Here is a 72,089-nt window from a genome sequence, read left to right on the forward strand (position 1 = left end):
AAACTTACTATTTGTAAACTGCCTTGTTTCTCCATGGGGAGTAGAAGTTGTTTTGCTTTGTAGCAAAAGATCTCGGAAACAGTTTGGTTTATACTGTATTCCTCGACAAAGTAATTAAGATTAAGTAAGTATCAAGAGCCATATTATTCCACCCATTTTTTCACAGCAGAACACAGCAACAAACATAATGAATTGAATAGTTTCAAACATTAGTGTTATATAAAACCAATGAGTTTCCCCTGAAAGATAGTTTCTGTCATTACCAGAATATAAATCCACAGAGTTTCCAATTTCTGTCATTAACATAATATTAAACTACAGAGTCTCCCATGAAAGATATAATAGATAGTTTCTGTCATTACTATGATTTTAAACCACAGAGCTTACATTGAAAAATATAATAAATAGTTTCTGTAATAACCATAATATTTAAACTACAGAGTTTCCCTTGAAAGATATAATAAGAAGTTTCTATTATTACCATAATATTAAACCATAGAGTTTCCCTTGAAAGATATAAAAAAAGTTTCTGTCATCACTATAATATTAAACCATACAATTTCCCTTGAAAGATATAATGAATAGTTTCTATCTTTACTTTAATAGAAAAACACAGAATCCCCTTTGAAAGATATTATAAATAGTTTCTGTAATTACCATAATATAAAACCTAAGAGTTTCCCTTGAAAGATATAATAAATAGTATCTGTCATTACCATAATATAAAACCATAGGAGTCTCCCTTGAAAGATATAATAAATAGTTTCTGTCATTACCATAATATTAAACCACATCCTACTTAGTTTAAAATGTATATGGCGGAATATCATTACTTTATTCCATACTAGCGCCTGCGCTCCTAGCATCTAGGAACTCTGTATTCAAATGAGTAAGGAAGGCAGGAAAATGGCCTAAAACCAAACTTACATATATGAATTAAAAAGACTAAAAGCATCCAAGGACCTATAAGAAGCTTCTATAAAATTGAGAACTCTATCAGTTCAGATATCCTAATCTATAGACAAAAAAACCTACAGCATGGCCCTCGAAAAAGTATTTTTAAGCATCTGCAGCCCTTATTTCTCAATGAATTTTAAAAAAATGCATATGTCCTTGTTCTCCATAGTATTCCACATAAGTAGATATAAAAATATTTTTTTTACCTCCATTAACACCGGAGATTTTTAGAGCTAAAGTTTTGAAAAAGTGACTGAGAAAAAGAATTTTTTTTTGTTTCTCTTATTTTTTGGACGGTTATATTATGTTTTTCTGGCAACTGAATAATGAGAGACAAAGAGAAACAAATTAACTAATTATTTCTTTTTTATTCCACCAAAAAATATAAATTTTTAATGGCAAAAAATACTACCGAATGAATTGATAATTTGCAAATTTTGGGTTATTTATTAACCCTTATTTGAGAAAAGGATTAATTATGACAGTTGCTCCGCCTACTTTTCTGACATCTCAATAATTTAATAGGGGGTTAATTAAGCTTTTTAGACAAAAAAATCATTATGTTTTAATTTTATTTTCTTCATAACTTTTTTGTTATTAAAGTTAGGATTGTGAAACAAAAACAATTTTCCTGCTATATTCATAAAGATTTATTTGGTTTTTTAATCTTAAAAAATTTTGCCTAATAAGTAAGTTTTTCAAAATATCATTAAACAAAAAAGACTCAAAAAATATGTGTAAAAAAATGCTTCTTACTCAAAAACTAAATTTTTTATTTCATTTTTGTATAAAGTTTCTGCTAGTAACAAAAATAAAAGGATTTCTACCTTAATTTTGCTAAAAAAGTCGTTTCATGTTAAAAGTTACTTTTTTCTCAGTCACTTTTTCAAAACTTTAGCTCTAAAAATCTCCGGTGTTAATGGAGGTAAAAAAAATATTTTTATATCTACTTATGTGGAATACTATGGAGAACAAGGACATATGCATTTTTTTATAATTCATTGAGAAATAAGGGCTGCAGATGCTTAAAAATACTTTTTCGAGGGTCATGCTGTACTTCTTTATATAATAGGATAAAACCATGAAATTTTAAAAAACATTATATTTGAATTAAAACAAGACCATTGGAAATTATGACAAGCAATGGTTTACCTGCCTAGAGGCGAAGTCTATAATACAAAGTAGAACAATGTCTGTCTGTCCGTCTGTCCCTTACGATCTCGGTAACCACTGAACTGATCGGATTCTACTCTTCAGGAAATATACCTACTAGTCCTGTGGTGGTTTTAGGCTATTTTCTTGAGGCGTGGGACACACCCAACCCCCGAAAAAAAAATTACCCCTCAATTTTTTTTGATGAAGCAGATGATGAAGATGAAACACCAAAATGTACTACATTTTTTTAAAAATTACCTCGTAGGGCAAAGCCCCTAGATGCTAGAGTCAAAGCCGCTAGTAAAAATATAAAGTAAAATATCTACCATAATATCAAGTATTGTAACATGGACTTAAACAAAACATTTGCCTGCAAAAGAGAGTCATTATTTTCTTTTTATGTTTTCACATGTCACTTGTTCTCTCTCTCTCTTGCAAGTGGCGATGCTACTTTAAAATTGTTACATATTGTTCATTTTGTAATTTGACGATTGGTAAAGCATCTACTACTTAGGAAATACAATATAATCTGACATATACTCGTTACCAGTAGGTATATATGTAGAATGTTTTGTATAAAATATTTATTCTATTCATCTATTTAAAAAAATTATTTCTTGAATAATAAGTTATAAAATCATAAGCGATGCTTCTGTATATTCAAGTTCTAAAGCAGTTTTGCCAAAAAAAATTATTTACAATTTAGTTTAATTAAATAGTTACGCTCTAACACTCTTAAAACGTTAACGTTCGTTTGTCCCACCATCTGATTTTAGAGTATTGCTTTTATGGATGCTTTCATCCTTGTTTTTATATTCATGGAAATTATCAAAACAATTTTTATTTAGCAAAAGACAAAAAAAGCTTTATCTATTTGAACATTTTGGTTCTTGTTTTCCTTTTTTAGATACACACTTTACAGTTAGGCTTTACTTGTGTCCCTTTCAAACAACAAAAATTAGGTGAATTAAAAAAATAAGTTTACATTATGTTAATATATTTTTATAAAAATTACAGTTTATATAAAATATTCATTGCGTATTGCTTTTTACCTTTTCACATCTATCAGATAAGTGTCCTGTAAACAGATCTATAGTGTAGACAACTACCTCTCCTCCGTTTTCAATGACCTTATTCGTCTGCTATCAAATAGTTTTCTGCTACTTAGCTGCATTAATGCACACCACACAATTGGTTGATTTTCAATGACCCAATTGAAAGGTAGCACAAGGACAGTGCGATGGGGAGATACAGTTATTTAACCCTTTCTCGCTCTAGTGTTTTACTCTAATGTCCTGTGTTGTTTGAATCATCAGAATTTAATTCTGTTTTAGTATTTCAGCATATTATTAAATGTAATCGAAGGTTTTGAACTAAACCAAATATATACAGCCAAGCTTTACAACTGAAACTGACATACTTGCTTGTTATAGCTTCGCAATATGATGGTTATTTTGGTGCAACACCACCACCAATTTTGGTGTAGAAATATTTGAAGATTATTTATGTCATACTGGATTGTCCACTAGCTGACAGAGATAAAGGTAAAGAATAATGAAATAGATATATGCTGATAATAGGTACAAATTCTCTACCTTACTTAATATTTTATTCTTGAAATTTTCAATTTCAGAAAATTGAAAAACTGTTAACGAACTTGTTAACAAGAATAACAATCAACATTTTTTATTTTAAAAAATATCTTTTTCCTTCTTCTCTTTTCCTTCAATTTAATTTTCTTTTTCTTCCCCTTTAATAACCCTTTAACATACCAACATTCCTAAGAAATATAAAAGTTGCGTTTTCCTAAGAAAGGCTCGTGTATATCTTTACTATTTAGCTTGGTGAATCATCATTTGTGAACCGATATATGATGAGTAAAGCACGGCCATGGAAAATGAAATACTTGTCTCTCCTTATGATAGACGAAGCCCAATCTTTACCACTTTTGCACCACTTTTGATTCCTGTGACGTCAAAAAAATGAGGAAGATGAGAGGAGAAGTGGAAAAGAAAACCCCTAAAAAAGAGATGGATAATCCCTCATTTTATTACGTCACAAGTGGTACAGATTGGGCTTCATCTTATGATCTCTCCCCCATTCCGTCCTTTCCTCTCATTCTTGGTATAATAAAGATAGATATTTTAAGTGAAGATTCCTATGACGCATGCGTATCTAATCCAATCATTACTTTCTTTGTCAAACCTTATTTTAAAAGGTTTTGTGATTTCTTTGATTATTTCTATCCAAACATCTGCTCTATAACTCACTGTGTCCATGCCATAATTGTTTTGCTTTGCTACTTATGTATGTTGTCATTCTTGTTTTTCTTTCTTGTTATTTACTTTTCTTCCTTTTTCTATTTCTTTCTCCCTTAATTTCTTTATCTCTCTTTATACCTTTTTTTTGCTTTCCTTTTCTTTTAGTCCGTCTCTCTTTACTTAAGGTTTAACTTTAAGTTAGAGAGAAAATTGCCGAAATTTCTCTTGATTAAGGATAAGGAAGAATAATATTCTAAAATAAGAATTTTCTTATTTGGGGGAATTACCATCAGAAAGAATTTAATCATTTCTCATTTTCATTTTTGGAGCAAATCAACTCTGTTGTTTTTGTGTGCGTCCGTCCGTCTGTTCAGAAAGAAAACTTGTTTTAATTTAAAGTTTTGCTAGCATTTATTCAAAGGGATAGGAAGGGAGCAGAAAAAGCCTTAAACCGAACCCAAGGAATCAATAAAAATTTAAATAGTCTTATACCATTACTTGACCTGTGTGAAGTTTTCTTATAAAAAAGATCTCAATCCGTACAACAGTTATTGGAATTTTAAGCTTGAGACAAAAAAAGTACTTTAAATAAATCGATAGTTTTATTCTAATTTTCAATTTAGGTATATTTAATTTTAGAATAAAATCCTATAATATTTATTTATCATTGGTATAAAAAAGTTTATTAAAAATTTTGCTGTTCTCTAATGGACATAATTTTCCTTGTCTTTTTATGCCATTATCCTCCTCTCTCTTTTTTCTCTTTCTCCTTTTCTCCCTCCCTCTCACTCACTCATTTGCTCCCTTTGATTTTAATATTAAAATCCATCCCCCCTCCTCTGTGATTTAATTAAATTAAAAGTTCTCTTTATATTCTTGAAACTTAATTTAAAATTTGTAATACTTAATCCTACTTTAGAGAGAGATTAAAGAATATTGTGCTGTTATCGGACAAGGTCTTGCAGTGAAGCTTCTCTAAACTTATTACAGACTGCATCTATCTCATCACATTTCAGATAATAAGCAACTGAGCTGCGCCTTTAACATCTATGTAGGAATTTTTTATCGAAGAGGGTAGATCTACATCAAGTGTACAGAATTGTCTTTCTGTAAATCTCTTAATGTTTTTACTAGCTTTTAGACAATTTTGATAATAATCGATGTAAGTTTTAAATAAAATACCAAGGCAGTTTATTGTTTTATTTCTTTGAAATGTATTTTTTTTATGAAGCAGCAGTAGTTACTTATTTAGAATGTTATGGTTTAGATAGATTTATAACTGTTAAAAGTGCTTAATGTTTTATGTTTCATAAAAAGTAGTGCATCAATGCTCTTAATATTTTTAAAATACTTGTCCTTAATGTTACTAATAAATCTTAATTAAAGTTTTAATTTTTATAATTAATTTATTTGTTTGTTATTACCATAAAAACTTTATTGTCGGAATGCAGTAAAAATATTTATTTGAATTTACTAACAGTATCTAAAGTGCCGGGAATGCAGATGCTTCTATACAAAAATGTTAATTTCTGTGATTCTAGCATGTGTCCTACATCTACCTGGGTTATTAGGTAATTTTTCCATAAAAGTATCAGAATGTCACTTCTATCAAACAGCTAAAACGATATGGTTCTCATTTACAGTGAGGCTTTTTATAGGTTCATATATGTAAAATTGTTTATTTTTTTTACAATTTGATGGTATTTCTTTGGTGTAATTAGACCCATACAGGTTTTAATGTAAAATGTAGAAGTTATGCATGCATTACTACTAAGCATTACGCCCTAAAAGATCAAGAGTATTGCAAATATTTCTTTTTTAAATTAATTCACTTGTTGGTTCTATCAGATAATTATTAAGCTCTTTGAATAATCTAGCTTTTGATTTTTATTAAGGCAATGATTGTAATGTAACCCCAGTTTGTAAAGATGAAACAACTCCTCAGGGATATCGCGATCAAACATACAGACACTGGCCATGTAAGCACACCTAAGAACATTGGTGAAATTAAAATTGTTTAGTTGTTGTCTGTAAAGGGTTTCCCCAGGGGATGAATGAATCACACCTGAAAATTTTGACCCAAATTAAATCCAAAATTAAGGTTGGTTTAGGGGAATGTAATACAAACAAAGGGTTACATTTTATTATTGTCAGTGGGTTGTTAGCACAAGGGTTAATGAGGGTTAAAGACTTAGAATGGGTAGCAAATGGAAAGCAAATAGAAGTCAAGGGAAAGATAGGTAACATGAAAGGGAATAAACAGGTAGTAGACTATCAACAAATATGGTACACCGACAAACGTCCTACCGCGACAAACGTCCTACTACGACAAACGTCCTACGCGACAAACGTCCTAAGCGACAAACGTCCTACTGCGACATCTCTTAAGTAAAACGTCCTAAAAATTTAAAGGTCGAATTTTGTAATGCAAGGATGTATCGGGTTCGAAACGGTACACCGACAAACGTCCTACCGCGACAAACGTCCTACTACGACAAACGTCCTACGCGACAAACGTCCTAAGCGACAAACGTCCTACTGCGACATCTCTTAAGTAAAACGTCCTAAAAATTTAAAGGTCGAATTTTGTAATGCAAGGATGTATCGGGTTCGAAACCATACCATTTGATAGCCAACACAGACTTTGGGAAAACTGTCGGACAGATTTTTAAAATTTAGCCTATGGTTAAAGTTATTCAAAAAATAAATTTCAGTTAAAGATTATTTATTTCTGTGTTTTATCGCCATTTTGAATTTTATATTGATAAGTATTCTTACAATTAGAGGATTTTGTCCTTAAATTTGGAAGATTTTTTTTATTTCATAATTTTTGAAAATTTTTAGGACGTTTTACTAAAGAGATGTCGCAGTAGGACGTTTGTCGCGGTAGGACGTTTGTCGCTTAGGACGTTTGTCGCGTAGGACGTTTGTCGCATTAGGACGTTTGTCGTAGTAGGACGTTTGTCGGTGTACCTTCGAAACCATACCATTTGATAGCCAACACAGACTTTGGGAAAACTGTCGCACAGATTTTTAAAATTTAGCCTATGGTTAAAGTTATTCAAAAAATAAATTTCAGTTAAAGATTATTTTCCTGTGTTAATTATCGCCATTTTGAATTTTTATATTGATAAGTATTCTTACAATTAGAGGATTTTGTCCTTAAATTTGGAAGATTTTTTTTATTTCATAATTTTTGAAAATTTTTAGGACGTTTTACTAAAGAGATGTCGCAGTAGGACGTTTGTCGCGGTAGGACGTTTGTCGCTTAGGACGTTTGTCGCGTAGGACGTTTGTCGCATTAGGACGTTTGTCGTATTAGGACGTTTGTCGGTGTACCACAAATAATGGTATGATTTTTTATATTTAAATTAAATAAAAAAAGTAATCTTTTCTTTTTTATGTTTTAATAATTACTTTGCTAGGTAATTGTCACAAAGGATACTCATGTATTAACCAGGATTTGATAGTTGAGGATTGTGGAGAAGATGGTAAGTTTTAAGTTTAGCTTTTTTATATTATTTTTTGTGTTCAAGTAAAAAACTAAATTATTTAATGCATGGATATCATAATTAGTCAAAGAACAAATATAACATATTTTAATTTCCTAGTGATAACATTTAGAGGAGAATGTTTTTGGGTTAATAGTGGTCCTCCAGAATTTTGCCAGGTAGATTGTTTACAGCACTTTTTTTTATATTTCTTTCTAGTTACATTGAAGTATATAGTTTCAGAGTTGGGGGGGGGGGGGGTGGAAGTGTATTTAATCCCCCTTTCCCAGTTGGTGTTAAGTATTTAGTTATTGAAATCAATTGTATGCTTATATGAATTTTGCTATAATGATTAAAAAGAGACTAAGTTTTAGTTCTTTAGGATGTTGATCCTAACTGTCAAGAACCAACAGATATGGATTGTGTTCAGTATGTTAATGGCAGATCTGATGATTTCAGAAACCCATGTAAGACTGTTTAGCCATTTTCATTCTTATGTCACCTTAGGCTAAACTTTTAATATATACAGATTTAATCTTCAATTCCCTTACTATGCAAGTCTTTAGGTGAGCTACAAATGTATTTATTGCACCTGGAATCGACTTGGACACCTTTATTTCATATTATTTTGTGCTACCATAGGATTTTTTAGTATTTTGGCCACATAAAATGCTTCATATTAAAAGGTAAAAAAATATTTTGCTGTTTAACTGGATGACCCTGCCAAGTTTAATGTTATCCTGTGCCCGCCAGGATAGAGAAATACAACTCAATACATACATATGATTAAAACATCTTACTAACTTGAAAAATTAGCAAGAATTAAATAAATAATGATTATTCTCTAAATAATGTAAATAATATTGTTATTGTTGTTAGGCAATTGCACAGGTCACTATTACTGTGAAAATCAGAAAATTGTCCTGAGAGATTGCTCCAGATTTGGGTCAGGCTGTAAGTAAATTCTTAATTTAACTTATATATGTATTATGTATGCTGAACTTATCTGGTAAGCCGAGCGTTCTCGGCCCACGGGGTAACGAGTTCGGATTCAACGAGCCCTAGCCTTGAATTATTCTACCAAAACAAACTAGCAGGATTTAGTCATACAGAAATTATATATTTAACTGAATAATATTTACAAGCAATGTTTACTATATATATACAACAGATTATAACAATGGTTAGGTTTGAAGGGGGTGTGGGACGCTAGGGCTTAGCTCCCGGCGGTAGACAGGCTGTGGGGGCAGCGGTGGTAAAAGGGGGAGGCAGCGCCTCCCGGTTATATAAGCGCGTGAGGGACGCGTGATAGTTGCATGTTTGAGTCCCCTCCCCACATTTAGGCAGGCCAGTTTGACCGCTAGATAGCGGGGTCAACATCGGTCATGGGATAGATGGTGATATAATAAGATTAGTGCAGTGGGTTTGTTATCATAAGTCACAGCGTAGCAACTCTGTAAACTGCCTGTCCGTCTGGTTGTCGTATTACCACAACCTCCCCTTCAAGGGTTGCGTGGCTCTTGAGCCACCAGGCCTTGAACCTGGGGATACGACAACCTATGTCTGCGCAGGACAGGCTCTTCCTGGGGCACAGCTCGATGGAGGACAGCTCTGGCTACACAGGCTCCACGGGACACTCGTTGCTCAGTCTGGCTGTGGTTGGATATCAGCATTGTCAGCTCCTGGTTGGCTTCTAGACGGGGGTTGGCGACGGCCAGGCCCCGGCGCTGGAAATTTTGCCTCGTCTGCAGGACTAGCTCTGCCTCAGCGGGTAACTGGACACGGAGGCCTAGGCTAACTCTGGTGGTTCCCAAGGGGGGAATGACGATGGGTGAGGGCGCATAAAATTCCATGGGGGCGCCTGCTTGATTCAGGTTGCTTGGCCTCCTAGCCCCCACACGGATAGGGATGGCTGTCATCAACAGGGGGCACATGGCTTCAGCTTCGTCCTCTGGGGCGGCCTCTTCCATTGCAACGGCTGCTTCTCCTCCCACAGGCTCGCTGCTGGCTGGCTGGTGCTCCATGTCTGTGTCAGGATTCCAGATGGCATCTCTGGGTGGCTCTGGAACTGGCGGCGGCGGCGGTGGTTCGTTGGGTTGCTCCTGCAGGTTCTCTTCTACTGGGTCACGGTCTTGGCTGCTGGGCTGTGGGGCAGCTGCGGCCGGCTGGTGCACTGGGAACTGTCCTGGGTCGCTAGCTGCGGGCGCCGCCGCTCCAACCGGCAGCTCGGTGGCATCCTCGTCGCCGTCCACATCAACTTGAATGTCTGCTGGAATCTGGTGGGCAGTCACATCTCCCGTGTATTTGCGCAGTCGGCCTACATGCGCGGTAACTTCCGAGATCCTGGCTATTGGAGAGGCAGGTTTGATGACATAGTGGACTTCTGTAGCTTTCCTCACCACCTTCCAGGGGCCAGTCCATCTCTTGGTGATTTTGGCTGCCTTCCCTGGCACCAGGCGGGGGGCCAGGTACCAGACCAAGTCTCCAACCTCATACTTGGCCGTGCCTTCGTAGGCTGCCGCGCTCCTCCGGATGGCTCCCTCCTCCTTCTGCTGGATGGCGTCATACACTGCATAGTAACGTTGCAGGAGGGCTTGAACGTTGGCTGGGACCGAGGCATACTCTGTCTCTGGCAGCCGGAGCACCATGTCCACCGGAAGCTTGGCCTCTCTCCCAAAGAAGGCCAGGAACGGGGTCACGCCGGTAGATCTGCAGGCCTTGGTGTTGTAGGCGAAGGCAATGGCAGGCAAGTGGGGCTCCCAAAAAATATTGTTCTCACTCTGTGTCCCTACCCATGACTATAATAACTAAACTATAGTATCTATATTAAAAATATTATTCTCACTCTGTGTCTCTACCCATGACTATAATAACTAAACTATAGTATCTATATTAAAAATATTGTTCTCACTCTGTGTCCCTACCCATGACTATAATAATTAAACTATAGTATCTATATTAAAAATATTGTTCTCACTCTGTGTCTCTTCCCATGACTATAATAACTAAACTATAGTATCTATATTAAAAATATTATTCTCACTCTGTGTCTCTACCCATGACTATAATAACTAAACTATAGTATCTATATTAAAAATATTGTTCTCACTCTGTGTCCCTACCCATGACTATAATAACTAAACTATAGTATCTATATTAAAAATATTATTCTCACTCTGTGTCTCTACCCATGACTATAATAACTAAACTATAGTATCTATATTAAAAATATTGTTCTCACTCTGTGTCCCTACCCATGACTATAATAACTAAACTATAGTATCTATATTAAAAATATTATTCTCACTCTGTGTCTCTTCCCATGACTATAAGAACTAAACTATAGTATCTATATTAAAAATATTATTCTCACTCTGTGTCTCTACCCATGACTATAATAACTAAACTATAGTATCTATATTAAAAATATTGTTCTCACTCTGTGTCCCTACCCATGACTATAATAACTAAACTATAGTATCTATATTAAAAATATTGTTCTCACTCTGTGTCCCTACCCATGACTATAATAACTAAACTATAGTATCTATATTAAAAATATTGTTCTCACTCTGTGTCTCTTCCCATGACTATAAGAAATAAACTATAGTATCTATATTAAAAATATTATTCTCACTCTGTGTCTCTACCCATGACTATAATAACTAAACTAAAACTAAACTGGGGCTCCCAGTTGTTGTCGTCTCTGTCTAAGAACAGGCGCATGCCGGTATTGAGCGTCCGATGGAACCTTTCCACTCGGTTGGACTATGGGTTGTAGGGTGGTGGATGTGTCAGGCCAATCTCAAGTCTGGAGGCCAGTTCCTGGAATACCTGGCCGGTGAACTCCATCCCATTGTCGGAGTGGATCTTCAGGGGGCATCCAAACGTGGCCAGGTGGCGGTGCAGCAGGGCTTCAGCCACCGTGAGGGTGCTTTTGTTGGGGATGGCGTAGAGGCTGACAAACCGGCTGAACCCATCTTGGCAGGTGAGGATGTAGCGGTTCCCAGCTGGGGTCTCTGGCAGCGGCCCCACCAGGTCGATGAACAGGACTTGCTGTGGATACCCCTGGCAGGAGGGGACATGTATCCCTTGCTTCAACCTCTCCTTGGTAACCTTCTGGACACATTCAGGACAAGTCTGAACCATCAGGCGGACGTCACGGGCCAGGTTGGGCCACCAGAAGTGCATGGCCACATGGGCGATGGTCGCGTCCATCCCAAAGTGTCCGGCCATGGGGGTCCCATGGGCTAGAAAGAACGCGTCCTGCTGGAGGGCCGAAGGCAGCAGGTATCTTGTCCGCTCCCCTGTCAGGGTCTGGTCAGTTGTGGTGAGGCAACCATGCTCGTCAAGTCCCAGGGCTGAGAAACGGCTGGCGTACTGCTGCTCGTCTCGGTCCTTGCCGCGCAGCTCAGCCTTGGTTGGGGCTCTGCCATCAGCCACCCACTGGCGGACACGGAGCAGGAGGGGGTCTTGTGTCTGGGCTTCTAGTACTCTAGCTGGGTCCAGTCGGACGGCAAGGGGCCGGCTGGCTGCGGACTCCCCTAGCTGGCAAAAGTTATGGAGATACTCAGCCTGCTCTGCTAATTCTTCGGCGCTGGCCGTTGGCATGTTGGCGTCCTCCCGGCGGCTGAGGGCGTCGGCGTTGGTGTTCTGGGTGCCAGGACGGTGGCAGACAGTAAAGTCTAGGGCCGCTAGCTCCTCTTGCCAGCGGGCCACCATTCCTGTGGATGTGTTCAGTGACTTCATCTGCAGCAAGGCTGAGGAATCAGTGTTGATCTGGAAGCTGCGGTAGGACAAGATGCCGTGGAATTTCCGGATTCCATACATAATGGCGGCCATCTCTCCCTTCCAGGACGGGTAGCGAGTCTCGGGGTCGGTTGTCTTGCGCCCCACGGCGGCAATCAGCCTCTCCTTGCCGTCCTGGCATTGACTCAGAATGGCAGAGATGGCGCGGCTGCTGAAATCTGTGGTGAGCTGGAATACCGCTGGCAAGTCAAACCTGGGCGGCGCTCGGATGGGGGCTTGACGGAACTTGTCCTTGAGCTGCAGCAGCTGGGCTTCCATCTCAGGTGTCCAGGTTAGGGTCTTGGCCGTCTTCTGCCGATTCATCTCGTAGGTGAGGTCGGCATACTCTGGGATGAACAGGCGGTAGTATCCAAAGAACCCCAGAAGCGCCAGCAAGTCCTTGGGGGTGCTGGGGGCCGGCCAGTCCAAGATGCGGTCAATATAATCCTCCTGCATGGCTATCCCCTCACGGCTGAGGGTGTGGCCCAGATAATCCACTTTGGCTCGGAACAGCTTAGTCTTAGCTGGCTTGAGGCGGATTCCTCCCCTGCGGTGGGCTTCCAAGACCTCTCGGAGCCTAGCCAGGTGGGCCCAGGTGTCCTGGTGGAAGGTCAGGACGTCGTCAAGGTATGACTGGAGGTTGGCTGTGCCTAGTGGGTTTAGGACCCCTGCAATGAATCTAGAATAGACAGATGGTGCTGTAGCCAGGCCAAAGGGCATCCTTTTCCATTGATACAAGCCTCTGGGGGTGGTGAAGGCGGTGCAGGGCCGGCTGTCCTCGGACACACGGATGGTGTAGTATGCGGCTACCGCGTCTAGGGCACTGTAGACGCGGTGCCCTCCAGCTCGTTCTACCAGCTGCTGGATCCTGGGCAGAGGGTAGCTATCCAGCTCCAAGCACTTGTTGAGGGCTCTGTAGTCGACGGCCCAGCGGGTGCTCCCGTCCTTCTTCTTGATGGGCACCAGGGGGCTGCTCCAGGCGGAGTCTGACGGCTCTATGACTCCCTCCTGTAGCCAGGTGTCCAATTGTTTCTCCAGCTCAGCCTCCTGCCGCGGGTTCAGATCCCTAAATCTCTGGCGGATCGGCTGGGTCCCTGGCTTGAGGCGCAGCTGCAGCTCAACTATATCGGTGCAGCCGGGGGTAGAGTTGGAGAAGACGTCCCTGTACTCCGATAGCATGGTCCAAACCTCCTTCTTGAGCAAGGGGTCCTTGCGCAGGAACTCGTTGTCTTCCATCTCAAGGGCCTCCCACAACTCTTGCATGTCTGGGGGCTCAGCAGGCTCTTGGAACGAGTGGAGACTCGGGGGAGGCTTATCAGAAACCTCTAAAATGTCAGGCTTGACCAGCTCCCCTGCCACTGGGAGGCCAGCGTCCAGCAGAAGGGGCGTCTCCCCTTCATTCACCACCAGCACTCGAAACACAGTGGCGGATCCAGGCCTGTGGGCATACAGGCCTTCTGGGATGACAAGATCCTCCCCAAACCTCTGTTCTGGGGCAGCTAGTTGGATGGCATCCTTGGTGCGGTGGCCGACTAGCTCGACAGGGACCGCCATGACACCGCGGCCAGGCAAGACCACCCTCTTGGCCGTGCGCAGTTGGGGTGGTTGGCCGTCAGTTGGAGTGACAGCGCTTAGCCTGTATGTGGCTGGTGTGGGGCCAGCTTCGGCTCCGGGACCCACCGGCCGCGACTTGACGGGCTCGGCCTCGGGAGGGGCTGACGTGTCGGAGCCAGGTGTGGCTCCGAGGGCGTCCGGCCACGATTTGACGGGCTCGGCGCTGGGAGAGGCCAAAGTGCTGGGTCCAGCCTTGGCTCCGTGGGCGTCCGGCCGCGACTTGACGGGCTCGGCGCTCGGAGAGGCTGAGGTAGCGGAGCCATGCATGGTTCCGGAGGCAGCCGGCCACGACTTGACGGGCACGGCGCCGGGAGAGGCTGAGGCCTGGGAGTTGAGTGTGGCTCCGGGTACATCAGACCGCGACTTGACGGGTCTGGACTCGGGCTTGGCTGGTGGACTGGCTGGAGGTCCCAGGTATAGGGGGCCAGGTGGACACGGCTGGCCGTTGATAAAGGTGTCGGCGGAGAAGATTGGTTCTGGAGGGCTGGCAATCTCAGGGAACGTTGTTGGCAGGTTCTCCCGCGGCACCTTGGGCACTGGGGGCAACCCCATGGCTAGTAGGTTGGTCCCCCTATGGGCGTTGAGCGCAGCATCCACCCAGTGCGTGCCTTTCTCGACCACACGCGGCTGCTCTGGCAGCGGGCCTGGCAGAGGCCCCTCATAGCTCAACTCTCTCTCGGCTGTCTCCCGGTCAATGGGGACGCCATGGAGTGGGATAAACTCCCCACGCACCCACAAGCAAGGTGGTTGCATGTCGAAACAGAGCCTAGTTCCGAACTCCTTGAGAAAATACCCTCCTAGGTTCAGAGGGTGTGAGAGGTTCCGGACCACAGTCACGTGGTAAAGATGGAGGATAAGAGTGTGTGAGACTGCCATATATAATTCTTTCAATTTTCCTATTACCTGGAGGGGCTGGCCTTCCTCGTTAGCAGTCAGGATTTGGGTGTTGTCCGGAATCAACATGCGTTGCACGCCCATTGCGTGCATAAGGTGTTCAGAAATTACAGCAGACCCTGGTACACGGTTGCCAGAATCGATCATGGCATCAACCTGTACATGCTGGGCAGGGTCAGGAGTAGGAAACCTCACCCTGATATGGCAGGGGAAGTGGAGGTCCTGCCCTTGAGACAAGGGGGCCTCCCGTTCGGCTGGGGTTGGCAGAAACTTCGGTGGTGGCCGAACCGCAGCTATGGTGGTATCGCTTACCATGGTGGCTTAGACTGTAGCTTCGAATCACTAGAGCTTATTAATTATCACTGAGTCAACAATTTTATATTTATTTTTATCACTTGGTTGACATGTATACACACTGATGTGTTATTATCACTAGGAGCTCTAGGTGTGATTCTGGAAGCACTGGCAGCAGGGAATGTCCGTCCTGCAAGGTTCAGAGGGGTGACGGCGGTAGGGAATGACCCGTCCTACAGCGCCGCTGGTTCGAATCCCGAAAATGGCGGCAGGGAATGGCCCGTCCTACAGCGCCTCGGGTTCGAATCCTGGAAGACAGCGGCAGGGAATGTCCCGTCCTGCCGTGCCTGTGGCTCAAAATCTGCTATCCGTCGCAGTGGTAGGGCTTATATGTGTGCTAAAGCTTCGCAGCTACACATTGCCTTCTCAAGGAGACCAGCACCCAGCTGTCTGTCTCGTAAGTTTGGCCTGGGTTTCCTGGGGCTTGTCCCAGCTACACTTGCCAATTTAGACTCAGTTCTGTAGCCGTCTGAGCTAAATTATCCGATTACCGTGGCTGCGCACCTAGCGCTACTCCTACACGGCACGGAAAAAGCGTCTTAACTGGCGCTTTTAGCAGGCTAAATCTGCTTGCCGTAGGCCAGAGGCCCACATATTGCGTTCAAAATGATGGAAATTCGACCTAAAAAGGCCGTCTCGCGGGTCAGTTGGCTTCTCAGTTGGCGGCTGATTGTCCCCTTACTTGCCAAAGGGTCCAATCAGAGGTAGAATAGGCTAGTTCTGTAAGGCTCGATTGAAACACGCTGACACCAAGTTCTGGTAAGCCGAGCGTTCTCGGCCCACGGGGTAACGAGTTCGGATTCAACGAGCCCTAGCCTTGAATTATTCTACCAAAACAAACTAGCAGGATTTAGTCATACAGAAATTATATATTTAACTGAATAATATTTACAAGCAATGTTTACTATATATATACAACAGATTATAACAATGGTTAGGTTTGAAGGGGGTGTGGGACGCTAGGGCTTAGCTCCCGGCGGTAGACAGGCTGTGGGGGCAGCGGTGGTAAAAGGGGGAGGCAGCGCCTCCCGGTTATATAAGCGCGTGAGGGACGCGTGATAGTTGCATGTTTGAGTCCCCTCCCCACATTTAGGCAGGCCAGTTTGACCGCTAGATAGCGGGGTCAACATCGGTCATGGGATAGATGGTGATATAATAAGATTAGTGCAGTGGGTTTGTTATCATAAGTCACAGCGTAGCAACTCTGTAAACTGCCTGTCCGTCTGGTTGTCGTATTACCACACTTACACAGAATCTTTGCAATTTACCAGATTGATAAAAAATACAAGAGTTTTAAAAGTTATATCATCACAGAAATTCTTATAGTTTGTATTATTTACAGATTATTATTTTATGGGCCTATCTAAAAGTTGTGTGCCTTATGAGTCAGTGGACAGTTTTTGGTGTGAGGTAGATTTTATTTAATAAATTTTCCTGAAGTTCTTTTTGTTCAAATCACACACTTTAAGTAATAATATCCTAATTGTAGAATGCTACTATTTCTACTACAACTGTTGAAACAACAGAATATACTACCATTGATACAACTGTTGACACAACCTATGAAACAACAGAGTACACTACCATAGATACAACTGGTAATTCTTTCATAAAAGTAACAGAATGTCACCTGTTAAAAAGGATCTCTTTAACTGCTGAAATTATGAAGTTTAAAGGAAACCTGCAGGAAATTCATCACTTATCGGGGCTAAAGACTACCACAAGTAGTTAATAAATCGAATATATAGATCTTTCATTGTTAAGTTGGCTATGATTTTAACAATTACAAAAATTGTGCACCTTGAAATTTTACTCTTAACTAATACATATTTAATTCTAAAGTAAATAAGGGGTAAGTAAAATTTAAAATAATTGCCACATATAGAACGTATTGTAATTCAATCTCATTTTTATATTGCTTAATGTAACCTGTTGTTTAAGGTGTTTAAGTATATAGAAGTATATAGAAATGTTAACTATTTGTAACTTTCAGTTATAGAAATGTTAACTATTTGTAACTTTCAGTTAAAGAAATGTTAACTATTTGTAACTTTCAGTTATAGAAATGTTAACTATTTGTAACTTTCAGTTAAAGAAATGTTAACTATTTGTAACTTTCAGTTATAGAAATGTTAACTATTTGTAACTTTCAGTTAAAGAAATGTTAACTATTTGTAACTTTCAGTTATAGAAATGTTAACTATTTGTAACTTTCAGTTAAAGAAATGTTAACTATTTGTAACTTTCAGTTATTGACACTGATTGTATACCACCCACTGATAAAACCTGTGAAGAGTTTGTAGATCCTTATGAGGGATACAATATTACACTTTACCACCATTGGCCATGTAAGTAGTCCATCATCCCAAGTTTTGAAAATATACATTTTAAAATTAAAAGTATCTTATAAAATTTCATCATATCATAATTCTATAATACATATTCTATGATTAATCTGTATATCCGTCTGTAACAATATGGGGGAAATGGGATTTACTTAGCTGCTGTTAAAGTACTGATGGAGTATGTAAATATAACATCAATGGTGGTCTGACTGCTTTTCTATTTCTATCTTTTCTCTATTTACTTGTTTCTTGGGTTTTATGGTCCAAAAAATAAAATATTTAATGCTGGCATTAAAGATAGATTGTTGAATTAAGGTGTGTGTGAAAATACAGCTTTGTAAAGAGCATTCATTATACAAGTTATCTTTGTCTTGGTCTGTCAGTCATACATGAATATATATTTTATTTTATGAAGTTTTTGTGTTTTTTTTATCATTCTTCTAGTGTTATATTCTTCTTTCTCTTTCTTATTATTACTCATTTTTATTACCACTGATCAATTGCTTTATTTCCCCTCATAGGTTTGTCAGTTAACACTTTTTAGTAGCGAAGCTACTCTATAATTCACTTTGTCCGTCAGTCCGTCCGTCCGTAACGCTATGGGGGAAATGGGATTTACTCAGCTCCTATAAAAGATAGAATGCTGAAATTTTTTGACAACATTCCCATCATTAAGGAGCACAATTAACTATAAAACATCAATGGCAGTCGGACGGCTTTTTATCAGGTTTTAGGCTATTTTTTAATTTTCCACATTTTTCCTCATATCTTTGGTGTTTATGGTCCGATTTTCAAAATTTTTTCAGTTCGATATATCAAAATTAAATTTTTCGTCGTTTGGAGAACCAACAATGACGGTCAGATTGCTTTTTTTGCAGGTTTTTGGCAATTTCTATATTTCGTACATTTTCCCCCATATCTTTGGTGTTTATGGTCCGATGTTTAAAATTTTTTCAGTTAAAGATATCAAAATTAAATTTCCCGTCGTTTGAAAAACAACAATGACGGTCAATTTGCAGGTTTTGGCTATTTTTATATTTTTTACGTTTTCCCCCATATCTTTGGTGTTTATGGACCGATTTTCAAAATTGTTTCAGTTAAAGATATCAAAATTAAATTTCCCGTCATTTGAAGAAATCAATATTAACGGTCAGACTGCCTTTTTGCAGGTTTTTGGCTATTTTTATATTTTTACATTTTCTGCATATCTTTGGTGTTTATGGATCGATTTTCAAAACTTTTTCAGTTAAAGATATAAAAATTATATTTCCCGTCGTTTGAAGAAAATAACAATGACCGTCTGTCCCATTCACGAATTTTTGTTCTTCACTACTTATGGATGTTGTCATCCTTGTTTAATTCTTAGTTATTTATGGGTGTTAAAATCCTTGTTTAAATACAATTAATACATTATTTATGTTTTATTTAGTTGTAAAAATATACCTCTTGTTCCTATTACAATTTAATATTGATAATAAAAATAAGTGTGCTTATAACTTTTTTTTAGGTAATTGTCACAAAGGATATTATTGTGAAAATAAAAAGCTTCAAACAATTGACTGTGAAAAAAAAGGTATTTTTAATTATACTTAGAGTTGTGCTTTAGAAGAAAACATTTTCTAACACAAACTTTTATTTCGAAAGGAGTTTAGGGGGATTGACCTTAGTTAAAAGGGTGTAGAGGGATGGACACTTAGGAAGGTGTATCCACCCTCCTTTGTTTGTCCAGAGAAGTGTATACATTACTTCTATTTGAAAAAAAATTTTTATGTAGGAATTTATATGTTCATTTATTGCATTATGAAATACTAAAGATAAATAATATTCTTGCAATACTGCTATTCTTTGTTTTGAAAAAGTACCTCATATCTTTATAACTAACCAACATATATTATATATTACAAAAAAAGTAACATGGAAATGATCACAACTCTAATTACCTTAAAAAATTAAATTAATTTTGTTTATCTCTAAAATTAGTAGTAATAATGATAAATTCACAGTGAAAAAAGCCTCTGCTACTTCTTAGTTATTGATTGAAATATATTTCGGTGAACATGGCACCCTCTTCAGTCTTGTTTAGCTAGATGTTAAATGTAAACTAGTCATTTATATCACAATATTTTAAACTTAATTTTTACTATATCTTTAAAATTTTAGTTCTCCAGATGGGCACGAATTGTGTGGATGCGTCTTTATTTCCAGCTGACTTTTGTCTGGTTATATTTCATCAAAATAATGATTTATTAATTGCAACAAATTTTACATTATCAATACCTCAATTTTCATAAAAACAAATCAGTTAGTGTGTTGTTTCATTATTTTTGTTTTATAGTCTACAATTTGTAAACCCCATGAAATGAAAGACTGCTCTATCTATGATGATGGGAGTTCTGATTATTTTCCCTTTGGAGGAGGTTCTTTTTATATTTTTTATTATGATTCTACTATATATATATTTTTAAATTTCTTTTACATTGTAAGCAAGATTCCTTTTATTTACATTTATCTATTATTCAACGTTTTTTCAAAACATATCTATATCCAAATTATTATAAAAAAATTTGAATTATCTTGCAATTAATTAGTGTTTAGTTATGAAAAATTATTGCCTTATAGGATGTGGTGATAGTTTATTTAGTTGTCATGGCTTTTACTATTGTTATGAAAAGAGAATGTGGGACAATAAATGTTTTGATATTGGAGATTTATTTGGTAAGACTTTAGCACATCAGTTTATTGTTGGGTATTCAATTGGGGTTTGATTTTCAGCACAACAACATGTTATAACTATATATGTTAAAAACTACTATTATCTGACAAGTATCTTAAATATTAGTATTCTGAAAATTCCAAAACAGAAAATCTTTAAAAATGATAAATATTCAAAAAAAATAAGACAGAAATAAACTAACAATGTGAAGTTTTTTTGCCCCCCCCCCCTTATTTCGATCTTTTGACACATATAGAAATAATGCAATTAACAATCAAGTGCTCATAACATAAGAAATAATCTGTTCATTTGTGCCCAGTCAAATTTTTTTATTATTTCCTTAAAATAACTTTCGTTTATTAATACAAACTTCAAAATAATTTATTTTATACAATGGGTACTTTACTTTTAAGTTCCAAAAAAATCTCAATAAAATTTTCCATTTAATATTATAATTAATTAAATTTGTTAGAATGTTATTTTAGCCCTTTTTTGGTTTGTTTAGGTTTTTTTTTACCTTCAACTTCATATACCTGTAGTGATAGAATGGCTAGTATCAATTGTCAGGTATTAAACTTTAGTAATGATTTAAAAAGTAAAAGACTTGCAACAAAACCACAGTTCATTTTTTAATGTCAAATTTCTTTACAATTTAATATATGGCAGTTATAAATGGTCCTACAGCACCAGGGGCAAAATATATGAACATTTCTCCTTATTTCAAAAGAATCTTGAAAATTATATTTTAGTTCCAGGATTATTTGTCAGCAGATTTTTAAGGTCAATAAGTGGCTTTTTATGCTTATTGATCATAGTTAACTTGTGATTGGATAATTTACGTAAGGGTTAAAATGTGTTTGATCAAATTGTTGAAGGTTTAAAATGTGTTTAATAAAATAGGCGCTTTCACAAATGAAACTAGATTTACTAGATGAAACAGAATAATTGCATAACTTTCCTTTCTCAATAATATATCTAAAAAAGAGATTGTTTCATAATTTTTTATGTTTTAAATTTTAAAGAGTACAACACTGTCAACTATTCCAAGTCAAACAGACACAACCTATGAAACAGAGGAAACAACTTATCAAACAACAGATTATACAACCCATGAAACAACAGTAGTTACGACTACTGAAGCTACATCTGAAACCACTTTACCAATTACAACCTCAACAATTGATTCTACTAAAACTACAACTAAGTTGTCATCAACAACTGTTAAATCTGAATGCATCAAAGAAGGTAATGTTTTCAATTTAGAAGTTATATGCACATATGATAATAACTTTTTTTGTTTTTCATATTCAATAAAATATTAGATTCTCGTGGAGTTATATGGCAAGCATCTTTTGGTGAATTGGCTGAGAGAAATTGTTCAGAAACAGTAAATACAACTGGTAGTTTTTCATTAAATAAACATTAACATATCACATAAACAATTCATATGTAAGAACTGATCAGGTTTTTTTTGAAGTTGGAATATCCTTCTGGTATTGTGATGGTTTTCTTGGAACTTTTAGAACCCCGGAACCTGATAGGTTAGTATGATAAAATAATTAATATAGATTTGTATTTTTTTTGTTACTAAGTTACAAAAGTATTGCTACTATGAACCTTGTTTTCTTTATTTATATATATATCATCAGAGGAGTTGATGTAATTTTTAATTATGTTAGAAGCGAATGTATAGATTCCTGGATAAATGATATTCAAGACATGATTGATAATGGTAATTGTCAATTAGAAATATTCTAAATTATTTGAAATAGTTTACCATTGATCTGAAATAAATAGGAGAAGCCACAGATATTGAAATCATGGATTATATAAATGAAAATGTGGAGCAGGCTAAAAAGGTAAGTTTTTCTTTTAGTTAGAGAAGCCAACACTTTTTCAAAATTGAATGATGATCATTTATCATGTATCTTATTATTTCAGAACTCAAGTGGAGGATCAATAATAAATATTAGTTTAGTCCTAGGTAAGATGTTAAAAATAATGATTTCTAATTTGAAATTTGAATACCTTTTTTTATGATACTATTTTTTCAGAAAGTTTGGTTTCTGGAGACAACCAAGCAAGGTAGGGCAAAATGTATAATTTTAAAATATTTTTAAAGTAAAAATAATGATATTTTTATTTTGTAGTACAGATAGTCAAGAATTTGCTAATTTATATGTCAAGACTTCAAATGAGATATTTAGGAAAGTTTTGAATATTTTTAAATGAAATCTAAATCATAAATTTGCAATCATAAAACAATTTAAATCTTTATTGTACACATTTCAAAATAAACTTTACAAAAAGTTCATATTTGGGATGGATGGAGATAACAGATGAAAATCTAAAATTGAACACCCTGACAAAAAATCTTGGTAATTAATTTAAATTACAAATGTTAAGATAAAGAATTAACAATAATATTTTATTTAAAAAAACTACTATCTTTTAGAAACTCTAGATCAAGTAGGATATCATTTGGGTAGAAGTTCAGTGAGGAACCAACAGTAAGAAAGAATTGATTACATCATAATACATTGCCTAAGTATTTTAAATTTTATTGAAGTTAAAATTTTCCTCTTGTTCAGGTGTGGAAAAACAACAAGAATAGAATATCAAATTGTAGAACTGAAGACTCATTCATTAGAAGAAGGACCTGATACAAATGAAAAGTGTTTTGAATTTAATGATAAGGTAATAACTATAATAAGACATTTTTTTTTTAAATTGACACAAAATTATAAATATATATCTTAAATTTAGGGTACAATATGTATAAGTAGTGGTACAAATGTTCAAAAAAGTAAAGAGTGTAACATCTATGTTCAAACATCAATTCAGACCAAATCTCATCCTTTTGACAAAATATCTCCAATTTTTCCAGAGTAAGTAAACAAAACGAAATTAAACAAAACTTTTAATAAATAAAAATATTATTATTCAGTAAACCATTTGAAACTTTAAACAATGGTGGAATGTTGGGGGACAGGCTTATAGGTAAGTTTGATTTTTTACACATAATAATACTTGAATTCAGTATCAGTAATAAACTATTTTTTTTAGGATTAACAGTCAACAATGGAACTAAAATGGACAAAGATTTTCTGTCAACTATTATTTTCAACATGGGTGAAGTTTATGAGGTAGGTAGTTTTTTTATTTATTCCACAAGCATCTTTTTATTAGCATTTCACCCATTTTAGAATATTCCTGGATGTCAATTTATACCTGGATACCCGGAGTGTATTTACTATGACACAGATTCCAATGAATGGTCTACAAATGGTTGTAAGGTATAATACGAAACTTGAATATTTTGGTGAAGAAATAATTAAGTTATATTCTAGAGGCTTAGTGTGAAAGGCAAGGAAGTAACTTGTCAATGTAATCATCTCACCAATTTTGGAATAATGTTAGATTGGACCAATCAAGTAAAAGCTGATGACCCAGGTAATGTTTTTTTTCCAACAATACTGTATTAAAATAAATATTAATCGGAAAGAAGGTGTATCAACTTTTTTTTTTATAGCTAGCCGGTTCTTTTAGTAAGTAGTAGATGTTAAATTTTTCATAGAATTCAGATATGCAATCGGTTTTTTTGTAGACCTCTTATTTTTTAAGTAATTTAAGTTTTTTAATAAAATAATTAAGTCGGCTTTAAGGTACTAAAACGCAACAAAATAAAAGAAGAAAATGGCCAGTAAGAACAAAAATAGTAAGATCTTTAATTTGACACCTTACTTTTAAAATTCTGTTGAGTAATTATTGAAAAAATCTATTTTTTTAACCTCGGTTTAATAAAAACTTTAGACCTAAATATTTTCTCAAACAGACATAAAAAACATGGGTTCATATATACCTTTAGAATCAGAAAAATATTACGAATCCATTGTAAGCAAAATTGAAAAAAAGTAAAAAAATAAAAAATTAAACAAATGGCCAATTGTATTTTTTGTTCAGGCAACATTATCGTCTTCCCTTTTTTACCCCCTCTTTACCCCCTTCCCATTTTTATACTCAATTCAAGAATTAAGACGTTGCCTGTACAATATAATATGATATTTTCATATAATTCCTTTTATTGTAGTTTATATACTATATTGTAAACTTTTTTTTCAATTTTGCTTACAATGAATTCGTAATATTTTTCTGATTCTAAAGGTATATATGAACCCATATTTTTTTTATCTGTGAAATAATAAAATTAAGTTCAAAGTTTTTATTCTCGTGGGTTTAAAAAAATCGATTTTTTCAATAATTACTTGACAGAATTGAAAAAGTAAGGTGTCAAATTAAAGATCTTACTATTTTTGTTCATAATGGCCATTTTCTTTCTTTTTTTTGTTGCATTTTAGTACCTTAAAATCGACTTAATTTTTTTTTTTTTTAAACTTAAATTACTTAAAAAATAAGAGGTCTACAAAAAAACCGATTGCATATCTGAATTCTATAAAAAATTTTACATCTACTACTTACTAAAAGAACCGGCTAGCTATAAAAAAAAAGTTGATACACCTTCTTTTGATAATTACATATGGAGGAAATAGTTTTTGTTTTGCACTTCATTTATTTACTTTTCAGAATTAGACATTCTAACATTAATACTACTTACTTGTTCTGTTGGTGCCATAATTATCACTGAATTGCTTCACCAATTTAGTAGGTATGTATCTTTTCCAAAAATATGTTACAAAAATGATTAATTAATTAGCATAAAGTATATTTCTATTTTTCTTATAGGAAAGAAGAATCAAATACAATCCGACCTGTAGAAAGAAATAGAAATGTGTGTCTTGCCATTGCTCAACTTTCATTTGTCATATTTGTTGGTAAAATTAAAAACCATAACCATTTTATCACATTTACTAAATGTACCATCGATGCTCCTGATTAATTTTTAGGCAGAAATGATATCTTGCCATGTGTTGTCTGTGAGGTGATGGGGGCTTTCACACATTTCGCTTGGCTTGCTACATTTGCATGGATAGGTAGGTACACTTGAATTTAATAATTATTTTTGTCTATATATCATTGTATTTTAATTTTAGTTATAGAAGCCAACACTATATTTCACACACTAGCTGAGGGACATGCCCAAGTAAACTTGAAGTTTAATGTTGTAGCTGCTTATGGGTTGCCCTTTGCACTGGGTATGTAATGAGTCAGTCTACAGATAAAGTATTAACATGCAATAAGAGATAATACAGAAGAACTTTTTGGTTGGAATGCAAAAATAGATTTTATATCTTTTCTTTTAAAGAAAGAATTTATTTAAATTCTACAACAAGTTAGGCCTTTTTTATTGTCTATAAAAATAGATGAATGTATAATGTAAATAAATTTAGATTATTTATTAGAATGCTAAAATTATGATATCTTTAGCTGCAGGAATGTTGGCATCTAGCATAGTATCAGACATGTATTTATACTTGAGGAGGTAAAATTAAAACTTTCAACCTTATTTTTAAACTATTTTTGTTTTCTTTGTTCATAAAGATAAACACTTATCTTTCTCAAAATTGCAACAGCAGGAAACTATAAATTAAAGATGGATAAAAATAAGATAATTTTTTAGAACTGAAGATCAGCATGTCAATAGTTGTTGGCTAAATGGTTATGCCACAATGGGCTTGATTATCCCAATAGGTAATATGTTCTTAGAGCTACTAAATGAATACAAAAATAAAAAATAACACTTTTTAGGTATTGCACTTGTCTTTAACACTGCAAGAATTGTTGTTACATTCAGATATGCCAACATTGAAAAAATTCAAAGGTAATACCAATTTTATCTATAGGAGTAAAACTTTATAATTGTAAGGTTCAACAAATAAAATGTATTTGTTCTCTGCAAATTTAGATAATCCAGTTTTAACTGTTGTAGTTTTATTTGTATTTAATACAAAACACTTATTTTAGGACTAAGAGTATCTGGAAGAAATTTTTGATAATAATGTCAGCATATGCCAACACCCTGGTTCTATCTGCAATTCTTTGTACTAACTTTGTCTTTGGTAAGTTTAGTATCAGACACTCCTTAACACAAATTGAATCATAAAACATACACAGACTAGCTCACTATAAAATTTTTAATAAATTTTAAAAATGTTCAACTCATAAATATAGCAAAAAAAACTCTTTTTTGCAAAAACTTTCTTGACATAACCCAATATTTAGCATTTAATAAAACCTATTTTGAGTTATTTGAAATGATTTTATTATGAAAGCGACTTTCTAATTTACCTGTCTGTCTGTCCGCCCGTCTGTCACTCCGCCATTCTGTAACGCTGTGAGGGAAATTAAAATGCTCTGAATTAAATTTTTTGTGGGTAGTTGTATCAAAATTAGATTCTCTGTCGTTCTTGAAAGGAAAATTGGCTTTTTTTTTACATATTTTTAATTTTCTAGCTGCTGGTATTAAAAGTAGATTGCTGATTTTTTGTGTGAAGAAACTCCTTTCCAAAAACCAAAAAGCATCCAATGTACACCTTGATTTGTCTATTGGTCCGTCAGTGATGCAACAAAAATCATATGAATATTTTTATGAAAGTTTAATGATTCTTAACATTCTCATGAAGATAGGCGAGTGTTATTTTTCAAAGAAGGTGTCTTAACTTTTTTGATTTTTATTTAAAATAGCTAGTCGGTGTTTTTAGTGAGTAGAAGATGTAAAATGGCCCATAGAATTTAGATATACAATCGTTTTTTTTGCAGACCTCTTTTTTAAAGTAATTTAAGTTTTTCAAAATTAAGTCGGTTTTAAGATACTAAAACACCAACTATCTATTATAAATAAAAATCAAAAAGTTAAGACACCTTCTTTGAAATAAATGTTTGTCAATAAATACATATATTATTTTATTCTAGCCTGGTTTGGTGGTTCTAGAATAATTGGATATATGACCGTTTTTCTGAATGTGATTCCTGGATTTTACATCCTTTTGTCCAGTATAATCTATGATAATGAGGTAAAGGATAAAAATTTACAAAACACATATGTATTATTTTTAGGAAAGCTACTCAAAAAAAATTCACAATGTCTGTCTCTCTATTTACCAGTCCGTACCTTTATGGGAGAAAAGTGAAAAAAAATGGCCTCTAAATATGAACAAGATAATGAACAATATTTTCCTAAAGCAGTTTTTAATTCAAATATTTGTTTAGGTACTGCATGGTATACAAACTGCTTTCAGTAGTAAATTTGGAAAGAAACATAAGATTTAATCCATCTATGTGCATATATAATACATGCATAATAAGTAATAACATATTCCTTGAAAAAAATTTAAATACTTAGGTATTAAAATTATTTATACTCATATATGATAAGTAGTTAATTCTTGTAAATTTTATTTTTGTTTTAAAGCAATAAATTATCACTAATAAAGTTTTTATTGTGGTCAATTAATCAATTTTACAAAGATTAAACAAGTAATCAAATCATAAAATTTATAATAGCTTTATAATTTTGTCACGTTTTTGTATAAAGGTAAAGGATCAGAGTCTAAAAATAATGTTATTTGTGATTTGTTTCTTATTGTTAATTTTAGTTTTTTTTTAAATCAACTTTAATATAATCTATAAAATTCAGCTTTACTTTCTAAGAGTTTTCTATGTACATATGTATAGATAAACTTATAATTGACTAAACCCTCTCCCCCAAAGACATATATTAAGCTTACCTGAAAAGTACAACCTATTTGACCAGTAATTTCTGAGATCTTTAGCTTCAGAAAAAAAACCTTACTTCATTATAGATATATACGTATATACACGTGAATGTGTGTGTAAAAAAGATAAAGATAAAAATATATAAAAGATTGTAATACAATGAAAATGTCAAAGCTAAACACATTTCCCTCTGCTGTGTTCTCTTCCTTGAGGGGTATCAACTTAAAACAACATACTTTAGTGGATTTTTTTGGTTATGCTTAACCCTTAACAGTCGGGCCCCTTGCCGCACCTTAATCAGTCGGGGGGGGGGGGGTTTGGGCGTTCAACGCCCCCCCCTCATTATCTCAGTTCCTATTAGAGCTAGAGGGCTAAATTTTTTTGTGCAAGTCTCCTATGTTATGATGAATTTTCGACCTTAAGTAAGTCAAGGTCAATTTTCGCTTCCTTCACCCTTTTATTTAACAACCTTTGATTTTAGGTCCTTTTTTACTTAAAAATTTCAAACGGCTGTAATTTTTTTATTTTTGAAGCTAGAAAAATTTTTTTTTTCAGAAAATGTTTATTTTTATTTAAATTTTATATTTGAAATATCAAAACATAAGTTTCAGCGGCCGCAGCTGTACTTGGCAGCTGCCAGCCGCCGCAGTCGGCGGTCGGCGGGAAAACGGCGGCGGATCTTTATGAAATTTTAATACATTATGTAGTCATGTCAGAAAAGCTTAAGTTTAAAATTTGAAGTCTCTAAGTCAAAAATTGCAGCCACAGGAGCATTTTAAAGACTTCTGGAGACCTGGAGGATCAGCACCTGCAGGATCATACCTGGAACATGAAATTGACTTAAACACCTGTATTTAATATGAGGATGTACTACTAGAGGATATTTTAGTATTTTGGTAAGATAAAATGCTTTGTTTAAGTCAAAAAAATATTTTTGTTCTTTACCTGGATGACCCTGCCAGGTTTGCTGGCATCCTGTGCCCGCCAGGATGGAGATATTCAAAAAATTCCAACTCTCAGTTATGTGTCATACCCATACTTAAAAAGTCAAGCAGTTTGGGCTCTTTATCTTTCACACACAGAAAATGAGATAGAAAAAACCGGATGGGGGGGCGTTCAACGCCCCCCCCCCCACCCCGACCGTTAAGGGTTAAATTACCTTAAATCTATAACTATATTAAACAAACATCATACACAATACAGAAGAAAATATTCGTTTAGAAATGAAGATTTTTTTTTATTATCAATCAAATATTCTCTTTACATTGTAACTTAGCTTCTATATATGTAAATGGGGAATATTTACTCTCTCGTTTTTACTTTCTTCAAATCCTTCAACGAGTTACTTTTAATTTGAATACCATACAATTATATGTGTTTGTATTAACTTATTTCAGTGTGCTACTTATGCACAGACACTTCTTTACTATAGATGAGATATATGTTAAAACCAGTATTTTAGATGTTTTGTATGAACTTCTATTTGTGTGTATGTTTGGGCTAGGAAACAAGCCAATTCTACTTCCGTTTGGTCTTAAGGACAAACATTAACAAGAACAATTGTATTTGGTAGAATCGCAGCTAATAAAACGTAAAATTAGGAGTTTATGGTTGGTTAAAAAGAGTAATAGGATTTTTATGGATATATTTTACTTTTTGTAAAGTAGAATATAAAACATAATGTATTATTCCTGGGTGCATTGAGGTTTGGTGGAAAGTTTTTTTTTACATAGAATAATATTTAAATAGAAAATACACAATGATCACCATTAATCTTTCTATTTACAATATTTAATAATGCTCAATAATCTCGCTAAACTATCCTTAATTTTAATAGTAGCTATGCTCCCTATATCTGGATCAGAAGAATTATTAATTATTATAGAAAACAAAATGTAAACTGACAACAAGACATATAAAATAACAAAAAGAATTAAACAATTAATTGACATATGAATAATGCTTTATGAACATTGATTTTTCTTAAGGGAAATGTATTTTCGCCTTTGCTCTTTTAGAAAAAGAGCGCTATTTTATTACAGTATTTTATGACAATGCACATCTACTATATAAATAACTTTGTCAGTTAGTCGGTCTGTACTACTCTGAAATGCATATGTTTTCATGTAACATGTATTTTTCTCAGCTGTTATAAAAGATAACTTATTGAAGTTTGTGTAAAGTTACATACGACTCTTTAACATTTACACTAAAAGTTCTTAAGTACCTCTGTCTTTCTTTTACATTACGTTTTAGATATATTTTTAAGTGCTGCAACTCTACTGTTAATTTATTTCTATCATAGATTGAGCTCCACTATAAAGGATGTTTTTTTCCTTGTAAAGTCAATATTTATTGATGGTTTGCGAGGTAATATTGGTTAATACCTCATTCTGCATAATTCTTTCAACTTTTTAGTCGAGGTGGAGACACAACAATGTTTACAGATTTTTACAACAACATCACAATTTAGTTCTTAACATGGTCCAGTCGTTTTTGTAACAGGAAGAATTATGATAACATGTGCCATCTTAATGGTTTAGAGTTTAGAAATTGAAAAAATATATATGGTAAGGGCTTACATGTCATACTATTATATAAAGTAGTGAGCATTTTTTGTCTGAGCAAAGAATATAACTAACCGCTTAACCGAAATGGTTCTCCTTTACAGAGAAGCTTCTTATAGGTCCAGAGAAGTTTGTTTACGTTATATCCACCCTCCCAATAATCTTTTTCTTCTCTTTTTAAATTTGAAATAAAAAATGCCCTTTTTGCATTCTTAAAACTTTCCAGGAAGGAGGGGACAACGAAAATCAAACCAATATCCCTCTATATATTGTCTTATAATATCATCAAGTAAGTTTCACTTTTAATTGTATCATTTCATTATTTTATCTTCAATTTTCATGACCCTGTGTCCTAGCATAAATTTACATTTTTCTTATCTTTTAACACAAGGGTTTCGTGATCATCAAATTTAATATTTCAACATTAATTAAAATTGTAAAATATTTTTCAAATATACAACTTTTGATAAAATAGTTAATAAGGGCGTGTGGCCTAACGGATAAGGCTTCAGACTTCGGATCTGGTGGTTGCAGGTTCGAATCCTGTCACGCCCGAAAGATTTTTTCTCTCAAATAAACACCAAAATTTCAATTTCTTTCCTTCCATTCTCTTTAAATAATATCTTTCAATGTGTAGGGATATTTTAAATACAGAACAATTTTTTTAGCGCAGCTACTCTATGAATTAATTTTTGATAGGTTCAATTGAAATTGCAACCACAGGGAATCACCCCCCCTAACGTCTAACCCATAGGGTCTAAACCTCGCGGTACTTCTTGGGCTAACTTCATCAAACCTTAGAGAACTCAAATTAATCTGTTTTTTGAGTTGTTGCTAATAATCCTACACTACCTAATCCTGGATAAAATCTGTTTATGAAAAATACAAAATATTAAATCTGTTTTGTTAATACCAATATTTTACATTAACAAAGTAAAAACTTTTTAAAAACTTTGATCTAATACTTTATAATGGACAAGTTTTTGTGCAATTTTTATGTTTATATTTACTTATTGGTAGAATAAAAGTATCAATATTTATGAAAAGTTATGGGGACTGTAAATTACACTGGTTTTATAACCACACCATCTTATTAGTTGGCTCAAAAAATGTGATTAGTTGGTTTCATACAGGCAGTGTCAAAACCTATCAACAATTAATCTTAATCCACAGAATTGATAATTTTGTTTATTCTATATAGAGACATCAATTTATCCTCCATTATCCAATAAGATCCTTGAAGGTTAATTGATTGATAAGATACCAAATAAATAAGATTTTACAAAAAAAAAAATTTCGGCCATCGAAGAAATTAGATCTACATAGAGAAGTATTTCTTTGTCTAAATTTATCTTTTATGCCTACCTAAACTTCATTATTCTTCAATACTAAAAAAATAAGGAATCTCGAAACCTCTACAAATAGGTAAACAAGAGTACATCGAAATTATTTTCTAAAGTTGCTTGGAATTTGATTAATATTCGGTGGATTAGAACCGGTCTCATCCATTAGCCATACAGAAAATTTTTCATTATAACTAAAATCATAAAATAAAAACTAGCTTTATTAGCAAAATCCTTTGGCCCCTTAGGGAAAACAAAACTGGTCTTAGTCCTTAGTCCTAGTTTTTTTAAAAGTAATTTTTCAATTATGATACTATTTTCAACTGTCTTTAAGCATTGTTTAATGTGGGCGGAGAGAGTTGTAAAATTTACGAGACATAAGAATGGAATGTGAAATTCTGAATGTCAATTCCAGATAATAGTTAGGCTTCTTACAGATACAGAATGTTATTATTCTAAATGGATGTAGAACATAAGTGGATATTATGATAAAAATTGTCGTCTATTTAGCTTGCTAATATGGAACTTATTTTTTGGTCAGTTTGTTCTTCCAGTGCAGTGGAAGGGGAGGGTAAAGGGAGTATATAGGAAAATCTATATATTAAACTGCTGCGTATTTAACCTTATCATACAACATGAAAATCTGGTGTAGGATCCAAGTTATAATATATACATTGTCTTTAGGATTTTGAGGAATATTTCAATAAAAAAAACATTTGTAACACAAAAAATATTCTTCTGTGCCAATTGTTTTATTTCAGAAGCTGTAACTGGCAGAATAAATAAAAGCTTAAGCTACCATTAATCACTTAGCCATGGCTCTAACAAGGCACTATGAAATGCAGCCGCAAATCCGCCAGTCGTAACATAACCGACATAATACTAAAACTCTCTGTTTCTATCCCTCCATGCTATGTAATCAACCCTAGTTTGCTCATAAAAACAAATTTCGCGAATTTCATTTCATTTTCATTGCAAAATTGTGGCATAAATGATTTCGTAGCTGTGATACTAGACACCATAAAGTAGAATTAAAAGCGAAACTTCTCTATGAATGCTTGTAAGTCGCCCTTGCAAAAATATACATTTGGCTATATCCTATTATATCTGTAATTGAACACGCAAGAAATATCAGTGGCGTGCATGACGATTCCCCTGGGGGGGTGTGAAAACATTAAATGGTGAATAAGGTAAAGTATGATAACCTAAGAATAGGGATATTAGAGGCAAAACAAGATTGCAAGAAGACATTATTGTGAAGTCAACTGGAAATAAAAAATACAACTACCTGGATCCCCCTGTTGATGACCTTTTTCGTCTGCTAGCAAATTGCTCTCTGCTCTATGTAGCGACTTGACTGTGTTGATATTCCCGACGCTATTGGTTGATTTTAAATGACCAAACTGAAAGTCGGCACAGGGGAAACATAAAGTTATTTAACCCATTCCCCTTGTATTGTTTTAATCTAATATAAGGGGTACTAGATAGTAGGTCCAAAATATTATTGATAGACATACAAAAAAATTTATTTTCTTTTAATACAGACAGCTTCGCAAATATCAGACATTTATAATCAAAGTATTTAAAAAAAGTTGAAGAGTATATTAAAGTTTACAAGATTTCTAAGAAAGTAAAGATTTAAGTGAAGTTCAGAACATTTTGAAAAGTATTTACAGTACAGACAATTAAGTTTTCATTTATATTTCATTTCAAATGAATCGTATTTGTTTGTTATTACTTATGTATGTCGTACTAGGAAAGATATATGTAAATTGGGTAAGGCATAGGCAAAAATACCTTGTTTTATATTTAATTTAAAATCAAGGATGTGGGGAAAGGGGGGGGGTGAGTGGTTTAGTGCTCGATAGGCAGCTTGTGGTAAAGCATTGAGATTCGAGTTACTGCATAGCTAAATTGTCTAATGCTAAAAATGTTTGTTTGCAACTAATTACAATCTTTTTTACACAGCACAAAAAGAAATAAAATCTTAATTTTGGTTTTAATGGTTGGATAACGCTAGACTTTCAGGAAAGTAGGGATAGAAATGCATATGATTTTAATCATTATAAAACAAGAAATATTCTTTCATTTTTGCTTAAAGTATCAATCAGTTTTAGCAACTGCCCTTCTAAAAAAAGAAATAAAATCTCTAATATTTTGGGCCAGAGTGGTTGGACAAGGTTCTATATAAAACAAATATTTAAAGTGGCTGGTAGACGTTTCCCATTAGATGCCTCTTGGGGCGTAGTCGCTTGTTTAATATTATAGTAAAATTGTCTGCAATAATTAGAGCCATGTCTCTCATTGCCCTGGTAATGGATTGTCAACTTTAGAACAGAGAAAAGTTCTATAGAAAGTAGAACAAGATGAATAAAAGATATAATAAGTAAAAAAATAGACGAAGCCTAATCTGTAGCACTTTTTACCACTTTTGATTCCTGTGACGCCATAAAAATGAGGGAGATGAGAGGAGAAGTGGGAAAGAAAACTCTTAAAAAAGAAATAAAGAATTCCCCATTTTTCTGACGTCACAGGAATCAAAAGTGGTACAAAAGTTGTACAGATTGGACTTCGTCAAAAAAACAATAAGTATACTTTACTTAATTGATTAGCCAACAACCTAAATATGAAAATAATCACCAAACTTTTAAAAGACCTAATGAAGCCACACTTCTTGAAATCTAAATGGACAATGGTCATACAGACAAGAGAATTTCTTCAACTTTTTCCCTTTCCTATCAAGGATCTACTGGATAAGACAATGAACGATATATTGATACACATCCTAATGTGGTTAAACAAAATTACACCTTTTGTATAATTAAATTGCAGGTTGAAAAGTTTTGACACTTCTGGTTTAGATAAAATTATTGAGCCTACCTTCAAGATAACGTGCATGTAAAACTTTGGGTACCAGTGCAATTAATAGTCCAATGTCCCCTCCCTCCTGCTTTCCTGGGTTTTGTGTGCTCTGGTAAAGTGATAAGACAGAAGATTGATTATTTCATGTGTCAACCCCTATATATATTACACACACACACACCAGGGATCTAAAGGGATAAGCCATTGGCCGATAAAATGATGTACATTCCCAAATGATATAAAAAAAAATTACCCCTTCTGTGGATTACAATTAGTGGTTAAAACGCTTGAACACTTAACTTAATGAACAAACCAATCAAAAGTCCCCAAAATTGTTGAAACGAATATGAAAACGTTATTATAAAAATTTGGGGACCAGTATGATAAACAGCCCGATGACCCCATCCTTCCTGGACAAACACACACAAAAGACACGAACACACACACACACATTTATATTAGGAAAAGAATTAGAAAACATAAAATCAAACATAAACAAGCCAAAAGGCACAGCAAAATACAAAAAGTCAAAAACAAAACGAATTTAATAATGATTTATTTACACTTCATTCATTAAAACTAGAGGCTAGGCCCCTAAAGGACTCAAGGAGCGTCTAAGGGGGAGCGAGAATTTGACTCCCAAAGTTCTAATTTTAGTTTTAAAAAGAAAAGGTAAAAAATATTTTGGAGGGGTAATTTTTTTCTTTAGGCATTTCCTAGGTGGGGTTATAGTTATTAACCCTTTCCTGAACCTATAACAGGCTACACCGTAAAGGAGAACTATATCGGTTCAGCAGTTAGCAAGGTCCTTCATTACACACACTAAGGCAGACATAGATTCTGTCACTATTATGTAAGGATAAGAAATAACTTTAGATGGATATTGAGATAAATAAATAGCTTTATACTATGAATTGTTAATCCGTCAAGTAATAATTATTTCTCGCATAGTATTATAAACAGCTTATAATACGATGCTAGACATAGTTTTTTCGTATGGATGAGAACCAGTTCCTATCCACCGGATTCAAATGAATACGAGAAATAAAAATATCATAACTGAAATTAGGATATTCAAAGTTAAAATCTTTTTGAGGGGATAAAGATTTATCCTTATGTAAAAGTAACAGAATGTCAGTCTGGTCGTCTGTCTGTCTCTTCAAAAGGATCTCGCTAACCATTAAACCGATGTGGTTTACCATTGTACTTACGCTTCTCATAGGCCATGAAAAGATGTATAGCTATTTTGGGGGAGGATACAGCCACCCTCCAAAAATGATTCCTCACCAATTATTTTTTACATTTTCTTTTCAGAACTAATATTGAAAAGGAGGTGTCGACTCCCACCCCTCTCTTTTAACCTAAAGTGCCCCTAAAGGCCTCTAGTATGTACATTATTTCTCATATTAAGTCATTATTTTTAGGAAAAACTTGAAAAATCCCCAATTTTGTATATTACTTAGTTCCAATATTCCCCATGAGATATCTCTATTTATTCTTTTATATACATTTTTCTTTACAGATTTTAGTATTAATATATATAATTATAGCGAAAATTCAATCAAGTTTTGATTTTATTTACTTTTATTTTTTTTATTTTAAAAAATATGTATTTTTTAAAATCACAACTGTAAATACTTGAAACAAATCTTACCATTTGTTTAAAAGGCTTTTACACAGTGACACCAAAACTATTGCAATCATCTATTCGTGTAATTTTCTGGAAAGGTTTTAAACCTTATTAGGCATCATTAAATTTAGTGTTATTTAATTTATTTGCAAAATTGTTTAATGCATTACATTGCATTAAACATATATTAGTAAACTATAACTATTTTTAGTAAGCCACGAGTACTGGAGGTTAACACAATATAATATCCCAGGACTGAAAGAGACCTAGGGGCGGTTTTTATCTATAAAAATCTCTCAAGGTATTAGAACCCCCCTCCAAAAAAATAAAAAATGCTCACTCCCCCCCCCCCCCCCCCACAAAAAAAGTAATATTAGGTAGATTAAACCTCTTGGGGCAAAGCCTCTAGAGGGGCGAAGCCGCTAGAATATTTTAACATAATATAAAATGTTGTTTATAAATTGAGTTTGGTTTCTGGAAACAATTATAGAGTTCCTACGTGTTCTAAATCTCACCTAAATATTAAAAGTTAAAATCGACAGGACAATTTTTAACATGCACAAATTATTGATAAGAGCTTTCTCTGACGAACGGACGGACTAATACTATTTATAAAAAAGCCACATATATTTTTTATATGCTTTAAATACTTTTAAAGTGCTAATAGACTCGTTGGGCCGAAGTCCTGGGCTATCAAATTATGTTAATTGTAGTAGGAATGTTTAAAATACTATTTATAATTTAAAAAAATTTCAGTTGTACATAAACTCTCAAACAATTAGAATTGAGAAGGCTTGAATAAAGCGAAATATATTTTCTACAAAGAAGTGTGTTCTTACATGTGTAGTTAGCTCTAGCCGCGCGTTTTTTAAAAAAAATTTATGTAAAATAAAAATAATAAATAGAATATACCATTACTATTATGTCGATTTAAATAAGGAAATCAATGTTTATGAATATGCTGATATGTAAACATAAATGTACTATTCCAGTTTCGCCTCTATTGAAAGTGGAATGGTACATTTTGAAATCGTATCGGCGTTGATGATATCATCACCAAGAGAGGGGAAAGGGGATTGGTAGATTACGTTTTTTAGAGGGTCAAAACCGTAATCATAGATTATATTTCTGCTTCTATAAAAATGGATTCAACTCCCTGTTGGATTCAACTGTTGAAGATTTTGAATATGCGTAGCAAGAGGGGATTGTGGTGTGGTTGTTGTTTTCATTATTTATTTTCCTTTAGAATAATAATGACAAATAGTTATTTGTATATTTTAGAAACTTTAGCGTTGAGAGTACCTATCACATTCGAAAGACGTGAAACAATACTTTCTAGTCTATAATTTTGATGTAAAGAAAGAAGTTGATTATTTGTAGGATATTTCTATAAGGGAACTAGACTTAAAAAACTCAACTTTCATAAACTTAACAATTAAAAATGTCTTTAATAATTGTATAATTTTAATACAACCCTTTTACCCTCCAAAAAACTTATTATCCTATTATTGCGGCGCTACTTTTAAATATGTTTATCCTTGTTTATTTGCTGTGAGAGGGCTAAAAATTTGTATCAATTTAATTTAGTAGCGAAGCTATTTTATAGTTCTAAATGTGGCTATGTCTAAAAAGTTTTTTGTATTATACGTCAGCTTATTCTGATAGAAGAAAAATCTTAAATATGAAGATTTCTAAAAGCAATAAGCATCGAGTTTTACTTTGTCAGTCGGTTTTAGGCTATTTAGAGGTGTATTTATTTAAGAATACTTATTGCATATATGAAAAAATTATATGGATATAGATAGATTTAAATGCTTTTTGATAGAAATGAATTTTAGAAAACACATGGAAAGATAGATAGACATACAGATATCCATTACATATTGATATATTGAAAGAAAAAAATTACTTCTATAGATTTTGATCTATCCATCCTATTATAGAAAGCTTTTAGTTTTTTTATGTTTGTCTGTCAATATCTTGCCAACCACTGAACCGATTGAGTTCTCCATTTTAGGAAGCTTCACGGGATTGTTTAATATATGTAAGTCTTTGGTTAGTTTTAGGTTATTTTACTTCTCCCTCCATTAGATAACAATGGCCCAGCCGATAGCAGAGAAAACTTTAGAGAAAGAAAATGACATAGAGAGAGAGATACATTGAAAAAGAAAGAGAACAGGAGAAAATTTGAGAAATTGTCTTTTTTGCTACTAGACAAGATAAGGACGTTTTATAGTTGTTGTTAAGGTATAGCAAGTGTTTTTAAACATAGATAGATAGATAATGTCAATACGAAAATTAACAGAATATCTATAGTCTGTCTGTCTGTGTATACCAAAGGATCTCGCTAACTGCTGAATCTGTTCGGTTATCCTTTACAGTGAAGCTTCTGGGAAGATTTTCATCTATGAAAAATTGCTAAAAGTTGATTTTTTGGAACATTAAATGTATTTCAAAATTATCGTTCTATAGTGTACGATCCCAATCGATCTATATTACACGAATTTATAGATCGTTCAATGCACGTTCCGAATCGTTCATTATTGTACGACAATTAAATGTGAAAAAGCGCATTAAAAAAACACCTATGTCTAAAATTCTTTTTTTGTTGTAAAATATATAAAAAATACTAGATGATAAGTCTACCTTTTTAAAAATATTTAAATCAAATGAGTATTTTTTACCTTCTTAAAAATATTTTTTTCGAATTTGATGGTAAAGCCATAACAAATGGTTTTGTACTAATTTATGGTTGACCAATACCAAACTTATATAATAGAATGTTTTGCCCATATCCTGACTCTATAATATCCATTAAGCCGAAAAAGACCTAAACCTTCAAATTTCATGTGTTTTTTATGGTTTTTTAAATCGTGCATTATTGCACGAATTGTCACGAATGGGTTAATCTAATTATTTTTATCGTAATATTGTCTGTAGTTTGAGGCTATACTTGATTTTCATATGGCTAAGAACTGGTTACAATCCAGCGGAAATTAATCGGTTTCAAAGACTTTTCTTTCCTGTTCTACTTTTTACAATGTGTGATTGAGGAAAAATATAAACTAAATTTAGTACAGGTTGAATTTAGCAAAACGTTTGATATAATTATCAGGGAGGTAGAGGACTCTGAAGTGTAAATTACACAGGTACCCAAGTTTTGCAATAAAGTTATTATTTAATGGCTCAAAAACTAGGGTTTGGCAGGATATTTGGCCAAATTACCGGATATTTGGCCAAATTACCGGATATCCGGTCGGATAACCGGCCAAATTACCAGATATTGAAGTAGCAAAAAAACTTTTTTCATAAACTGGAGTTTTATTTTGTAAAATTAAGGCCAAAACATAAAAATTAAGTAACTAGGTATTAGAATTATCTTTCTTCTATGCAAATTATCTACTGAACTATTAATACCCTCAACCTGTAATATTAACCCCTAACGGTTGGAGGATAGGCTGGGAGGTGGCGTTGGAAGTTCGCCCCCCCCCCTCTGTTTTTTTTTCTATTCTCACCGGATATCCGGCCCAACCATATCAAAAACTTTGAGTACTCATATTGAATTTTGATTGGTTATGTAAAAACTAGTAGTAACCAAACCTTCCAATCTACAAGGGGATAATTTTGTTAATCATCCATTGTCTTATCCCCTAAGATCCCTGATGAATATATAAATTCCAAAGATGTAGATAAATTACTTATTTATGCTAAAAATGCTGAAGCTGCCAGTTTATCAAGAGGCATAATAAATTATTTGGTTAAGGACCTGTTTTTTTTAAACCAAAGCTTTTCTACAATTAAGACCAGTCTGTCCGGCAGTTACGGATAGCTCTTATCGTTATTTTAGGCATGTGTGGACGGTTCTTTTGCTTTCAATCTTGGCAAAGATGATTCATTGAGCTGTTATTACAATTTACAGACCGTAGCAACTCTACAGTCATCACCAGAAAGTCCATATGTCAATTTTAAGCCATAAAGCTTAAAAATGTAAGTATGTCCATATCAAGTATCCTGTATTTGTACGGAATTTTTGATTCGTAAAATTTGTAGAATATTAAAAGCTTTGTTATTGTATGTTCGTTTATGTTAGTAATTCTTATTTGCTGAGCCTCGCTTTAATGATGTTATCATGCTTGTTTAGAAAACGCCAGCAAACGGTGCAAAAAAAGTTTAAATATTTAGTATATCTGATACAAGGACGATGAGGGGGGGGGGGGCGGGAAAGAGGTGATACCCCCCCCCCCCCACCCCGTCCTTGCCTATATGATATAAAGAAATTAAATTGAACACCCCCTAGTTTTGGAAATCCCCCCCCCCAATTGAAAAAGCTTGGACGCCCTTGATCTGATATAAACCGTATGTTTACTCTGTTTTATTTTAACTTTTAGCTTTAAACTATGAAAATGCCATTTTTAACGATACAAACAACGTTTTATACCTACGTACGTATTAACCATAACTAAAGGCCCCTTTGAATTAAAATTTTAAGGCCAGTTTGTGGATAATAAATCAGAATCACTTTGTCGATCTTTTTATCTCCTTTTCATAATCATTTATAAACTATACAAGAAACTTCAGGATCAGAAATTTGGACAATTTTTCTATTAAAATGATTCTAGAAACGGCCTTTCATCAACTATGAATATTTGATTAATCTACGAATTCGTTTTGAAAAAAACTGTTTTATATTATACGTAAAGTGAATTTTCTTCAATGAGTGTGCTCCCCCTCCCCCACCCTTACATTGCTGGCTGTATGACATTAGATATCCTGCTATAAACAAAGTAGTAAGGTTTTTGTCTTTAGCCTAGGATTTCGATTACTACTGCACCAATTAAGTTCTTCATTTTATTGATGGTTTTAGGCTATTTAGTTTTCATGTATAAGTTTGTTTTTAGGCTATTTCCCTTCTTTCCTTACTCCTTTGAATACAGATCTTATCGATGCTAGGAGCGGAGCGCAGCCACAAGAATATATATTAGGGTTGGTCGATTTACCATCTTTTTAGGATTTTCACATTAGCAGACATTGGCAAGGGTTACTGGGCCAATATAAAATCCTGTGAAACTTGAAATGGGTTTTTTAATCAAAAACAACGGGCGCGCGGGTGCCCACCCCCTTATAAAACCAAAAATTGAAATTTTTCAAACACAGGCATGTTGCATATCAAATGACTGCATTGAAATGCTGATTACGAATCAGAAAACCGTTTTGAAAAATATTGCTCCTAGTTCGAATAAGATCTCATTAAGTACCTAAAAACAGCTGAATTAGTCAAAATTATTTATTTTGGTAGGTTATGCGGTCATTTTGATATGCAACATGTCTGTGTTTGAAGGAATTACAATTTTTGATTTTATAAGGGGGAGGGCACATTTTATAACCCCCGCGCGCCCGTTGTTTTTAGAATAAAAAGCCTCTTTCAAGTTTCACAGGGTTTTATATTGGCCCAGTAACCCTTGCCAATGTCTACAGATGTGAAATTCCAAAATCTACCCACCCTAATATAATTTAAGATTTTATCTTCTATGTTTTCAGAATACTTGTCTCTTGTTAGTTTTTGTGATAAACTCTGTTATTAACAAAGTATCCCCTCTGCCAAGAAAATAACATATTTTAGTAATACATTTTGGCGCCTTCCCTGAAAAGGCCATGTTGAGCACAGAACACCCCTTTTCCTTTTCGTATTTTGAAATGAATCGGAATTAAGGGAAGAGGGGGGGGGGGGTAGTTTACATTTTTTATTGTAGGATGAATATGTTTTGGGTATCTATAAGGGGAATTGCAGATATAAGCCACGCAGCGGTTACACATTAAGAAAGCAGGGTAGGGTTTTCTGTGCTTCAAAGGAATTTTGAGGGGTAGAACCGACATTTTAGTAGATCAGGTACTATATTTAATTATCTGTATTGTATATTATATCTGGTAAATAAGCGAACAATTATTTTTATCACAACCTCCTAGGTGGTGTATTAGGAAGGGGGGGGGGGTGTAGAGGGTTGTAGGGAGGGATGGACCCCTAGGGGTGTATCCTACCCCATTCTGCACGCCTATGTCTCTGTATGTATTTATTAATCTTATAATATGTTATCAAGGGGTGAGCCAATTAAACATAAACATACAAATTTGGCAATAGACCAAAAGTTATATGTACAATATTTCAGGGTTCTTAAGGGATAAGACAATGGATGATAAATTAATGTACATACATCCCCAATGATGATCAATAAAATTTTCCTTGATTAGGTTTGATTGATAAGCCTCGCTCAAAGCTTAGGTTGAAATGATGATATTCAACTTAATCAACAAATCAATCAAAATTTGATAAAGGTACCATATTTTTTTCACCCAACAAATAAGAAAACGTTACAATAAACTGTGGTTAAGAGTATAATTACAAGTCCAATGTCATATCCCTCCCTAGAACCAACCAATAGTGTCTATAAAACGTGCCTATAAAACTTTGGGTACCAGTATAATTTACAATGTCCATATCCCCACTACCCCAAAAAAAAATACGGGGTAACAGGTAAAGATAATCTGAAATAAATTGTTGAGGATTTCTCTTGAGAGGGTGAAGTTTCCCCTCCTCATAACATTCATATCTTCCCTGAACCTATCAGAAGCTTCTGTGTAAAGGAACCATAATAGTACAGCGGTTAGCGAGATCTAAAATTACAGACAGGTACAACACTATGAGGAAAATCAAAATAACAAATTGTAAATAAATCTCATTCTTATTTTGTTTTGATAAAATATTTACCTATGTTTGTTTATAATGATAGAAAGGGTTATCCTATTCGGTGAGCAGCAAATGGTTACTTTTTAAGAACTGTACACATTATAAGTTTCTTTTTTTATAATGTTTATTACGATAAAAATGTATTTACCACTGAACTGATATGGTTTTGTTTTACAGTGTATATTCTCCTGGAAGGTTTACAATTAATTTGGGGGAGGTCATTCCCCAACCCTCCAAATAATTGTGCTAGATAATTTTTTCCCTCATATGGTAAAAAACCAATCAAAAAGTAAAGAGCGAATTCAACTCCAACCACTTCAAGTATCTAAAGAGGCCGCTGGTACAGTATAAATAACAAGCATATTCACAATATAATCACTATTATGATGATAAAAGCACTAATTTTTAGTACAGTATAAAAAATTAAACAATTTTTCCATAACCACTATTCTGTGACACTTTGGTGACATAAAGGATCAAATAATCCTTTATACAAATATTTTATATGTCAGAGTATATACTTTTGTGCATTTGTATTTTTTTCGCATAAAAATAATAAAAAGAGATTTTTGCAGAATAAGTCTGTCTTGGCATACTCTTCTTTACTTGTATTATTATTGACCTGTTCTGCTTCACTTGTCGTAATATTTATGCTTAGCCTAACTAGTACACGTTTTGCCTGCTTTAGAGGCCTCTATATTTTATCTTTTCCAAGGACAATTTTTCTTTTGGGAGGATGTAGTTACCCACCTCAAAATAGAGATCCATATTAGTCCAATGAATTTAATTCCTAAACTAACATACAGTAAAAAAGATATAAAAAAACTGACAAGTCAAATTTCTGCATTTCTATCATGCCAATATGTTTTTTTTAATTAAGTACATACGTAAAAGACTATTTTTTATTAGTCTACTTGTTTTATGTTTTTACTTTTAAAGGAGGCAATTGACCTTGTTAATAATAAAATCAAAAATATCAAACACATAATTTTATCATTAGATTTAGCATTACAAAAAGGATAACAAACATATTCAAACAATAACAAATCAATGAAAACATATTACATTAATATTTTCTATTGTCTTTTACATAAATACAATAATAACTACATAGCTTTATTATCAAAACAAAAGTTATTATTATAGAAACATAGTTAGGGTTTTGAACAGACATTTGTAGACATTTTGAGCATAAAGTAAAACTATCTGGATTTCTAGACATCTAATTTCAACTGTAAGAAAACCTCTTTTTTAAACCTTTAAATTTAAAGTAACTTTACTTTTTATAATTATCATGAAAACTTGCTAAATCCTAACCCAAAAAGCATAGTTTTCTTTTTATTTGTGTATTACATGAAGATAGAAAATAGTAAATAGGAATAGGTTAAAGAAAATAAATATACTTAATTGGTGATTTTGTTTGTCATATTTGGTACTTCAATTTTTCGCTTCTTAAAATATTTATTAAAGCATTGTAAAATCACCACTTGATTTAAAGGAAGCCTGCAAGAAATACACTGACTTAAAAGACAGTTACAAGTAGATCCAATACATTCAATTTTCAACTCCCTAAAATGTCATTTTAAGATGCCTTTAACTTTTTTGTTATTGAAGCTGAAGGTTTCAAATTTGGTGTTTGGGCCCACTTGTGGCAGTCTTTCAGCAGTTAGATCGGTGTATTTCCTGCAGGTTTCCTTTAAGCAAAATATCAGGGTAGGAAAATTGTGTTTTAATTAATCTACACTTTCTTTACTTTTGTATGATAATAATCTATCATAGGTAGAAATAGGTCTGCGAAATAGATTTATCCTTCATTTACATATTCCTTAATCTATTACACAACATACATGTATGTCAATTATTATATTGTAAAGGGTTACCCCCTTCCCCCCCCCCCCATTCCCTTCCCGGAAACCTAATAATGAATGTCATAATTATTACAATAAATATTAATATACTTATGATAACATTTTTTTAATAATAATAAAGCAGCTTATAGTGCCAAATAAAAAAAGACAACATAGAATACAAATGGCCAGTGATAGGCTAGTATGCCATTGGTCAATTACAACGTATACTAGTATCTTAGTGGTCATTTGAATTGTATGGTGACATTTCTTGTTAGGTACTATAAGCTTCCTCTAACAGAGGATAATTTTCTCCATAAGTTGCGCAGCATTTTAAAGATTTTCGATTAGACAGGTTTACTGTTTGTATCTATATTGAGTCTTTTATACTGTTCTGTGACTGCAATAATCATAGGTACCGAGATAATTGCGCTCAATGGAAGTACATAGTTTGTCCATCCTGAAATAAAAACGATATTAATATTTTTCCTAAATTAGTTATATACTAGCGGCTACTCCCTCTAGAGGCCTTTAGGGGCACTCGAGAAGGTGGGAGTTGGATTCCATACCAAATTTTTTATTTTAGATTTAAAAAGAAAAAGTAGAAAAAAAATTCGGGAGGGGAGGGGGGGGGGGTATTTTTAATTTTAGTTCATTTTAGTGGAGGGGTAAGGGGGAGGTAATTGATAATTTTTTAGGGACGATTTCTCTTGGAAGGTTGCTGGTACCCTCCCCTAGAATTGTTATAAACCTTCCCAGGACCTGTAGGAAGCTATCCTTTAAGGTTCAGCAATTAAAGATCCTTTGGTACAGACAAAAAGACATTCTGTTACTTTCTTATAGTTTTTTAAAAGTATGATTGAGCAAAAGCTCATCATTTATTTACCACAAAAAATGAACAAAACCAACCTGTCCCAATATTTGGAATTTGAAAAACGGCCAGAAACATCAAAGAAAATATATTGAACCAGAGAGTCAGCCAGGTACCAATACATCCCTCTGCTATAGGATAACATGTCTCTACACTAAACATAGAAAATATATTAGAATTACAGCCAGGTACCAATACATCCCTCTGCTATAGGATAACATGTCTCTACACTAAACATAGAAAATATATTAGAATTACAGCCAGGTACCAATACATCCCTCTGCTATAGGATAACATGTCTCTACACTAAACATAGAAAATATATTAGAATTACAGCCAGGTACCAATACATCCCTCTGCTATAGGATAACATGTCTCTACACTAAACATAGAAAATATATTAGAATTACAGCCAGGTACCAATACATCCCTCTGCTATAGGATAACATGTCTCTACACTAAACATAGAAAATATATAAGAATTACAGCCAGGTACCAATACATCCCTCTGCTATAGGATAACATGTCTCTACACTAAACATAGAAAATATATTAGAATTACAGAAGGTACCAATACATCACATCCCTCTGCTATGGGATAACATGTCTCTACAATAAACATGGAAAGTATATAAGAATTACAGCCAGGTACCAATACATCCCTCTGCTATGGGATAACATGTCTCTACAATAAACATAGAAAATATAATAGAATTACAGTCAGGTACTAATACATAACATAACTATACACTAAACATAGAAAATACATTAGAATTACAGCCAGGTAAAAATACATCCCTGTGCTATAGGATAACATGTCTCTACAATAAACATAGAAAATATATTGGAATTACAGTCATGTACCAATACATCTTTCTGATATTGGAAAACATGTCTCTACACTAAACATAGAAAAATATTAGAATTACTGCCAGGTACCAATACATCCCTCTGATATGGGATAACATGTCTCTACACTAAACATAGAAAAATATTAGAATTACTGCCAGGTACCAATACATCCCTCTGCTATGGGATAACATGTCTCTACACTAAACATAGAAAAATATTAGAATTACTGCCAGGTACCAATACATCCCTCTGCTATGGGATAACATGTCTCTACACTAAACATAGAAAAATATTAGAATTACTGCCAGGTACCAATACATCCCTCTGCTATGGGATAACATGTCTCTACACTAAACATAGAAAATATATTATAATAACAGCCAGGTCCCAATACATCCCTCTGCTAGAGGAAAACATGTTTCTACACTAAATAAAGAAAATACAGGTAAAAATACATCCCTCTGCTGTAGGAGAACAAGTCTCTACACTAAACATAAAACTTTCCTTGGTAAGAAGTCTAAGAGTCACATTGTAGAGTTTCTGTGCTTTTAACTTTGTATACGTAGTTTTACATTTTCCTTGAAATTTTCAGATTAAAAAACACACTTACAGGGTGCGTTATCTAAATTATCCCTTTAAAAACTTAAATAAATATGAGAAATTAGGGTTGCGAAATAAAAAGATTGCTTATCTGCATTATAAGAAAATAAATTATATTGTTTTGGTACCAAATATACTTCCAATTCATTAAATAAAGAAAAGGCATTGTTTGAACCATTAGTAATCATAAAAAATATCTAAAGGGTGAGCAAAAAAAAATGCGTAGATTTTTAAAATTCAAATTGCGCGGCTTGTGTTAATAGTAGAAAAACGTTATGCATACCGCTAGAACCGCTATGAAGTCTATTTTTTGGAAATATAAAAACGATTCATGTGCTACGTATAGTTTAGGAGTAATGTGGTAAAATGTCCCAACTGCCTTAAAACTTGACTTGCGAGTAAATCATTAAAGATTAAAGTATATAAAAAATTATGTACCTTTTTAAAATTCAAATTGCGCAGCTTGTGTTAACAGTAGAAAAACGTTATGCATACTGTTAGAACCGCTATGAAGTTTATTTAATGGAAATATAAGAACCATTACTGTGCTTCTTATAGTTTAGGAACTACGTAGTAGAATGTCCCAACTGGCTTAAAACTTGACTTGCGAGTAAATCATTAAAGATAAAAAAAGGGTGTGCAAAAATGCGGCCATTTTTAAAATTCAAACTGCTCGGCTTGTGTGAATAGTGGAAAAATGCTTAGTATATCGTTAAAACCGTCATAAATTCTATTTTTTGGAAATATAAGTACAATTTTTGTGCTATTTCTAGTTTAGGAGCTGTATTGATAAATGTGAGAAACGTGAAAATATTTTTTTTTGAGTTTTAAGTCAGTTGGGACATTCTAACACATAGCTCATAAATTATACGTAGCACGTGAATAATTCTTATATTTCCCAAAAATAGAGTTTATAGCGATTCCATAGGTATGCAAAACATTTTTCTACCATTAACACAAGCCGAGCAATTAGAATTTTAAAAATGTATGCATTTTTATTTGCATAACCTTTAATTCAATCTTTTATGATTTACTCGCAAGTAAAGTTTTAAGCCAGTTGGGACATTTTAACACATAGTTCCCTGACTATATGTAGCAGAGGAATCATTTTTATATTTCCAAAAAATAGACTTCTTAGCGGTTCTAACGATATGCGTAACATTTTTCTACTATTAACACAAGCCGCGCAATTTGAATTTTAAAAATCTACGCATTTTTTTTTGCTCACCCTTTATGTTTGTGCACCTAATTTGCCTCTGAACGTGGTAAAAAAAACACATTTAGTTTCTTTCTATTTTCTGTGTATTTAATAAATTAGAAAATGGAACATTTTTGGTGCTACACCCAGGAGTACATATGTATCTGTACAATATTTACTATTCAACTTTTCAGGTTTAAGTAAAGTAGTAACCTTGGTGTAAGAAGTTTAAATAGTTTCTCTGCCTTTATATTTATATTTGCCTGCATCCAATCTAACTTACCATTCCTAAGTGTGTTTATGTATACATTACAGGGTGCCATAAAAAAAAATTTAAAACAAACTTCTAGCTAGGGTCACTCTTTTTTGTATGCTTCATTTATACTTAGATGGGTTAAATAATGTCCAGGGGATTCACACATAAAATCAAAACCTTTTATCAACTTTTGGCAGATATATCTTATTTCAAGATTTAAAAAAAAATCCTATGATAATATTTACATTTACTATAGGATTGGAATATGACACCCTGTATTTGTATTAATATGAGGCAAAATTAGTACCAAGATAAAATATAAATAATATTATATTGACACCCTGTATTCATGTATATTCTAAGTAAAATTAATTCTAGCATATACATGTGTGTGTGTGTGTTTTTATTATTTACTATTAACATATTCAAAATAAATGCAGTTTGCTAATAGTAAAATAATTCTATAATAAAGTGGAAAGGATGTTTTTGTCTGTAGCTTAAGATTTTAAAAATCTTCTCAGCCGGTTATTTTCTCCACTTTAAGGGATAAAAAAAGTTATGGGTTAGTTTTAGGCTATTTTTAGATTTTGGTATTGGAAAAGTTTCAGGCTATTTTTTTTTCATTTTCATCTCCTTTGATTACATAGAACTTTGACGCAAGTGGCAAGTAGACACTTGTTATTGAACGAACAAACAAAAGCAATTAATAGTTTCCTAAGAAATGACCCTTCCTGGTAAATCAATGTTTAGGCTTTCAAAGTGAGTAAGAGGCTGTCAAATTATACATATATGTAAATTTTTGATTCTTTTCTGGGATACATAAAGGCAAGACAACCCCCCAAACGTTGACTTATTGGCAGCTTACAATAATGGTAAATATGGTTGGCTTAATTTTCTATGTTTAGCTGTTTGCAACTGCATATTCTATTATACAAAGTTGTAAGGTTTTTTTGTCTGTTGCTTAAGATTTTGATAACAATATACTGTTGAGATCTCCCAATTTAACTAAGCTTCTTATTGATCCCTGGATGGTTTTAGGCTATTCAATTTTCATATCTAAATTTGGTTTTAGGCTATTTTCCTTACTCTTTCAAATACAGAGTTACAAGATGCTTGGAGCGCAGCTGCTAGTATTGTCTTAAAGTAAAACCTATTGCTCGTAGAAGATTAGCATATTATGGGGTAATGATGCGGATAATAATCAGAAATATTAATGCGGCTGTCAAGACCTGTAGAATATCTAAATATGTGAATACCATACACAGATGTTTAGAATTTCAATTTAGTTTCTACCCTCTCTCACTAGCTGTACGTAGTAACTAGGTGGAATTTATTCAAAGTCATACTGAAAAGACTTTACTATTATGTACTAAAACCAATTTTGTACGCTTAATGTCAATCTTTAAAAACTCAAATTTCCATGTTATTTTTTTCACATTTTTTACAACAATCCATTACCAAAAACATTAAAATATTCTTTAATATTTGATCCAAAAAAAGAGACAAAGTAGTATACATATTTGTAGAATCATTCTATGATAATCTGTATGTTGAATGCTACATTAAAAGAAAGTTATATACATAATTGTAATGTTATTCTATGATAATCTGTATGTTTAATACATATTTGTAAAGTTATTATATTACAATATGTATATTGAATGCAATACTAGAAGAAAGTTACATACATATTTGTAAAGTTATTGGATGACAATCCTAATGTTAAATGCTACAAATTTGGCAATTTGTATGTTAAATGCCATATACTATACATATTTGTAAAGATATTGTATGACAATCTGTATGTTGAATGCTACACTGAACTTGAAAATATATTTACAAACTTCTATATTTATACCAAAATGTTATACAGGCTAACCTATAAAAATAAACTAAAGAAAAGCTTTATGTTATGGTGAATAATGGTAAGAAATGTAGTAACAATATATTTCGACATCCTCCTCATAAGTTTTCAAATAAATTATGACATTTTTTGTAAATTGATGACAAATATTTATGATAATATTTGATGTTATTCAACGTCTCATTATTCATACCTATACTTTTTTAGACAAAATGAATTGAAATAATTGCCAAACTCCTACAATATGTTTTTTTTATTATTGAATATAGGTTAAAAAAACATTCTAACTTTAAAATATAAGTATGTTGCAAAAAAATGATAATAAGATCAAAAGTGTTATTTTTTATTTATTTTTAAGTTTTATTTACACAAAATAATTTATTTTTATCCTAAAGCAACACTAATCCAAGATTTTGAAATCCTCTTTCCTGTATTAGTAATTATCACATTTAATTTGTTTCTTCATTTTTTTAAGAACCACCATTTACACATATTTACATATTATACACTTAACTACACATAAATACTGTGTAGAAACGTGCTTGTTAAAACTAAGTTTGTTCAAAAATTTGCAGTTCAATTCTAAAATTTGATAAATTATGATTAAATTTTATCATCTATTAACTTTAAACTTTCAACTAATAGGTATTTGTATCATTATATTCATGACTAGCGAGTTTTTAGTTTTAAAAAGAAAAAGTAAAAATAAATATTTTTAGTTTTATATTCGGAAGATTCTCTAGGGTGGGTGTTGGTACCCTACAAACAGAAAGAGAGACATCCTGTTACTTTTATATAAAAGGTTTAATAAAATTTAAAAAAATTTAAAATACTTATAATGTGGTATCCGCCTAGGGTAAATGGCAGACACCAGAGTTCGAATAAAGACTACGGCAGTGTGAACAGACGTGGACACCTTACTATAGAGAAGCTACGCTTCTCTAGCATTCACTAGACAAGAATCAACATCTATTTCAGTTGTCACTTTATTGGAGGTTTAAAGGATACTAAAGCTATATACAACAAACAATAACTACATGGATAGGAATAAATGATCATAACATAAAAGCATTATAATACATGTACAATAGTCAGTTTGGGCAATCATGATTCCCCATCCCTGGAAAGGGTGGGGGGAATTAAGAATACAGTTAACCATAATATAAATACATGTGGATTAGGAATAAAGATAGTTAAAGATAAATCATACAGTAAAACATAGATAATTGCAATGGTTAGGTAGATGGCTATCCCTGTCTGGGGCAGGCAGGATAGCCCATGGAGCAGCACAATAGGTAGATAAACATAGAGGGGTTGAGTGGTAGGTCTGGGTACTGAAGAGGGAAGGTTTGATGATTACTTGTGACAACAACAGTCTGTGTGGGGACGATTCTATCAGGTGAGGGCAGGTTTAGATCCTTTATCCTCAGGGTTGAGGTGGTGCTGATAACTTGGTGGTTGAAGGGGAAGGTTCCGGTGCTTAAGATGGGAGAGGGAGGGGTAACACCCCTCCCTCCATTTGCAGGACAACTGAGAGATGAAACCAGTACCGTTATCTGACATATTTTCAGGTGGCCTTATAATTGTAGAATAACAGGATTTAGCTAGGTGCGTAGCATCACTATAATGTCTTGGTTTCTGCATGGTCCAGAGCTGCCGCATACCACAACTCTCCCCTCGGAAGGCTGGAGGGGTTGTCTGCACCGCCAGACTTCCGACAGTGGTTGCGGCCTTCAGTTTGTTGTCCTTGTGGAATGGGTCCGCCAGGATACCAGTTGCTGGACGGTGGTGGACTCCAGCCCTCCCCAGGTCTAACGGAATCGGCTATATCTGCTGGAGTAGCTGGTCCTGTTGGATATTCTGGCCGTTGGATGTGTACCTCTGAGGCCACCCTGGCAACCTCCAGGGGTGGCACAGCACATGAGGGGGCTTGGACCAACAGCCGCCTGGTATACACCTCTTCAGGTTTCTCCACTGGGCTGGTGGTCTCCATCGTGTTGATCACCTTGCTGCTGGCAGGCTGGCTACTGGATGCAGGCGCAGTTTCTTCGCCCTCGGGGCTGGTCAGGTTCATTCGGCTCCCAGGGTCTCTGTCAACGCGGGCAGGTGGTGGTTGCCATACTGTAGGAGCGTTGCCTCCTTCAGGCTCATTCTGGACATTGGCAGGGTGGTGCATGGCAGTCCGACCTGCGGGGTAGGGAAAGGTAACAGTCCATCCTTTATGCCGGAGGCTGTCTTGGATCTGCAAGGGTGGCTCCGCTCTAGTTGGCTGGGAGACAGGCCCATCCACGGACACTGCTGCTGGTGGACTGGAGGCACAAGGCTCCGGATTTCCTCCCCTAGCCTGAAGGGGTCCAGGCACATTGTCTCCATCTTGGGTAGACATAATTGTTGGGGATCCTCTACTTCTATGGTTAGGCTCGGCACTTGGCGCATCTAGTTGTGTTACTCCCCAGGCAGCGGTCAAAGCTTCTTCAGTTTGGCTGGTAATGGCTGATACCCTGGCTCCTGGGGCAGATGCAGGGGGCGCAGGCAAGTTTGGCCCAGCCCAAACTTCCTGGTACACCAGTGCAATACAATTACCCTGGCTTGGTTGAGGGAGGTAGACAGCTGGATGCAGTTGAGGGTGAGGGACAGCTGGACTCTCCCTGCTGGCTGGGGGCTCTGGCTGGCTGGGGGTGACGGGTGTCACCCCTTCCTCTGGGGCTGCGGGCTCATTCCGGGGTCCAGGTATCTCGGTGGCGGCGACGGTTGTCGCCCCAGGCACCAGTGTGGGGGCGCTGGATAGCACCCCCCAGTCTTCACAGGGGTCCAGGTCTCTCGGTGGCGGCGACGGTTGTCGCCCCAGGCACCAGCGTGGGGCGCTGGATAGCACCCCCCAGTCTTCACAGGTGGCGGCGACGGTTGTCGCCCCAGACATCAGCTTGGTGGTGCAGGGAAGCACCTCTCGTTCCTTCCAGGTGGCGACGCCGGTTGGCGTCCCATACATCGACTCAGACTCGCTGGCTAGCGCCTCTTGCCTCTCCCACTCGGCGGCCGCCAGGGCCTCCTCGTACACCGTCCCGGTGGCGCTGGGTAGCGCCCCTCGGCTCTTGCTGGGGGTGACAGGGGTTACTGACACCGGTCCCCTGTGGTTGCGGCTGAGGTCCAGGCCAACCCGGTTGGGTTCAGCCGCTCCTCCCAGCACGTTGATCCTGGCCACCATGGTCCCAATCTGAGACACAGACTCCTGGGTAGCCGCGGCCCCAGCGGCGGCAGCTAGTTGGGGTGACGGCTGGGCATCTCCCTCCAGGTGGACCTGGGTGGCAGACTGGTTGCATGCAGGTTGTTGGGCGGCCTGGTGTTTCTTCATTGCCCGGTCCCAACCGGTTCTACACTTGGCGGCTGTGTGGCCGTTGAAGCGGCAGCGCCCCTTCGTCCAGCTGGGTCCCATCAGGCCGGCTTCCCCAGGGTGTATCAACCTGCCAGGTCTCTCCTCCTCCAGTTGGGGCACCAGCTGACAAACAGGGTCTCCCCTACTAGGGGTCAGGCGGTGCTGGGCTGCTTGGGGTGGCTCCTTGGTTACATTCAGCCTCCTCCCCATACACACAGGTTCCTTCCATCCAACAGCGGCTCTCCTCCCCTGGGTGGCGAGGCCAGCCTCGGCCTTAGCTTCTGCAGGTGCTTCTCCACATGAGGGATCCTGCCTCTGGGTATGCCAGGTGGTTGGTAGCAAAGGCCGTTGATGGTGCCAGTCGGAAAGGGGGCTATGATCTCTGGGGGGTACCTGTGGCCAGTGTGTGGACAGGTACCCACAGGTGGACCAGCAAGGCCCAGAAGATGCCATACTGATGGTAGCCTGAACTGTATTCTGGACTGTCAGCAGACTGTTGGTAGCCACCTGAGTTGGGCCAGAGTTGCCAGCTGGTATTGCGTCCCTGCCAGGCTCCGTCAGCTGCTGGTGGGGAGCCCCTGCGGTGGTTCTGGTTGTGGCAAGGGGTGGCCTTCTTATTGACTTCCCTGGTTGGAGCTCTGCATCCTGGTGGGCCTCCATCTTCAGCAGCCTGGGGGAACTTGGCTGGGACATGTGCAGTGGTTCAACAGAGTAGCGGCATCTGGTCTTGGAGTGTGGGGGAACAGCCTCACTGCTGCTGGGCAACCCTGCTCCCTCCATGCTGGGTAAAGTCTTCCACTGCAGCAGGTCACCAGTCCCCATCCTTAGGCCGGTCCCCAGTCGTTCCATGCCTGGGGGCTCCCAGGGAGGCTTGGGTGGCGGCTCCCCCACCCCCAGGTACGCGTCGGGCATCTGGGTGAAGAGCCTATTCCCCTGGGACAGCTCCCCATCCTCCAGCTTGGTGAGGCCAGCGCTAGGGAGGACCTTTCCACCCCAGAAACAGGTGGTACTGGCCCTAGGGCTGGGCCCCGTTGGAGTCTCAGTTCTGGTGGTAGTGTCCATCTTGGGGCTGGCCACTAAGTCTCTGAAGCTTGTCACCTTCTCATTAGGCTCAGTTGCATCGTTCAACACCCCCAGGAGGACACCTACAGGTTCAGCAATCCCCAGTCCAGTATTGCTATTTCTCGTGCGTTGAGCACCAACTGAACAGGAGCTGTGCAGCGGACATTCAGTCACCCTTCCAGACAAGGGCATCTCAGGGACCAGGGGTCTGTGACCTGGCATGTGTTTGATGTTCACTGTACTCAACACAGTAGGCCAAAGTAATAACAGAAGTAGTATCTTGTAGATATAGAAGCAGAGTAGAGTAGCCGCGCCGCAAGGAGGTTCGAGCCGGCTCACCCCTAGTATAAATACTATAGCTGTGTAATTAGGGTGGTAGTCCACGTAGCCGTAGGCTCGGTCCTCCTGGCTCAAGAGTTTCTGTGGCTGGCGCGCCCCCATGATAAGTAGCAGGGGGTTGGTCTGTTGGTGCCAGCGTCTTGTTTAACTGTTGAGCCTGGGTTGTTCTCCTTTCCAGTATAGCTCTTGATTTCTATGGTAACCAGCGGATCTTAGCTTAAAGGTAACAGGGAATATGTTAGGCATCCACAGATGTCTCTAGGAGCGTATCCGCTAGCAGATATATGGATAGGTAGGCTATCTATATATATACATGGCTACACGCCCATATATATATATATACGTGTATAGGAATATCCCCAGAGCTAGCTAGCTTTTCCTCCTTGCTCCAAAAAAAATCACGCTTCCTCTGTATATAGTTCACAACTATGAAGGTCGATGGTCCAGGTACACACCACCACTGCCCAGTGTGGGGCAGCAAGTCAGGCTATGTCCACAGGGTGGGCGTACTTTCGTTCAGTTACCATATCAGTTTCCAGTGTTGTTTGGTGAGGTTAGTATTCACTTACTTGTACCCATGATACAAAAAAAACAACCTTATTTATCACTTGGGTATTTATATATACATATATTTGTTTCACTAACCATTCAGCTTTGAAGTAGGGTTGGCAGGCTAGGAAGATGTTGAGGGTCTGAGCGGGTTTAAGGAACTGGTTGGGTTTTCCTTTATCACACTAGAGCTAGAAGGAGAGAAGCTTGTAATTCTTTATTTGCTAAAAATACCCCTGTTAAATGCTATGGAGTAGCTCCGCTCCGGCGTGTGTGTGTGTGTGTGTGCGTGAAATCTCCTGTCCTTGCAACGCGCGTCCGCACCGTCAAATCCGCGCACACGGGGAAAACGCGCTCTCACCCCTCAACTCGCTCTCTCATTGGTCCGCTTCGTCCGTTGGATTTATGATATTTACCGCACTCTGTTGCGCTACCCGTGAATGGCGCTCTGTGTGTCCGAGCGCTAGCCCCACACTACAGACGGACTTAGTCTAGTGTGGGTAGGAAGGGGGAAGCGCGTGAGGGGACGGGGGTAACTCCGTCCGTTTCCCTTGTGAGGGAGGGAGGTAACTGTGTGCTGGTATAATAGTGCCTTTTCTTCTTAATCCTAGGCTTATCTATTATATCACCCTGATTGTATTTGCCTTCAATGGAGAGGGGCTCCTCCCTTTCCCTTGGAATAAGGGGTGTATTGTTGTTGTGCTATAGGCTTGAGGTGATTTGATGGTATATCAGGGTCTTTATTATATTACATCTAGCTTCTATTTTTGTCCTTATCACAATTGCATAACAGATTTGTTTACTAACCCTATTCTATTTTTAGCTGTTATCACAATACACAATAAATCCAAGCCTGTTCTATTTTTAGATTTATCACAACACAACAATTTGTTTGCCAAGCTTTGCTCATAAATATATTGTTTCTAGATGGGTGGCTGCGTTGTAGCCTCTCAGGATACTTGGAGTTGACGTAGTTTTTCTCTGTTCTGGTGCACTACACTCGTATGTTGGCTCGCAGCTTGCAGCTATGTGGCGTGTTTCAGCCTATCGGCGGCAGGGAATGTCCCGTCCTGCTAGCGCCGCTTGCAGCTATGTGGCGTGTTTCAGCCTATCGGCGGCAGGGAATGTCCCGTCCTGCTAGCGCCGCTTGCAGCTATGTGGCGTGTTTCAGCCTATCGGCGGCAGGGAATGTCCCGTCCTGCTAGCGCCGCTTATCCAAATCCAGCTGATGGCGGCAGGGAATGTCCCGTCCTGCTAGCGCCACTGGTTCGGATCCTGCTATCTCTTGCAGTAAAATTGGCCTATTTTCAGCCGTTTACACTTATTTGGCTTGTTTCAGCCGGTCTGCAGGCCTGTTTCAGCCCTTTGAGCGCTCAATTCTCCGTTAGATATCAGCGCTGCTCGCGGTTATTCGTCAAATTTCGCTGTCTCGCTTCCACAACTGCCGGATGCAGAGTTAAACTTTGCTGTCCAGGGTGGGTAATTCAGGTTGCTTGCGTCAGTTTTGCCAGATTCACTGCTGGGAGTACCTTAGCCTCAGATGCGCGTCTGCTCTACACTTGTGGTTCGCCGTAATCTCACACAGCTGTCACCAAAGTTGTGGTATCCGCCTAGGGTAAATGGCAGACACCAGAGTTCGAATAAAGACTACGGCAGTGTGAACAGACGTGGACACCTTACTATAGAGAAGCTACGCTTCTCTAGCATTCACTAGACAAGAATCAACATCTATTTCAGTTGTCACTTTATTGGAGGTTTAAAGGATACTAAAGCTATATACAACAAACAATAACTACATGGATAGGAATAAATGATCATAACATAAAAGCATTATAATACATGTACAATAGTCAGTTTGGGCAATCATGATTCCCCATCCCTGGAAAGGGTGGGGGGAATTAAGAATACAGTTAACCATAATATAAATACATGTGGATTAGGAATAAAGATAGTTAAAGATAAATCATACAGTAAAACATAGATAATTGCAATGGTTAGGTAGATGGCTATCCCTGTCTGGGGCAGGCAGGATAGCCCATGGAGCAGCACAATAGGTAGATAAACATAGAGGGGTTGAGTGGTAGGTCTGGGTACTGAAGAGGGAAGGTTTGATGATTACTTGTGACAACAACAGTCTGTGTGGGGGCGATTCTATCAGGTGAGGGCAGGTTTAGATCCTTTATCCTCAGGGTTGAGGTGGTGCTGATAACTTGGTGGTTGAAGGGGAAGGTTCCGGTGCTTAAGATGGGAGAGGGAGGGGTAACACCCCTCCCTCCATTTGCAGGACAACTGAGAGATGAAACCAGTACCGTTATCTGACATATTTTCAGGTGGCCTTATAATTGTAGAATAACAGGATTTAGCTAGGTGCGTAGCATCACTATAATGTCTTGGTTTCTGCATGGTCCAGAGCTGCCGCATACCACAATAATATAAAATATTTCTGAGTAAAACATATTTATTGCCAGAGAATCTTCCAGCAAAAATATGTAAATTTGTTAATATATAAGCTGTTTAATTATTAAATCAGAAAATACAGTAAAAGGTAAATTAAACAGTGAATTTGTTAATTAGATACAAGAGTAAAACAAATACATACATATCATGTAAAAAAATACCTGAATTCAAAAAGTAGAGGAGCTGATGCACAAGTAAGAGCTTGGCCCGCAAGTAACAGTACATACGTCCAGATTTGAAAGCTAGAGGACGATTCTATCTTGATGATTTCCTGAAATAATTTAAAAATGTTTATGCATATGATCCAGACCTTTTTTGAAAATAAAAAAAAATAATATAAATTGTCTGTTAAATTTTTGTTTCTCCAACCTCAGAATAGCATTTGACAATTATTTTCCTGAAATTCGGTCCTTTTGGCAATCTGTCTGTCCTTATATTACTCTATCTGTCAATCTCTATCCCTATCTGTTCATTTCTTTTTGGTTCTTTATGTTGGAAATTACTGATAGACCAATTTTGTTCTGCTGTTAAGTAAATATCACCTATAGAAAATAAATCTTTTTTGTAGATTGCAACCCCACTAACATCACTCTGAAAAAGCTTAAATTTAGGAGACACCTTGTGAGTTTAAACTTTAAAAACACTCACCAAAAAGATCAATGCCATAAAAACATAAACCATAGCAGATAATGTTAACAGAATAACTATTACTCTTCGCATTCTAAAAATAAATCATATAGGTAGACAATTCATTTGTTTTAGTAAAACAACAGTAAAATATGTTTGTTATAGAAAAATCTTGAAACTTATTAATTCAAAACTCCCTGCAGTGTTAGAAGTTACTTCGACAATACTAAAGTTACGGGCTGACGTTAAGACTAACAAAATAGCAAAGTTTTAGAGAAGATTTGCTTCTAAAAAATATACTGTTACTTAAAAATTTGTTTAATCTACTTTAGCGTTCATTTTAAAGAATTAAATTAATTAAAAGTTTTGCTTGCACTTGTTTGGAAGTATTCCAATACAGGGGGCGCAACAATAATTTTAAAAAGTTCAGCCGTCAATATTTGGGTGAAGGTAAATTATTTTAATATGAGGTAGTAAATATTTATTCAATCCAATCTCATGACAACCCCAACAATAAGCCGCAGTTGAATACAAGATTGCACCATGTTAGGTACCTTACGAGGCCGTCTTCAAACAGTGTGACTTATTTGTGGCATACAAATCCAAGCGGGTAAGGCCCTTCGAATTTCGTAACTAATCGATTATTGCTATTGCAGTACTTGCATTATTCCATTATTTAAAATATATCACTCTAATGTAAATGAGACTTTGATAGTAATTAGTTGCGCACCCTGTATGTACATAATTTATGTAATTATATCAAAGTTCATTAACATTTACTTTAATAATGCAAAATAAATTCAATTTTACACATCTTTAGATTTTATCAAAGAAAATATCTTATTTATATCAGTAAAAATTAAGGCAGTTATAAAAAAAATAGTCAACCTTTTGATTAAAGCATTGATAAAGTAATGGACTAAATATTGATGTAAAATAATACCTTTATTTAATCATTGGTTGAAAATTTTAAAACCAGAAAACGTAGTTTTAAAACTTTGGGTACCAGTGTAATTTACAGTTTAATAGCTTCTCCTTCCCAAGATTAAAGTAACCTTAACATTCACACACAAAGCAGTAAGATAATTCAGTAATGGGGAGACATACATGTGTACTTAAAGAGTAGCTTCTCTGTGTAAACTACCTTTTCTTGAAGAACTTGAGACCTGCTGCTACAAAAATGCTGGCAAACACAGAGACAAAGCTGACAAATATACCAAGAGTTGATATCCATTCTTCTGTCACTCCTGTTTAAATCAAAATCATTTTAGTGCACAATTAGATTTCATTAAATTTAAAATATTTATCGTTATCAAAAATGAACAGGATCTGTGTCTATCTCCATTCATCTCCGCCAACCCCCCCCCCCCCCTCCTTCTGCTTCTGCAAAAGGGTAAAATTTACAATAATCCCCCTTATTTTTTTTATGATGGGGAAGTAAAACCTCATGTTTTTATATGTACCTGATTTTTTAAGACTATGGGCATTAAATCATGGCCTGAAAAGCACAACAAAATTTAGGCGAGTTTCAAACGTTCGGAGGGTGCCTAATACATTTTTTTTGACTTTCCTGGTTTCATATATTGGTAAGCCAAATATAAAAAGTGTAAAACATTGTCCCACATAATCTATCAAAAAGAAATAGTTTAAATAATTTCTTACAAGATAATTCAAAAAGAAAATTAAGATAATACATGTCATACATCTGAAAATCCTATTTTATGAGCAGTACATACCTGGAACTTCTAAATCAACCAGGTTAATAACAAGGACACTCAGCCACATCTGAGCAACCCCTTGAGATATACCATAGGTTAGCATTGTCAACCAGGCATCCTGGATAGATAGATAGATATTTAACAAGAACACTCAGCCACATTTGAGCAACTCCTTGAGATATGCCACAGATAGGTAAATAAACAGTTGTATTGATTAATTGATATATAATAAATAGATATATAGATAGATTTATTAATTGATTGATGGATAAGAATGGTCATATTCACCTTAGATTTTAATAATAATTTAAATCCTCCAAGAAATAAAGTTCTTTCTTTGGATGCTGATATACTGAGAATATTTTTTGCTTTGTTTTGAATATTAAAAAATCAAATTGATCCACTGCACTGGTTATAATCTGTTTCATTTTTTTTTTGAAGATTTAACTTGAACAATTTTTTTCTTTTAGGGACTAAAATAATAAAATTATTTTGTTGAAAGAGTTTCTTTTTCCTTGGTAATCATTATCCTTGTTTTTTAAATAAAACGAAACAAAAATGTTCCTAGGAGGTAGAGGTGGATGATTGGGGTAGTATATAAGCATCGGTACGGTGATTCCTTTATTGATTAAACTATAGATTAAGAATTATGTAGCTATTTTAAAAAATAAACTGAATTGCTTACTTGATTGCAAATGAAACAGTATGAATTTGGTTAATATGTATCTCACATGTAAGTTATAAGGTATATACATATGCGTAATAATTTGTAGATATTGTAAATAAATCATGTTCTAGCATCAATTACTCACAGGGATCTAAAGGGATAAGACAATGGCCGAAAAATTTATTTGCATCCCAATAAAGTTTGCCTTCTGTAGATTACAATCAGTGGTTGTAACGTTTGGTCACTCAACATAGTGAACCAACCAATCATACTTCAATAAAGTCCCCAACGTTGCTAAGCCAACGAATAAGAAAACATTATCATAAAACTTTAAGGACTAGTGTAACAAACAGCCAAATGTCTCCCTCCCTGAATTACTCAGCTAACATTACTGTTCTATAGTTTGCCTGCCTACAGAAACTGAAAATTGGATCAATAGCAGGTTGAATATTTCTTGCTCTTGGTTTGATAAGTCATTCTGAAGGAAAAAATAAGTTGTATATATTTTTAAAAATACTGAATACTAGTCTTAAATCTGGTATTGGTAAACGGAAAAAGAAATTACTTTGATGAAAAGGCTAATAATTCATTAAATTTAAAATTTACAAAATTTTTAACATATTTTATGAGTGAACATGGGGTTAGACTGGTTTTTGGATATAACAAAAGAGAGGTTTAAAGGATGTTGGTTATAATTTTGGTTATTGGTTATCCGGGTTATTGCTTCCTTGTCCCTATGTATAAATAAGCTAAGGACAAGGTCGCAAAGTAGAATCAGATTTTCTTAAAACAGAAATGACAAAAACTAAAACATTATATAACCAGTTGGAAGCTTACTTAAAAATGATAATTAATTGTAGCGGGTGCTTAAATATTGTAATGAAAAATATTGACAACTTTTATCCCTGACAAAGTGAAGTTGTATTTAGCTGCACAGTATCTTCCTAAAACTTTCTAAAATTATAAAAATTTTAAGACCTATATATTGAACATATGACTTATGTGAATTCTTAATAATTTTGTAGAATAGACAAAAGGGGTACTAAATTTTCATTGGTAGGGAAAAACAGAAAAATAGCCTAAACCATAATTCTTAAATTTAAGAATATTACACCTATAAACCATCCAATAACCTATAATAAGCTTACCTAAGAAGGAAAATTTAATCAAATCTTATTAATTAATAAAATATTAATCTAAAAAAAATCTTACTACTTATAGAAGGGAATACTACAATTAAAACCAGACTATTTAGGGGCTTCTCAAAGCAAAAGCAAAGATACTTTACAAGGGCAAGTATAAAGCTATAATTTAATAAAAGTTCCTCGCATTGTGTTAATTCTTTATTAGAAACAACTCCAGATCCCAACAGAAAGGATACTCCAACACCTTTTATACAGGTGATAAGTTATTTCAATTTGACAATTCTAGGCCATTAATTTAAAGTTAGAATGTTTTAACCTATTCTTAATTAAAATACACTATTCTAAGACATGTAGATATATTTCGCTTTCATCTATCATTTTCAATTCATTTTGTCTCTTGTTGAAGTGAGACAAGCAATATTGGCTTGGTCGTTCTAGGCAAACCAAAAATTGAAAAATTGAAATGACTTTCCAAGAGCATTAAACATCTGACCAATACTAGTAGCTAGAGATCTTTCCATGGGGGGAAACCAAACTGAGGATATCTGAAACAAAGATTATGATTATGAATCTTCATGCAGTTTTAGTTCAATAAAAAATCAGAAATTAAGATAAATTAATCTATTTTATCTTCTTGATTTTGTTTAAGATTGATTAGAAATACAAATCAGCTATTGCTTAAGTCGCAAAGTTTTCATCTAATTCCAGGCAATGATTTTTATTTCTATAAAGATTTACTGAGCAATTATTTTTAAAATTTTGCTACTAAATTGCTTCAATTACCTGGATAGGTGCAGACATAGCAATAGGTCCAGGGATTGTGTTGAGGATAGCTCCAATATGACACAACCACAGAAACACCTAGGTATTCAAATTTATTTTGATGCCTAGTCCCTTTAAACCTGAATTAGAGTTTCAGGTGTCCAGTGTAAGTTTAAATATAACAACCATGAAACAACAATGAATTTAATGTTGATTCCCTTTAAACCTAAATAGGAGCAGATTTGTCAATAGGTTTGAGGGTAGATTTTTAAAATTTATGTGTCTAATCCCTTTAAACCTTTAAGTTATAGAGAATCATGTATGTTTTCTTGTATGTGTTCGAGGTTTTTATTGGCGCTATCACACAAAGTATCTTAACCCCCCCCCCCCCCATTTTAGGTTATCTTGGGCACTGGTTAGCCCAAAAGGGTTAGGGCACTGCACGTATAGGCTCAGCATGGTAAGGGATAGAAAGATAAACAATTCCCCCCTCCACCATATTCTCAATTTATTGAAACTTTTTTGAAAATATACATTCATTTATTTCTTTAAAATTTCTTATTGAACAGTTACATAAAAGTTTTGCACTTTAAAAATAGAATAAAAAAAGACGAAGAAAGTCCCTCAAAAAAAATTCTAACGTCATAAAAATGAGGGATGAGGAGAGGAGGAGTGGGAAAGAAAACCCCTAAAAAGAGATGGATAATCCCTCGTTTTTATGACGTAACATGCTGATTTTTTGAGGGACTTTCTTCGTCTCCTAGAATCAACAATTTTTAGGAATTTTGTCTTTGACATTTAATTGAAAGTTTGTGAAACATTATTACAGTTACAATTGAAACATTCTTCTTTATATGAAAACAAGTATAATTTTGTGTAATACAAGGACGCTTTCTAAAAAGGGATTTAGAGCAAGCATATTTATTTATTTCCTAACAGAGCGCAACCATGCTAACATTTATTTGTTCAACGTTCTAAGTTAAACAGTTTGTTGTAAAATTGCTTAAATACTGGATACTGTTTAAGGACATGCTAACAGTTTTAGGACTTGATTTTCGAGAAGCTTCGCTTATAACAATGTACTTTGTTGTCCTAGGAATCAGTATTCCAAAAAAACAGAATAATCAGATTATTAACGTGTCTAAATAAATAAAAAAAGCTATCCGTTCAACACGGAAGAACGTACGTACCGATCCTAATTATAAAGAAGCTTCGCTTTTAAAAAATTTACCTCTTGATTAGGATTCTCAAAAAATAGGGGGATGATTCTTATACCAGACCCTATCACCATGAGTAACCCACCTAGGAATGATATAAAAGTATTTTCGGGAACAGTCCCTTTCGTGGCAACGCCCCTTAAGGGGCGATTCGTCGTATTTTTAAAATGGCTTTTAATAGGTTAGGCTAGGTTATTTTAGGTTAGGGTTAGGCAATTGGCCCCACAGGGTTAGAGTTCCCCGCAGCAGGGGCTAGGAATAGGAGAAAAGCTACTCTGAAAATACGAAGAATGCCACGTAAGTGACTATACCCGTATTTTCAGAGCGAAGATTTTCTTTCTACATGTAGAATATGTGTGTCTTTATGATTGTCAGTGTGTAAACGTTATCTCTTAACTTCAATTGAGACATATTAGACATGTTCTTTTGATCTTAAACTCTGCATTTTTATCATTGATTGAAATAATATAAAATTTCTTAGGCCAGTTTTTGACTAGGGTTTGCTAAGCAAGTCGTACAGTCATTCAACTTTTGTAAAGCTAGTTCAGACAATAGGATTTGACTAATTATTAAAAGTTCGTTTGCTTAATGGATGTAGAATGATGTAGTATGACGGGGGAAAGTACATGGAACTCATTTATTGGCCAGTTGGTTCGTCCAGTGGGAAGTGAGGGGATAGGTTTAGGGGGAGGATGAGGGTAATATTTATTTTAGATTGCTGCATGTTTAACTTTATTAAAGAACATGCAAATCTGGTGTAACATTAAGTTATAATATATCTACTTATTGATTTCAAGGTACACTAAATACATCTATAGCCACTACTTAAAAATAAAACTAAGTTAAGTATTTGAAAATTCAAGTAAAGTAAAATTACATTGGTCAGGCAGTAAGGATTCTTTTCATAGAACTACATGTATGATTGGGAAGTATAGCCATTTCTTGGAGGTATAATATTTACAAAAATACCATTAATTCTGTTTTTATCAGAAGTTAAAAAAATTGAACAATTCTAAAACAATGGTTGGCTGTCTAGATATTGAGTACACTAAGACTACGGCTCTGTTCTATTGAAATAACGTTGCAAAAAGAGGGGTTCTGAAAGTAATCTACCTAATTTTTTTAAAAGAACCAACAAGTACTGTCAGTATCTTTTTTCTTGTAATCTAGCAGACAATCAAATCATAACACAATTTTCATGATAAAATATTCAGGTTTCTACTTCACATTTTAAAAAATATACTGATCAATAAAATGTTCAAAATTTTACTTTGTACTAATTGAAAAAATATGTTGTAATTCTTATTTTAAAGTTACATTTTTATCCCTGACAAAATCATAGACGACTTTTAAAGGCATCTTATCTAAACTTTTTGAAGAAAAACTTAAAAACGTTAATTAAGTATGAAAACTATTTTCTTCGATTTTTCTGAAGTTATTATCGCATTCTATGGGTTTTTTATTATCATTTACTTATATCGAAAGTGCCAAACATTGTACCCTAACTTATTCATTTAATAAAAAACCAACCGTGTACAATCAACATACAAACACAGCAAACTTGTACAAAATTTTGCATTAAAAACAAATATGTACCTATAATAATGGACCATTTCAGGCTTTTTCCAAGTAGCCATGCAGAGGGTAGGAAAAATACAGGAAAGTTTAAGCAGCCCCACAGGGTAAATAGAGTGATAGTCCCATCTGTCCAACCATATAACTGAAATAATATAAATACTTGGGCGGTCATAGTCTGCTTAACCAAACTGTCATTGTTTCAAATTTCTTGGTCATACTAATTAATAAACACAATTTTATTATAGGGTTTCCTCAAGGACATCCAAGCTTTTTTTTTTGGGGGGGGGGGTGATGGTAAAATAAGGGTTTTCAAAGATTGAAGGTTAATCTTCTTTATTTACAAACATTGGAAATTTGAAAGTGATCTATTATAAAATTTTCATTTTTTATAAATTAGAAAAATCTCTTTTGTAGAACCTTTTTGTTTAATTTGAAAAACAAAATATCATCTTAAATGAATCATAAAACTAGACTTCTAATCTTTTACAGACAATGCAATAATAAACATTTATGATAAACATACACAAAACAAAATTTCACAATCACTTTAAATGCCAATTGTCGTGAATTTAGGCAGAATGAAGATTGAAATTAAAAAATGTTATGCCTGTTTTGCTGTCACCGCAACTGGTCCCCACGTATTCCAGACAGCGCATTGAAACATTGTCATCAAGGAAAACAAGGATAAAATATACCATCGACGTTTAAACACTCCCTAAAGTACAAAAAATATTTATTTTGTACATAACTGCAGTACCTGTTTTGCTGTGGCAGCTACGGGTCCCCAGGTATTCCATATGGCACAATTCCACATTGTGTAAATTGAAAACAAAACAAGAATATACCATCGACGTTTGAACACGGCCTTATAATTAAATAAATATGTAGTTTTAGAATTCTCCTACTTGTGAGATTCATATAAAAGTACAAGTGTTCCAAGTAAACTTTCAAGAAAATTGTATAATTACATGATTCTTTAGGACATACACATTTTTAAGACTCGATTGTTTCGCTTAAAATGTTGTACCTTATTGTGCAAGGAATCAAAATTGCAAACATCAAATGATATCATAAAAAAGTTAATTACAAAAAAGTTTGGTCTAGATATACTTTTTAAAAGCGAAGCTTTTCTATAATTACGCCCGTACATCCCTCCGTACATACATAACAGTTAATAGACAGGGTAAATCTAACATATATAATTAACGAAAAGAACTAGCTGTAATGTATGTACAGACGGATGTACGGTCGAGTCTTAATCACAGAAAAGCTTCGTTTTTAATATTATATATATATATAATACTTTTTGAGTTTTTTAATCAATTAAAATCTTACCGTCTTTTCTATTTCAAGATCAATACATTTGTTTTCTTTTTCCATTGTATCTAAAATGTACAAGTTCTTTGCTTAAGGAAACATTGCAAAGTTAACAGTTAGTTAGTTAGTGTCCGTCAAACGAGAAGCATCTAATGTAGAATCAGCTTCCCTTTTTTCTACCCACTTCTTGAGTTCACCACCCCCCCCTCCTCCCCCCACTCCATCTACACTAGTGGAAGAGGGCCTACGTGACACACACACACACACATACACACACACTTATAGTGTTGGAAGCCTGATTGGTTGGAAGCCTGTGATTGGTTGAGAGTTCCCGGTGGAGACTGGTGATTGGATGTGCTAGCTGTCTGGCGTCTTCTCATTGGTCAACTACATTGGTAACCCGTACGTCATTGGTCGGGTATTTTCCCCGCTTACGTATATTCTCTCTCTATTCTCTTAGTCTGTCTTTATCCTTGGAGCGAGCATGAGCAAGAAACCAACTAAAGCCACGAAGGCTACATTAGCCGATTGTGAAGTTGATTCTGAACCGGCGGATAGTGCCGGCGGTGTGAATCTGAAGCCTGAGGCTTGGCTTAGGATGAGAGCCTTGATTGATGAGAGTGTTTCTCTGAAAATTAAGGAACACACAGACCACGCGGCAGAGAGTTTCAAGAACGTGAATCTACAATTGGAATCTATAGGTAAGAGAATTGAGAATATACAGGGAAAATATCAGACAGAGCTTGACGAAATTAGGGCCCAATTGACCAATCCCTCCCTCACTACAGACGAAACTACAGACCTTAGAATTAAATCATGCGAAAAACAAATTGATTTATATCTTAAACTGAGAAATGAAGACAGAGAGTGCGATAAATACCTAACTTACCATCATCTTATTTCAGCTGTGAGACGCGAGCAGCGTCAGCGCTCGTGGGCGCTGAGAATCTATGGGTATCAGGCCCCCTGGCGCCAGAAGACTCCGGATGTTGTGGAGGTGTTCTGTGATGTAGTACAACCCGTACTTCAGTCGATGATAGAATCAGGTCAAGCGGCGCCGTTCGATACAAGTTTTTTTGCTTGTGTCGAATATGCCCACCCCTTGGGGCAGGGCAAGAAGGGATCTGTTCCCCCTATGATTTTTCGTTTTTTTAGCCGCAGAAGCCTCTATCTGTTTATGCTGAACAAACGCAGCCACTTGGCAGCACTTGAGAAAAGAGCCGCCGATCGCTCACAATGGTCCAACCATGCAGCTGCCTGTAAGTATGACAGCAAAATTCACTTGAGAGTGTCGCACGATCTCGCCGACGTCAACAGACAGACGATGTCGTTCTTACACACGGCGGGAATCGCCCACAAGTGTAAGACGACATCGGCTGGAGTTTCCTTCATGCCCAAGGGCCATAGGGGAAAATGGGTAAAAGTTTCTAACCCATTTTCTCCTACGCTCAACGGCTTGGTTGAACCGCTACCCGACATCAATTCCCTGCTTGCCGCGAAATCCCTGGTATTGAGTGCATTTGAATCTAATGTCCCCAACCACAGCTTATTCAATGATCTCAAAATTAATATAACGGAATTAATTCAGATTGCTGACCGTGCAGCCAAGCTGCAACCTGCAGAGGATGGTGGTGCTGACCCTGGACTGGCTACACGTGCTGAGGATGCAGAAGCAGCTGGAGTAGGAGATTTCCCGCCACTCGGCGGTGCGGCAGCTGGTGCCAACGCAGGACCAGCCCCTACACTTCCAGCCTCCACCCCCTCAGCGAGTACCAGAGCCACGACCGCGGCCGCAGCAGCGGCGACAGTAGCAGCAGTAGCAGCAACAGCAGCCGTCACTTCAGCACATTCAGCACCTACCAAATGAAGGACAGTATAGTTTTGTCTTGTCTTAATTATTAAATCACTATATTGTGATTATGATAGTCCTAATCAGAAATTCTTCTTTTTTTCACCTTATGTTTTGAGAACATTTATGCACTAAGTTAGTTAGCAGACGTTATTTCCATCATTTCCAACTTTTTGATAACCATTACTAACACCTTCTACTAACCCTCAATGTGAAAATTAAGATTAAGATTACTGATTCTTTATGTTGTGTAAAATGTGTATAATGTATTATACAACTACACATGGCTAATAAGTTTCCTTAATATTTGATATAAAATATTACAAATAAGTATAGCCCTAACAGATTAATTTATTTATATGTTATAATACCTTATTACGTAGGTAAATTACTCAGGTCCTTTTGGGTAAGATACTAACGTTATTTATATGTACATGTATTCATACAGTTGTGTTTTAGTGGAATTCTGGCACACGGGACGCTCGGAAAGTCAATGTTGGAGGGAGAACCCTATCGGTTGTGGAACGTTTGTTGGATGTATGACCTCTAAAAATGGGTTGTCAGGTAGATAGTTCTATTACCGGGTTGAATGAAAATCCTAATTATGATATTACGTCTCATATCTACGGCGATCTTTTTTCGGAATTTGCAGAAGAACTTAACATTCAATCGTTTTATGCTAATGAAGGACAAGTTATAAATAAGATTAATGAACTTAATAGACCCACCTTCACTATTTTTAATCTAAATTGTAGATCCTTGAACTCCTGTTTTGTCGAATTAAGTACATCAATAAGCAATTATAAAAATAATGGCATTGAACCTGCTGTACTAAGTATCCAGGAGAGCTGGTTACAGCCCAATAGCAATTTAAATCTAGTACAATTACAGGGTTACGAGCTGTACTCTAAGCCTAGGCCGATAGGCAAAGGGGGGGGTGTTGCTTGTTATATTCAATCTAAATTTAAAGTTGAAGAATTGTTTCAGGATTTTTTTGTGCAATCCATTTTTGAGAGTCTTATTTTAAAAATTAGCTACAAAAATTTTAAAGGGGTTGTCGTTAGTCTTTACAGAACCCCTGGTGAAGATTCAATTCAATTATTCTTCGATAAATTACTAGATTTATTTGATAAACTTGATGGTCTTACTTGCCCCGTCTTCTTATTAGGCGATCTAAATATCAACCTTTATCAGTCAGTAGTGTCGGGTAGTTCAGCTTCACAGTTTATGGATAATCTGATTATTTATGGATACGTGAATGTAATTCTACGTTCAACTCGCATTCATAATTTTAGTCATAGTTTGTTAGATCTTATCTGTTGCAAGAATTTTATACAAAATTTGGCATTGTCTATGGTGGTGCCTACTGACTACTCAGATCATTTCCTTAATGTAGCAGTCTTCTTTGAAGATAATTTTAAGAAACCAAAAAAAGAGCAAAATTTTACCAAACGTTTACTTTCTGATGAAAATTATGAAAGTCTTTGCAATGCCTTAAATGACACTGATTGGTCGGTAGTCACCAACTTAGACAATGTTGATTTAGCCTTTGAAACCTTTTTAAGTAAGTTTATTTCATTGTATGATATGCATTGTCCTAAAGTTGTTGTTAGAAACAATAAAAACAAGGTTCCACAAGAACCCTTTATTAATTCACATCATTTAAGATGTAAGTCTTTCAAAAACACTTTATACAGGATTAAAGTAAACGATCCTTCTGATTTTAACAAGAACAGGTACAATGCATATCGCAATGAATATTTTAGAATGATAAGGCGTGCAAAGAAAATTTATTACCAGAATCAAATTAAGGCTGCTGGGAAGGATGGGCGCAAACTTTGGGGAATTTTTAGAGAGGTTCTAGGGGTTAAAAAACACACTAAGGAAATGGAATACCTTGAAATCAATGACACTCGTATTACTGACAAACAAGAAATTGCTAATCAGTTTAATACTTTTTTTGGGAACCTTGGTGTTAATTTGACCCCTAGTATACCTACAACTAACAAAAATTTTCGTGAATTCCTCCCCCCCCGCATAGAAGATAACATTTTTATCGGTCCACTATCACTGCAAAAAACTTTTGAATTGATCACCAGTATTAAGCCTAAGGGGAGCCAAGATTACTATGACATTAGCATGAAATTACTCTGCAGAACGGCGGGGCCAATTACGGCCCCGCTGCGGCACATCTACAACTTAAGCATCAGCAGCGGCGTCTTTCCTGATCTCATGAAGATCAGCAAGGTCGTCCTTGTTTACAAGAGTGGACCTATCTCATTGGTTGAAGCCTACCGTGGCGTCTCCATGATAGCGTCGTTTTCTAAACCGTTGGAACGGTATATTTACAGTTCCATCTATGATTTTCTTGATGGAAAAAACTTTTTTAGTAGTCGTCAGTTTGGCTTCCGCAGAGGGTTTAATACTGGTCACAATATTTTAAACTTAATGAATCTTGTAGCGAGGGCCTTCATTGATAATCAAGTATGCAGCATTGTATTACTTGATATCAAGAAGGCCTTCGACTTAGTGGATTGTGATATTTTATTGG

The 72,089-nt window shown here is 35.4% G+C and overlaps 4 protein-coding genes and 1 non-coding gene across 6 annotated transcripts; 3 read left to right on the plus strand and 2 right to left on the minus strand.

Moving 5' to 3' along the window:
• Positions 1-5,804: 5,804 nt before the first annotated feature.
• On the plus strand, positions 5,805-27,962 carry LOC145332063 (latrophilin Cirl-like). Its single transcript, XM_080176986.1, has 40 exons — positions 5,805-5,944; positions 6,269-6,352; positions 7,799-7,864; positions 7,985-8,043; positions 8,247-8,331; positions 8,744-8,818; positions 16,857-16,924; positions 17,004-17,112; positions 17,764-17,862; positions 19,367-19,432; positions 20,020-20,078; positions 20,195-20,276; positions 20,479-20,574; positions 21,078-21,139; positions 21,595-21,817; positions 21,895-21,972; positions 22,050-22,113; positions 22,252-22,304; positions 22,370-22,431; positions 22,514-22,556; positions 22,627-22,657; positions 22,723-22,777; positions 22,881-22,950; positions 23,028-23,082; positions 23,164-23,269; positions 23,339-23,460; positions 23,520-23,572; positions 23,639-23,718; positions 23,779-23,868; positions 23,923-24,025; positions 25,157-25,238; positions 25,316-25,404; positions 25,477-25,563; positions 25,624-25,725; positions 25,958-26,012; positions 26,151-26,221; positions 26,279-26,351; positions 26,495-26,589; positions 27,443-27,543; positions 27,740-27,962. The coding sequence occupies exons 1-40, from the start codon at positions 5,893-5,895 to the stop codon at positions 27,797-27,799; spliced, it is 3,165 nt and encodes a 1,054-aa protein (XP_080033112.1). The 5' UTR covers positions 5,805-5,892; the 3' UTR covers positions 27,800-27,962.
• Positions 27,963-31,295: 3,333 nt separating this feature from the next.
• On the plus strand, positions 31,296-31,368 carry TRNAR-UCG (transfer RNA arginine (anticodon UCG)). Its single transcript has one exon. It is a non-coding gene; the product is annotated as a tRNA-Arg (tRNA).
• A 13,115-nt stretch (positions 31,369-44,483) lies between these two features.
• On the minus strand, positions 44,484-61,618 carry LOC145331829 (solute carrier family 49 member 4-like). Of its 2 annotated transcripts, XM_080176675.1 has the most exons (8): positions 61,568-61,618; positions 61,292-61,355; positions 61,022-61,121; positions 60,430-60,532; positions 59,307-59,379; positions 58,820-58,929; positions 46,147-46,262; positions 44,484-45,697 (listed from the first exon to the last, which is right to left on the minus strand). In XM_080176675.1, exons 1-8 carry the CDS (start codon positions 61,606-61,608, stop codon positions 45,585-45,587), a joined length of 720 nt encoding a protein of 239 aa, XP_080032801.1. In that variant the 5' UTR covers positions 61,609-61,618; the 3' UTR covers positions 44,484-45,584. The 2 variants fall into 2 exon arrangements, with proteins under 2 accessions (XP_080032801.1, XP_080032802.1); XM_080176676.1 differs by lacking the exons at positions 44,484-45,697; positions 46,147-46,262 and adding an exon at positions 47,244-47,310.
• A 440-nt stretch (positions 61,619-62,058) lies between these two features.
• Positions 62,059-67,792, minus strand: LOC145331179 (solute carrier family 49 member 4-like). The gene is made up of 8 exons (XM_080175801.1): positions 67,708-67,792; positions 67,130-67,237; positions 66,391-66,514; positions 64,809-64,879; positions 63,599-63,676; positions 63,287-63,360; positions 62,959-63,058; positions 62,059-62,148 (listed from the first exon to the last, which is right to left on the minus strand). Exons 1-8 carry the CDS (start codon positions 67,750-67,752, stop codon positions 62,059-62,061), a joined length of 690 nt encoding a protein of 229 aa, XP_080031927.1. The 5' UTR covers positions 67,753-67,792.
• A 344-nt stretch (positions 67,793-68,136) lies between these two features.
• LOC145331180 (uncharacterized) lies at positions 68,137-69,556 on the plus strand. Its single transcript, XM_080175803.1, has 2 exons — positions 68,137-68,390; positions 68,595-69,556. Exons 1-2 carry the CDS (start codon positions 68,174-68,176, stop codon positions 69,554-69,556), a joined length of 1,179 nt encoding a protein of 392 aa, XP_080031929.1. The 5' UTR covers positions 68,137-68,173.
• Positions 69,557-72,089: the final 2,533 nt, after the last annotated feature.

Source organism: Acartia tonsa, chromosome 11 (genome assembly GCF_053477335.1).
Source record: "Acartia tonsa isolate MP-2025a chromosome 11, ASM5347733v1, whole genome shotgun sequence".
Lineage (NCBI taxonomy): Eukaryota > Metazoa > Arthropoda > Copepoda > Calanoida > Acartiidae > Acartia > Acartia tonsa.

Excerpts from the sequence above, each read along its gene's own strand:
- LOC145331179 (XM_080175801.1), bottom strand. The coding sequence starts at position 67,752 with ATGGAAAAAGAAAACAAATGTATTGATCTTGAAATAGAAAAGACG. Across the intron at positions 67,238-67,707 it reads ATCTTGAAATAGAAAAGACG|GCCGTGTTCAAACGTCGATG; the intron begins GTAAGATTTTAA and ends TTTAATTATAAG. Across the intron at positions 63,361-63,598 it reads CTATGTCTGCACCTATCCAG|ATATCCTCAGTTTGGTTTCC; the intron begins GTAATTGAAGCA and ends TCTTTGTTTCAG.
- LOC145331180 (XM_080175803.1), top strand. The coding sequence starts at position 68,174 with ATGAGCAAGAAACCAACTAAAGCCACGAAGGCTACATTAGCCGATTGT. Across the intron at positions 68,391-68,594 it reads TCTACAATTGGAATCTATAG|CTGTGAGACGCGAGCAGCGT; the intron begins GTAAGAGAATTG and ends ATCTTATTTCAG.
- LOC145332063 (XM_080176986.1), top strand. The coding sequence starts at position 5,893 with ATGTTAATTTCTGTGATTCTAGCATGTGTCCTACATCTACCTGGGTTA. Across the intron at positions 24,026-25,156 it reads AGTAAAAGCTGATGACCCAG|AATTAGACATTCTAACATTA; the intron begins GTAATGTTTTTT and ends TTTACTTTTCAG. Across the intron at positions 26,352-26,494 it reads AACATTGAAAAAATTCAAAG|GACTAAGAGTATCTGGAAGA; the intron begins GTAATACCAATT and ends CACTTATTTTAG.
- LOC145331829 (XM_080176675.1), bottom strand. The coding sequence starts at position 61,608 with ATGCTTATATACTACCCCAATCATCCACCTCTACCTCCTAG. Across the intron at positions 61,356-61,567 it reads CATCCACCTCTACCTCCTAG|TATATCAGCATCCAAAGAAA; the intron begins GAACATTTTTGT and ends AAATATTCTCAG. Across the intron at positions 59,380-60,429 it reads CTCAAGTTCTTCAAGAAAAG|AATGCGAAGAGTAATAGTTA; the intron begins GTAGTTTACACA and ends ATTTATTTTTAG.